The sequence below is a fragment of the Nicotiana tomentosiformis genome, chromosome 1 (genome assembly GCF_000390325.3).
Source record: "Nicotiana tomentosiformis chromosome 1, ASM39032v3, whole genome shotgun sequence".
In the NCBI taxonomy this organism is placed as follows: Eukaryota; Viridiplantae; Streptophyta; class Magnoliopsida; order Solanales; family Solanaceae; genus Nicotiana; species Nicotiana tomentosiformis.
In genome coordinates this window covers 11,422,633-11,483,494 of record NC_090812.1, presented here as the reverse complement: position 1 = coordinate 11,483,494, position 60,862 = coordinate 11,422,633, and the positions used below count along the sequence as shown (strand labels likewise).

At 39.1% G+C, this 60,862-nt stretch overlaps 4 protein-coding genes across 5 annotated transcripts; 2 read left to right on the top strand and 2 right to left on the bottom strand.

The window, feature by feature from the left end:
* Positions 1 to 12,578: 12,578 nt before the first annotated feature.
* Positions 12,579 to 12,896, bottom strand: LOC138900241 (uncharacterized). The gene has a single exon (XM_070186978.1). The coding sequence runs from the start codon at positions 12,894 to 12,896 to the stop codon at positions 12,579 to 12,581; it is 318 nt and encodes a 105-aa protein (XP_070043079.1).
* A 13,589-nt stretch (positions 12,897 to 26,485) lies between these two features.
* Positions 26,486 to 32,890, top strand: LOC104103974 (probable mitochondrial import inner membrane translocase subunit TIM21). Its single transcript, XM_009611943.4, has 8 exons — positions 26,486 to 26,822; positions 28,254 to 28,313; positions 28,406 to 28,424; positions 29,053 to 29,213; positions 31,590 to 31,768; positions 31,861 to 31,909; positions 32,163 to 32,282; positions 32,426 to 32,890. The coding sequence occupies exons 1-8, from the start codon at positions 26,637 to 26,639 to the stop codon at positions 32,582 to 32,584; spliced, it is 933 nt and encodes a 310-aa protein (XP_009610238.1). The 5' UTR covers positions 26,486 to 26,636; the 3' UTR covers positions 32,585 to 32,890.
* Positions 32,891 to 33,478: 588 nt separating this feature from the next.
* LOC104103973 (uncharacterized) lies at positions 33,479 to 36,833 on the bottom strand. Of its 2 annotated transcripts, none has more exons than XM_009611942.4 (2): positions 36,511 to 36,818; positions 33,479 to 34,118 (listed from the first exon to the last, which is right to left on the bottom strand). In XM_009611942.4, the coding sequence occupies exons 1-2, from the start codon at positions 36,733 to 36,735 to the stop codon at positions 34,044 to 34,046; spliced, it is 300 nt and encodes a 99-aa protein (XP_009610237.1). In that variant the 5' UTR covers positions 36,736 to 36,818; the 3' UTR covers positions 33,479 to 34,043. The 2 variants fall into 2 exon arrangements, with proteins under 2 accessions (XP_009610237.1, XP_070033413.1); XM_070177312.1 differs by lacking the exon at positions 33,479 to 34,118 and adding an exon at positions 34,941 to 35,380 and having other exon boundaries at positions 36,511 to 36,833.
* A 6,262-nt stretch (positions 36,834 to 43,095) lies between these two features.
* On the top strand, positions 43,096 to 43,488 carry LOC138900192 (uncharacterized). The gene has a single exon (XM_070186928.1). The coding sequence runs from the start codon at positions 43,096 to 43,098 to the stop codon at positions 43,486 to 43,488; it is 393 nt and encodes a 130-aa protein (XP_070043029.1).
* The last annotated feature ends 17,374 nt before the right edge of the window (positions 43,489 to 60,862 follow it).

Sequence of the window (60,862 nt, the reverse complement as noted above, 5' to 3'; positions counted from 1 at the left end):
CTTATTGTGAAAAGTTGACAATTCGAAGGTTTTAGAATTTCTTAATATTTGGTTTGAAGTGTACTTTGGTGTTATCGATGTCTGTTTGAATGTCTGAGCCTTGTAATAGGTTCGTATCGTGATTTATGACTTGTACGTAAAGTTTGGCGTCATTCCGGATTGTTTAAGTGTAATTCGGACGCGTTCGTCGAAGTTTGAATGTTTGAAAGTTGAAAGGAGGATTTGATCGTTGATTCATGGTTTTGGTGTTATTTAATGTGATTTGAGGCCTCGAGCAGGTTCGTGTTATGTTTTGGGTCTGGTTTGTGTAATTGGACGGGGTCCCGGGGGCCTCGGGTGTGTTTCTGATGTGTTTGGGTTGTGTCGCGCTCTTATTTGATGTTTCGGCATCATTTTCTTGGGTATAAAGGATACTATATTGAGCAAACGACCTTTGATTTGTGATTTGATTGAATCATTAGATCTGTATCGTAATTATGGAGTCATAGCAATAAGAATCATCGAATTCCAATGTTGTATGAGAGAGTTACGCCAATTCTTGTGTCGGGAAAGATTGATGGTGTTGCTGGTGCTCAGGTATCGCAATTGCGAACATATGTTTGCAATTGCGAAGATTTTAGATTTCTGTCTCGGTTCTCAATTGCGAAGCCTGTAGATTTTTGCCTTGGTAAGCAATTGCGAAGTCTGTAGATTTTTGCCTTGGTTCGCAATTGCGAACATTTGTCCGCAATTGCGAGGGTCCACAAATGTGAACCCTGTGTGGCAAATGCGACATCTGCACCTGGTAAAAGGGCTGGGAGACGAGATTTTGGAGACATTCTCTCATTTTTGGAACCCTAGGCTCGGTAGGAGGCAATTTTGAAGAGGGGTTTTCATCTACAATCTTTGGGTAAGTAATTTTGTTCAATTTCCAACTATTTTATATGGATTAAATACATATTTTAACATGGAATTGGTGAAAATTGTTTGATTTTTGAAGAAAAACCTAAAAATCATATTTCTGGATTTTGACCACGAAATTGGACATGAAATTTGGAATAAAGTATATATTTGGGTTCGTGATGTTATGGGTAAAGTTTATCTTCAAACATTTTCGGAATCCGGGCACTTGGGCTTGAGGGTTGACTTTATTGACTTTTCGAGCGAAGTTGGGAATTGTTATAAATTGATTAATTATAAGTATTGGAGTATATTTTGATTGATTTGCACATTGTTTGACTAGTTTCGGATCGTTTGTATTTAAGTTGAGGTGTTAAAGAGGCATTGGAACTGGTTATGGAACTTCTAAGTCGGGGTGTTAAAGAGGCATTGGAACTGGTTATGGAATTTCTAAGTCGCGGTGTTAAAGAGGCATTGGAACTGGTTATGGAACTTCGGAGTGAGGTAAGTTTCCTCTATAACCATGTGAGGGGGAATTTACCCCGTAGGTATTATATTCTTATGTGCTACATGTTGTGGGAGCTATGCACGTATGAGGTGACGAGTGTCTGTGCGTATGCTAGGATTCCTGATTTGTCCGGGTAGACTTAGGTTTACGCCATACTTTAATTGTACTATTTGAGTTATCCTTGCCTATTTAATTCCTTTATTTTGCGTTACGACTTGATACTAGGCTTGCGTAGAGTGATAGACTCACTATTGTAAGAGATTTGACGAGCTGCTTGATTAGCCACGGAATAATTGTGCTTCCCTTACGAATTTCTCTCGCGTTGTGCGTTTTCATTGAAAAGCTTCTTTAAATTTCATAACTCACACGTATATTCGTGAGTGGGGCCAGTTAAAGCTTCGTATTCTTATGGGATTGGGCCGTTCGGCAGAGTTATGTACCACTCTTATGGGATCGGGTCGTTCGCCTCGACAGGATTATATACCACACTCCTATGGGATCGGTTCGTTCACCTCGGCAGGATTATGTACCACACTCTTATGGGATCAGGACGTTCGCCTCGACAGTATCATATTCTTATGGGATCGGGCCGTTCGCCTCGGCAGTATCATATTTTTATGAGATCGGGTCGTTCGCCTCGGCAGCATCATATTCTAATGGGATTGGGTCGTTCACCTCGGCATTTATATAAATACTCTTATGGTATTGGGTCGTTTTCCTCGGCAGCTTCATGAAACACTCTTATGGGATCGAGTCGTTCGCCTCGACAGCTTCATGGAACATTCTTATGCGATCGGGCCGATCGCCTCGGCAGCATCGTGCGTAATATTTGACAAGAAGCCATCGTATCCGTGAGTTTTCTTGATTTGAGTTATGACGACCCATCTGGTGGGAACTATTTTACATATATATTCCGGTTGAGGAGGTGACCGATAATCGAGAGCTTGAGTTTACTGTTTAGAGGAGGATTGTACCACGTACCTATATTTGTTTATACTGTTTATTTACCTTGCCTCATATTTGTTTACTTCCTATTGTATTTAATTTATTGAACCACTAATAAGTGTCGATGTTGACCTCTCGTCACTACTTCTCCGGGGTAAGGCTAGATACTTACTGGGTACGCGTTGATTTACGTACTCATGCTATATTTGCTGCACTTATTGTGCATGTATATATATGTCTGGTGGTCTTTGGGGCGCAAAGACGCGGCTATTGCGGGGACTTCACGGTGAGCTACATTCCATGTTACGGCCCGCAGCATACGGAGTCTCCATCTTAATTAGTTACATTATCCTGTCTATTTTGTACTCCAGACAGATGTTGTATAATTATTGTACCTTCTAATAGATACTCATGCACTTGTGACACCGGGGTTTGGGGGTTCCTAGTGGATGTTCATTATTGTAGTTCATGTTATTATTATTATTTTACCTTGTAATTTATATTTTATACGGGATTTGGTAAAGTAAATCACAGGTTTCTACGAGTACCAGATTTTACTCTATTTATTTAATGGGAGTTATGATTTTAAAAATAATGAAATGAGTAATTAGGTTGATAATTCATGTTGGCTTGCCTGACGGCGACGTTGGACGCCATCACGACCTATAGTGAATTTTGGGTCGTGACAGCTTGGTATCAGAGCGTTAGGTTCACTTAGGTCTCAAGAGTCATGAGCAAGTCTAGTAGAGTCTTGCAGATCGGTATAGAGACGTCTGTACTTATCTTCGAGAGGCTACAGGGCTGTTAGGAGAACTTCCCTTATTGATTCCTCATCATGCGATTTGATTCCAATGAAACTTATGCCTTCATTTCCTTCCTAGTCATTCTTATACGGTGTGGAGTGCTTGTTATCAATTGGGCACCGACGAGTTGTTAAGATGCTACAGATGCGACGCAGTATGCCTTTCCCTGCGAATGCGGGCAGACCATTAGTGTCGCCTTATAGAGGAGTATTCTGTCATTTCAGCCCAGTGTTGATGGTTTGAGGGAGATGATCTCTGAGGTGGTTTCTATGCTTAGGAAATTTTGAATGTGGCAAGAAGGACTTGATAACATATTGTTGGACCTTCGGGTGATGTTAATAAATGAAGGGATTCTTACGGATGGCGGATCAGTATGGACCCAGTAATTGATTTCATGATGGATGTAACTATAGCAATGACGTTGGAGAAGGTCGATACAAGGCTACACAGGTGGGCTATCTCCGGTGAGCAGGTTAGTAGTTGCGTGGTTTTGATGAGGTTCCTACGAAGAATTCTACTTTTTGCCTAACACGGGATACATGTACTACGATGTGAGCTTGGATCGCTTGGAGAAGATGGTATGAGTGTTAGGAGGTCGAGTGTGCAATTATGGCTAATAATTCGGGATGTGTTATGATTAGTCCAACAAGAACTTATGAGAAATTTGGCTGAGCAATGGTGTGGGACCATGGTAACAGGGAAGAAGAATAAGTCTTTGAAGGGTCGAGATTTAAGTGATTGTAGCGTAAAGCTAAGTGGGATAGCCCACGGTCTACGATTGGGCCACGTGGTTGTGTGCCTGTACGATTTCTGGTTATCGGTGCAATGGCAGATTAGTTATGACCAAAAGGTATTTTGGATAAGGAAATTTGACGTATATGAGTTGCATTCGCCTTATTGATTCATGTGTAGGTATTGGGGATGGCTCAAGATTTATGCTTCCTGTGGAGGTAATGGGAAAGGAAAAGAATTCATCTGGTTGTTTCCTTGAAAGTGTATGTGTGCTAGTAGAGCACTAGAGTTTTGTTATATATTCGGGACTAGGTCAGAGTGGGTGACTCTCAATAATAGTTCTAATGGGTGCAAGAATTAAAGTGCGGTGTTTAAAGATTTTGGGTTCGTTATATGGTTGAGGACTGGGGTTTTCAGCAGACTGCGGAGAATACTTGGGGAATTTCTATGTTATCATCGGGTCTATGGTGTAGTGTTAGAGAAATGGGAGAAAGAGCTTCGGTTCGCAGGGGGTCTTTCAGAATGGGTGTATTGGTTGGGAATACTATTGAGTGCATAAGGAGGGTATGAGATGGCTGATGGGTATTGAGATGATGTGATCTTGTGATTTGGGTCACTCGAGATGAGTGTTGTTTGAGGCTTATTATGTGTTTGAATGGAGCTATTATTACTTCGAAGGCAAGTCAAGAGTAAATTGGAAGAAGTTGGGTTAGTTAACAATGGTTTAAATCAGCATGGTTGTGGAAATGATTAGTTCTTTCGGTGTGTTAAGGATATACAGGTGATTCGTGGTTGTACGTGCGGGCTTGACAACCACCGTAATTGGATTGATTTGTAAGTAGTTGATTATGATGGCCTTGTTATATGTAAATGAATCCCGGAAGAATTATGGTGGTTTAGACCATAACTTGAGGTTTGATTTTCTACGGTTATGGGAATTTGATTGCGTGTTGAAATTGTTCTTCAGAAATAAGTGGAGTGAAAGAGGTTCTAGCCGATGAAGTATGTATTATACTGGTGGTTCAGGGGTTATGATGAAATTCTTGGACTCTCGCATAGTGGCAGGATAGGTGCTGTGAGCGGTATAGTAATGGTAAGTTTGGATCAAGGTTACAGTTCGGTTTTGATAAGAATGTCACAATCTCGGAGGAGCACGAGAAGATTTCAGATGTTCGGAATATGCTGGCACTATTTTCAGGCAGCCTGAGGATGGTCTGTTTTGTGGTAGTAGTGTTGGGTATTGAAATGCGGATGCTTGGCTAGTATTATAGAAATAGCATGGTCGATGGCCATTAATGTTCAGATTTTACTACCTGGTGTGGAAGGTTGTGAGAGTATATCCCACGGAAAGATCGTATAAGTGTGACGTGTTAGTCATTCGATTGTTAGAGATTTAAAACATGTATGGAGATTTTGGCAATGTCTCCAATGGGAGAGGTTATGACTGAGAGGCACTCTATTCCTTTAGTTGTGGACTGTGGGAGTTTGTTTTGGATTCGACGGCTGCTCTTATGTACCATGAATAGGGTCATTGTGGATTCTTAGAAGGTTATTGGCCCAGTATGGGATGATCGAAATCGGTTTGAGGTTTGCTAGTAGATCTAATGTGAATGTATGCTCTACATCAGGTCGGATGTGTTCATTCAGCATAGCACTGTTTATGGAGGAGTCTTCGGGTGTTGTGGTTCTGTGTAGCTTGTCGTTATTGCACCTTAGTCGAGCTCGATTTTTGTGGCGCATGGCGCTATCCGTCTCCCCAGAGTCGTATTTATGCACTTGGCATGCTTGTGGTCGATATTCGGGGATTCATAGGTATAATCATTATGGCTTGATGGGTATTTTCTTGTTTATTGTCATGTGTGGATCGGGTGGCACTCCACCACGGGTATGTTGTTTGGATAGGGTTGCACGCCGCAACGGTATCATGTGTGAATCGGGTTGCACGCCGCAACAATGAGATGTTGAGTACGGTTCCCTATACTTATTTCTGTGTATTTTGTTTCTCATTCATTGAGAAGAGTTCATAGCATCTTTTCGGCTGTTTTATTCGTTACGCGGCTGGGTAGTTCTTTTCCAGAGTTCGTTCTTCCTTATGTGTCATATTCAAGTTGTGACTTATTGGTGCTCTAATGGCGTCATATGATATCTTGGTCAGTGTTTGAGGTGGCTTATTGCCTGAGCAGCTTGTACTGGGTAAAATGAGGTTATTGGACCTAAAATCGGTGCGATCAGATTTATGTAAGGTATATTAAAGGGAAAGTGTCACTATTCAGTTTAGAATGAGGTAATGGTTCTTGTCGAGCGGAGGAACTTCGTGAGTTATTGATTTAGCAGGTGGTTATGAGTTCTTACGCATCTTTTTCGTCGTTGCATTATTGTGAGAGTTGAGACCGGGCTAGATGTGTTATAAGGTATACTACGGGCATCGGGTCAGTGAATTTGCAGATGTTGTTCTTGGAGGAAGTTACCATGGGAAAATGAGTTATGCGGTGCATTGTGTGATGTCAGCGTGGGTGCATGATCATGTGGGTTCAGCGTGTGGAGATTAATACATTGTTCGTTTGTTAGAATCAGGTCTTGTAGAGAAATTCGGAGGTTGTAATTGGTCCTAAGGCTTATTGACTAAAAAGGTGGGGGAATCTTCAGTCTGGCTTGAGAAAACATATTCACCTGGGTTGTGGTGGCACAGGTAGGTGCAACAAGTGTTGGGCAGTGATTTTGAGGCAACTCTGGAACGGTTCTTATCATGTTCGAGAACGAATGTATGTTTAAGTGGGGGAGAATGTAACGACCCGATTGGTCGTTTTAATCTCTAGCATATCGTTCGGCGGTTTGAGACCTTGAGTAGCTTCACTTCATGTTTTATGACTTGTACGTGTGGTCGGAATTGAATTTCGGGAGGTTCGGAGTTGATTCGGATGAAAAATTCTAAATTCGGAAGCTTTAAGTTGGAAAAGTTGACCAAAGTTTAACTTTTAAGTAAACGACCTCTGAATCTGAATTTGAAGGTTCCAATAGGTTCGTATAATTATTTCGGAATTGGGCGTATGTTCGGGTTGAGTATCGGGTGTTCCGGGAGCATTTCAGCTCTTATTATAGAAAGTTGGCAATTCGAAGGTTTTAGAATTTCCTAAAGTTTGGTTTGAAGTGGAATTTGGTGTTATCGATGTCTCTTTGGGGTTATGATCCTTGGAATAGGTTCGTATCGTGATTTATGACTTGTACGTAAAGTTTGGCATCATTCCGAAATATTTAAGTGTAATTCGAACGCGTTCGTCGAAGTTTGAATGTTTGAAAGTTAAAATAAGGATTTGATCATCGATTCATGTTGTTTGGTGTGATTTGAGGCCTCGAGCAGGTTCGTGTTAGGTTTTGGGACTGGTTTGTGTAATTGGACGGGGTCCCGGGTGCCTCGGGTGTGTTTCAAATGTGTTTGGGTTGTGTCGCGCTCTTATTTGATATTTCGGCGTCATTTTGTTGGGTATAAAGGATACTATATTGAGCAAACGACCTTTGATTTGTGATTTGATCAAACCATTAGATCCATATCATAATTACGGAGTCATAGCAATAAGAATCATCGAATTCCGATGTCATATGAGAGAGTTATGCCTATTTCCGTATCGGAAAAGATTGATGGTGTTACTGGTGCTCAGGTATCACAATTGCAAAGATTGTAGATTTTTGCCTTGGTTCGCAATTGCGAACATTTCTTTGCAATTACGAAGCCTGTAGATTTTTACCTTGGTTCTCAATTGCAAGCATTTGTTCGCAACTGCGAAGTCTGTAGAATTTTACCTTGGTCCGCAATTGCGAGGGTCCGCAAATGCGAACCTTGTGTCACAAATGCGACATCTACACCTGGTAAAAGGGCTAGAAGACGGAATTTTGGAGACATTCTCTCATTTTTGGAACCTTAGGCTCGGTAGGAGGCAATTTTGAAGAGAGTTTTTCATCTACAATCTTTGGGTAAGTAATTTGGTTCAATTTTCAACTATTTTACATGGTTTATATATATAGTTAACATGGAATTGGTGGAAATTCTTTGATTTTTGAAGAAAAACCTAAAAATCGTATTTTTTTGATTTTGACCACGAAATTGGACATGGAATTTGGAATAAATTATATATTTGAGTTCGTGATGTTATGGGTAAAGTTTATCTTCAAAAACTTTTGGAATCCGGGCACGTGGGCCCGAGGGTTGACTTTATTGACTTTTCGAGCGGAGTTGGAAATTGTTATAAATTGATTAATTATAAGCATTGGAGTATATTTTGATTGATTTGCACATTGTTTGACTAGTTTCGGATCATTTTTCTTTGAGTCGAGGTGTTAGAGAGGCATTGGAACCGGTTATGGAACTTCAGAGCGAGGTAAGTCTCTTGTCTAACCCTGTGAGGGGAAATTTACCACGTAGGTGTTATATTCTTATGTGCTACATGTTGTGGTAGCTACGCACGTATGAGGTGACGAGTGTCCATATGTATGCTAGGATTCCTGATTTGTCCGGGTAGACTTAGGTTTACGCCATGCTTTAATTATACTATTTGAGTTATCCTTGCCTATTTAATTCCTTTATTTTGCATTACGACTTGAGACTAGGCTTGCGTAGAGTGATAGACACGCTATTGTAAGAGATTTGACGAGGTACTTGATTAGCCGCGGAATAATTGTGCTTCCCTTACGAATTTCTCTCGCGTTGTGTGTTTTCATCGAAAAGCTTCTTTAAATTTCATAACTCACATATATATTCTTGAGGGGGCCAAGGACCCGTTAAAGCTTCTTATTCTTATGGGATTGGGTCGTTCGCCTCAGCAGGGTTATGTACCACTCTTATGGGATCGGGTCGTTCGCCTCGGCAGGATTATGTACCACACTCTTATGGGATTGGGTCATTCTCCTCGGTAGTATCATATTTTTATGGGATCGGGTCGTTCGCCTCGGTAGTATCATATTTTATGGGATCGGGCCGTTCGCCTCTACAACATCATATTCTAATGGGATCGGTCTGTTTGCCTCGGAATTTCTATAAATACTCTTATGGAATTGGGTCGTTCGCCTCGGCAGCTTCATGAAACACTCTTATGGGATCGGGACGTTCGCCTCGGCAACGTCGTGCGTAATATTTGACAGGAAGCCATTGTATCCATGAGTTTTCCTGATTTGAGTTGTGACGACCTATCTGGTGGGAACCATTTTACATATATACTCCGGTTGAGGAGGTGACCGATAATTGAGAGTTTGAGTTTACTGTTCAGAGGAGGATTGTATCACGTACCTATATTTGTTTATATTGTTTATTTACCCTGCCTCATATTTGTTTACTTCCTACTGTATTTGATTTATTGGACCACTAGTAGGTGTCAATATCGAGCCCTCATCACTACTTCTCCGGGGTTAGGCTAGATACTTACTGGCTACGCGTTGATTTACGTACTCATGCTATACTTGCTGCACTTATTGTGCGGGTATATATATATGTCTGGTGGTCTTTGGGGAGCAAAGGCACGGCTATTGCGGGGACTTCACAGTGAGCTGCATTCCATATTACGACCCGCAATATATGGAGTCTCCATCTTAATTAGTTATATTATCCTGTCTATTTTGAACTCCAGACAGATGTTGTATTGTTATTGTACCTTATAGTAGATGCTCATGCATTTGTGACACCGGATTTTGGGGGTTCCTAGTGGATGTTCATTATTGTAGTTCATGTTATTATTATCATTTCACCTTGTAATTTATATTTTATACGGGATTTGGTTAAGAAAATCACATGTTTCTATGAGTACTAGAGTTCACTCTATTTATTTAATGGGATTTATGATTTTAAAAATAATGAAATGAGTAATTAAGTTGGTAATTCACCGTTTGCTTGCCTGACGGCGACGTTGGGCGCCATCATGGCCTATAGTGAATTTTGGGTCGTGACATATCCTTCACCACTAATCTAGTCTTAAATCTCTCAATACTTCCATCTACTTTATGCTTGACCTTATAAACCCATTTGCAGCCTATTGCTTGTTTTCCAGCTGGTAAGGGTACTAAGTCCAAAGTGTGGTTGGCATAAAGAGCCTCAAATTCCTGTGTCATGGCTGCTTGCCATGCAGGATTGAGTGTTGCCTCTCCATATGAGGATGGATTACTATCATGACAAACATCTGTCACTAAGTGCTGACTCTCATAACACAAGGCATCAAGGGTGATAAGATTATGATTGGAAAAGAGTGCACTTAAGGGAGGTGAACCTTGAGAAATAGAAGGTTGAGATGTGTTAGGCAAGTAACAAATATAATCCTTGAGGTAAGTAGGAGTTTATGTATTCTGTTGGATTTTCTGAGTATAGGTGTTTCTGATTGGGTAGATGTTGGTGAAGAATGACTGGTAGCTTCATGTGAAGTTGTAGGGATAAGAGCATAAGAGCATAAGGGGATAATGTATTTGATGTATATATTGAAGTGTCATTAATAGGAAAGGACTCAGGGTGTTGCTGCACACCTGGAGATGTGATACTTGTAGAACTTTGAACACTAGGATGTGGACTGTTACTCTCAATATAAGTAGGAAAGGAACCTGATTTGAGGACATTGTAGAGGAAAACATCCTTAGAAGCTAGAGAAAAAGGAAAAACATCTTCATAGAACACCATATTTCTAGAGACATATATCTTCCTAGTGGCTAGGCTCAGCACTTTGTAACCCTTTGTCCCAAAAGGATAGCCCGCAAAGACATGAGGAGTTGTCTTGGGCTCAACTTTGTCTCCGTGCACCTTAGGCATGGTAGGGTAACAAAGACAACCAAAACTCATCAAGTGAGAGTAATTGGGTTTCTTGTGATATAGGAGTTCAAAAGAGCATTTGTTGTTTAGGTACGTAGTAGGTAATTTGTTAATCAAGTAAGTGGCTGTCAAAATATATTCTCCCCAATATCTAGTTGGTAATTTGGATTGAAACATAAGTGCCCTAGCAGTTTCAAGGAGATATTTGTGTTTTCTCTCCACTATCACATTTTGTTGTGGTGTATAAGGGCAGGTTTTCTGATGAATACTGCCTTTGGATTGATAAAATGTGGTGGCTTCATGACTGGTGAACTACAGTCCATTGTCAAATCTGATGGTTTTTACAGAGGTGTTGAATTGATTCTCAATCATGATTACAAAGGCTTTAAGGGCTTATAGAGCACTGGTTTTACTGCTTAACAAATGGGTCCAGGTGGATCTGCTAAAATCATCCACTAATGTGAGGAAGTATTTGTAATTGTCATGGGTAGTGACATGGCATGGGGGATATGTCAATATGCAGTAATTCAAATATCTAAATGGAAGTACTAGTTCTTTGGGGAAATAGAAGTCTGGCTTGTCTAGCCATAGGGCAAATGGAACAGATGAAGGGTTGTTTAGGTGAGAAATTCACAGGTATGGAGGATATTCCTCTTATTTTGACAAAAGGAACATGACCAAGCCTATTATGCCACAAGACATTTACATCATGCTTATCAAACACAGCTGAAGACTCATTCTTATTATTGTGAATGGAAGTATTTACATTTGGTGAATAAGGATGTGAATGAGCAGGACTTCTGAAGTCTCCACTATTTACACTAGTAGAAGAAGAACAATTGCAACAAGAAACTGACACATTAGCATTTGAAACAATACGTTTACCCTTTAGACACCTGGAACATAGGTAGTATAGTCCCTCCTTGCTAATACCAATCACTTGAGGCCTCTTCACTGAATGGGCCTGCAACAGACACAATGCATCAGTAAAGAACACAATGCACCTGAGATGTGCTGCAAGTGAATGGACAAAAATCAGGCTGTACTTGAAAGATGGAACATAGAGGACTTTGTGTAAGGTAATTCCAGGACTGAGTATCACATCTCCAAATTCAAGCACTTTCACCCTATATCCATTTTGTAAGCTTATCAATAGAGGATATGGTAGTGTTGTGATATTACTAAGTGCAGTTTTATTGAAGGTCATATGGTTAGATGCTCCTAAGTCTATATCCAAAAGCCAGTCTTAGATTCGAAATATTTTCATGATGGTTTGTCAAAATAAATAGAAAAAGTACAGACTACAATACCTGCAAAGTTGACAACACCATCGGTGATATTGACATTGCTAGGAGATCCTCTTGTGTTGCCTGTCTGGAAATGTTGCAGCAAATTCATTATCTGCTCATATTGTTCTTTTGTCAAGCTAACATTTTGATTCTCATCATGTAGGGGTAGATCATTTTCATTCTCGTAGAGCAGATCAGTTGGGACTCCATGTACATTTACCACAGCTCATTTTCCTCTGTTGAATTTGTGATGTTGAATCTAACCTGAATTATTACCCTGACTGAATTGTTGAGTATTGGTGCGATTAAAGTTTTGATTGTTGTATGAATTGCTTTGGGGGTACCCATGTAGCTTATAACATTTGTCCTTTGTATGGCCTGGCCTTTTGCAATAATCACAAGATGGCCGACCTCTATTATTGGCAGTGTAATGCGTTTTGAAATTCCTAGCATCAAGTGGATTTTGATGTTGTGAAGGTGTAGTATTCACATGCAGTGAAGTAGACTCGAGGTTTAGCTGATTGTTTGGTCTGCTTCTCCTCTTGTATTAGCAGAGAGAAGGCATGTGCTAAGGATGGCAGAGGTTTCATCATCAAAATGCTTCCTCACACTGTTGTGTAGACTTTATTTAGGCCCATCAGAAATTAGATGAGTCGTCGATCTTGTTCTGCCTTATGCATAGTCTCCTTTGATCCACACGTGCAAACACAACTGCACTGAGATTTAGCACTCAGGGTGCTCAGTTCTTCCCCCAATCTTTTCATTCGTGTGTAATAGGCAATGATGTTTAAGGAGCCCTGAACAAGGTCGTTGATCTCCTTTTGGATCTGATACAGATTTACTCCATTTGTTTTATCATATCGATCTTCCAGTTCCCTCCATAGCTCTACTAAATCATTGACATATTCAACACTGTCAGAAATCTCCTTTGCGAGGGAATTGAGGATCCAGGAGATTACCATATCATCGCATCTCTCCCATTGACGAAACTGAGGTGAATTGGGGTAGGTTTCCTACAATCCCCATTTATGAACCCTAATTTGTTTTTGACTGATAGGGCTCGCAACACACTCTTTCTCCACGACCTATACCCAATTCTGTCAAATAGAACTGGCACTAACATCACTTCGGGACTATCCGAAGGGTGAATGTATAAAGGATTGCTCGCATCGATGACTGGTTGGTCATTTCTGCTTGTACTGGGCGTGAGTTCTTCGATTTGATCGACAGCCATGAGAGGAGATCTAATCGATGAAATTGACAAATGTTTCAACCGATTTGGTAAATAGATAGACCAATTTTGTAGAAGAACTCTTCAATTCGTATAGAAATCGCAGATCAGAATCACGGATGACAGCTGTAGTATGACTACAAAATACAACTAACTACATATAACTATATGTTGACTCAGCACATTACAAATGATAGAAATAGTAATAATTAACTACGTCTCAATATATACTATAAAAAAGAAACTATTTCTCCAATCAATTTCTTGTGAAACGCTAAATGAAAATATCGTTATATTTTGCTCCGAACTCCATGTATGCTGGCATATTGGTTATTAGTTAGAAATTACTCTTAATTTACTCTTCTTTAATTTAATTAAATGAATAAAGAAGATGGCATTACTGATGGTTAAAGTAACTATGACACAGTATAATACGTCTCTTTGTCCCCTTTTATGGTAACGGTGTTTTAGTTGTCCACAGATTTTAAGAAAAAAAAACTTTTAAAATTTATAGTCTCTAATATACTGTAGATATTTGTATGTCTATAAGATTATTGCTTTATAAATTGTCTCATACATTATCTGCATGGTATTGTGCTGCAAATATAAACAACATTTATTATGAAGATGCAACCTGCATCAAATATGCAGTAAAATCTTAACATAGCAGTACTAAGCTACTAACAAATACGTCAATCTTGACACAAGTGAGACTTGATCTATGGTACTGTGATTACTCAATATGCCAATCTTTAAATTTAATATTCATTTCGGTATTCTGAGACTTCGAATAACACCTTTCAGCATTCCTTGACTTGTGTGCGCAGTCCGTAAATTTTTTCGAAAAGTTTTTATGTGAAAAATTGATTAAAATGTGAAATATTACTTTAAAACTCACTTAAGTTGATTTTGATCAATATTTTTAGCAAACAGATCCGGTTCAGTATTTTGACAGTTCCGATAGGTCCGTATCGTGATTTGGGACTTAGGCGTATGCTCGAAATTTAATTTGGAGGTCCCTAACTCGAGTTATAACCAATTATTGGAAATTAGAAGCTTGAAAGCATAAAGAGTTTTCAAGTTTGACTAATGTTTGACCTTGTTGATATTGGGTCCGTATTTTGGTTCTGAAACTCGGTATAGGTCCATTTCTATATTTATGACTTGTCTGTCAAATTTGGTGCCAAACGAAAGTGATTCGGACGTCCCGTTGATAAAAATAGAAATTCTTAAGTTTTATTGAAAATTCAATTTGGTTTGGTGTCTGATTCATAGTTCTAGGTGTTATGTTGGTATTTTGATCACGCGAGCGAGTTCGTATGAGATTTTTGGACTTGTGTGCATGTACAGTTTGGGGCTCCGAGGGATCGGGTGAGTTTTGGATAGCCTACGGACCTTTTAAACTTTGGAAAAATTTGGTTTTTCTGTTGTAATTGTCATATGGTACATTGTGCTTCGCGATCACGAAGAGATAATGGCGAGCTATGATTTTTACTATTTGCGTTATTGAAGAGAGGCACGCGATCGTGGAGAGTTGGCTGACAGTGCATTGCGAACGCATAGGTATGATCGCGTCCGCGGAGAGGAAATGGGGCTGACTTTGGGCACTCAAATTTGTTCTTCGCGATCGCGTAAAGCCTCCCGCGATCGCGTAAGTCTGAAATGTCATGCTTCGCATTCGCATATGGATCATCGCGTTCGCGTAAGATAAATTTGCAACCTGCGTAAATTGTGCTTCGCGATCGCGAAGACATTTCCACGATCGCGAAGAGTAAAATTGAATTGGTCAGAAATTGTTCTGCGCGATCGCGAATGGATTTCCGCGATCGCGATGAATAAATCCCTGTACAGCAGAACTTAAGTTCTGGAAATAGGATTTCGACCCATTTTTCATATCCGCGATTTAGAGCTCGTGAAAGACGATTTCAAAAGGGTTTTTCACGAATTCGAACTGGGTAAGTATTCATTATCCTATATTGATAATATTTTATAAATCCATATTTATATATATCGTTTATTTCGGATTTAGATAGAAGAAATTAGAATTTTGGTAAAACTTTCCAAAAATGAAAATTTAGGATTTGAAAGACAATCCGATGTCAGAATTCGATAATTTTAGTATGGTTGAATTCGTATCGGAACGGGTGTCCGGATTCCGTGATTCCGAAAAATGGGCCCCACGTTGACTTTTGTTGACTTTTCCAAAAATGACTTAAATTAAGTCTCTTTCGAATTGTGAATAATTTCTAAAGCTCAAATTGAATTGTCGGTAAATAATTTGCTAGGTTTGATTGGTTTGGAGGATAATTCGAAAGAAAAAGCTGTGGTCGAGTGATCACTTGAAATTGCAAAATAAGGTAAGTGTCGTGGTTAACCTTGACTCGAGGGAATAAAATCCTTGAATTATTTGTTAAGTGAATTTCATGTGTAATAACGTATAGGCGAGGTGACGAGTGCCTATACGTCGTCAAATTGATTGTTTGCATAATTATCTAAAAATCATAAATTATTTTAAATCATGAATTAATTATTTTAATAATTCTTTCTCTCATATTCCTTGTCCAATATTATGTCTTGAATTCATGATATAATTGCTACATGCTTATTTGACTTATGTGTCTTAATTGCTACTTGACAATTAGCTAAATATTAAATTGTATATTTTCTCCCTAATTTTCAAAATTAATTTCTACTTGTCATTACTTATTTCCTAAATAAATCATAATCATTGTATGCCTAATAATTTCCTATTGAATGTGGTATTTATTGGAATATTTTTACATTTAAGAGTTATTTAATTATATTGATGGAGCGGGTTGCACGCCTGTAACGACCCGACCGGTCGTTTTGACTATTGCAATCTCGTTCCCCCATTTACTGCTCAAATTGTGATTTACGGTTGATATTTGGATTGCCGGGGTAATTGGTTCGGGTCCGGTAAGGTTTTGAAATGATTTGGAACACTTAGTTCCAAGGTTTAGAATTTAAGTTGAAAAGGTTGACCGGACGTTGACTTATGTGTAACGACCCCGGAGAATTTTGCTAAGAAAATTAAGGTTTTCTGGTGCCGAGGTATTTTGAACAATGCACCGATGTGTAAAGAAAAATTTTTACCGGAAAAATGGTCATTTCTGCGACCACTATGCGGTCACAGAATCACTCTGCGGACCGCATAATAGTCGCAGAGTGGATCGGGAGAGGGGCAAGATTTCAGGAAAATCTGCGGTGCATTATGCGACCGCAGACCGGGTCAGTCATGCCCAGCTTTGGAGGCCAACTTATGCGGACCGCATATGTGTTATGCGATCGCATAACTGCGTCAGGGCTTCCATTTTTTCTAATTTTTGACCCGACCCAACTTCGATTTATATCCCTTGAAGCTCATTTTTTAGCCAAAATGTGGCATTTTAGAGTGAGGTGAGAGCATTTTAGAGAGAGAAAGTGAAGACTCAATGGTGTACAAAAATAAAATGACAGACACGGGTTCACATTTTCAAACCTCCCAATAGGGATAAATATATAAGTGGGTCATAATTTTACGAAGCTCACCCTTAGGCGGAGCATAATAGAAGGACTCACCTCAATATTCAGAACCGAATCAAATTAAGGGAAAATATCCTTTTATAACAAAATCAGGATCGTACCTGTAATGCCACCATCTGGTGTATTGGCCTCAACCAAATCATAGCGATTATATCAATGGGTCGGGCCTCCACCTCGTAGGAGCCCACTGCCCGCCTGTCCTCCACCTCTAGCTAACTGTGCACGTAGAGTATCAACTGGAATAAAGCTTGTAGTTGGAGTGTTCTGATGAAATCCACCCCTCCCAAGTCTGGGAAAATCTCTCATAATGTGCCTAGTATCACCACACTCATAACAACTCCTCTGAGGTCGCGGCTGCTCGTACTGAGTATGTTCCAGATAACTGGAATAATCACTATAAGAATCTCGTGTCGATGATGCACTATAAACTGGAGCACCCCGAGTAATCTGATGTGCAGACTGAGCTGACCGACTGCTCGAGCCTTCACTATAATGGGTCCTAGTTGAAGAGTAAAATCCACTGAGCCCTCCAGATGTTCGAGACCTTTTGGGCTCCTTAAACTCTCTTTCCTCACCTATAACACCCTCAATATTCCTTGCAATCTCCACTACTTGTTGAAATGGAGTATCAGTTTGTAACTCTCGAGCCATGCATATTTTAATATCATAATCGAGCTCCTCAATGAATCTGCAGACCCGCTCTCTGATTGTAGGAACCAAGATCGGTGCATGACGGGCTAACTCATTGAACCTGATAGCATACTCTGACACTGTCATAGTGCCCTGACGCAACCGTTCAAACTCTGTGCGCCACATATCTCGGAGAGTCTGGGGAACAAATTCTTTCAAGAACATTTTCGAAAATTGAGCCGAAGTTGGTGGTGTTGCACCGGCTGGTCTACCTTTTTCATAGATTTTCCACCACCGATATGATGCGCCTGACAGTTGAAATGTATTAAAGGCAACTCCGCTCACTTCCACAATACCCATGGTGCGGAGAATACGGTGACAATTTTCTAGAAATCCTTGGGCATCGTCTGTAGCTGTGCCACTGAAAGTAGGTGGACTATACCTTTTAAACCTTTCAAGTCACTTTTGTTCTTCTTCTGATGTCTCTAGCCTGACCTCAGGCCGAACCGAAATAACAGGTTGTACCGGTATTACACCCGAGACCTGACCAACGTGAACCTGCTGCTCTGGAGTTGTGGTAGGAGTCTGAGCTACTCCCCCAATCTGCGAAATATTTGGTGCAACACAGATCAATCCCGCCTGAGTTAATGTACCAAACATACTCAGGAACTGTGCTAAGGTCTCCTAAAATCCGGGGTTAATAATAGGTGTTTCTGGTACCCGTCCCCCAAGTGGAGCTACTGGCGGCTCCTCAATTATTGCCCTGATAGGTACTCCAGTCGCGACACTTGCCCTTCCTCGACCTCTGCCTCGGCCTCTACCTCGGCCCCGGCCTCTTGCAGCCCTAGCAGTATGTGTGGATGCCTGCTCAGCTAACCCGGTAGCACGTGTCCTCATCATCTGTGAGAGAATAGAGATACAAAGGCTCAAATTCTACAATCAACAAATCCGTACGACAGGAATGAAAGAAGTGAAAATTTCCTAACAGTTCTGCAGCCTCTCGAAGATAAGTACAGACGTCTCCGTACCGATCCGCAAGACTCTACTAGACTCATTCGTGAATCGTAGAACCTATGAACCTAGAGCTCTGATACCAACTTGTCACGACCCAAAATCCCACCACATGCGTCGTGATGGCACCTAGTCTCTAAGACTAGGTAGCAGATTTCAATTACATTTTGAAGCCATTTTGTTTTGAATTAAATAAGTAATCAAAACTAACAGCGGAACAAATATGAATATACAACCTCCCAAGACTGGTAGTATTGAGTCACGAACTCTAACCGAATACATGGAATGATCACAAGGACCGAATATACAATACTGTTTGATTACAAATTAACAGTACAATGAAATGAAAAGACTCCAAGGGACTGCGATGATCAGCAACTCTACCTTGAATCCTTACGATCCCGCTTTAACTCTGCTCAAGTCCGATATCTCCAATACCTGGCTCTGCACAAAAATATGCAGAAGTATAGTATGAGTACACCACGGTCGGTACCCAGTAAGTATCAAGACTAACCTCAGTGGAGTAGCGACGAGATACAGTCAAAACACTCACTAGTCTAATAACCCGTGCAATATAATATACAAATAATAGTACACAAATAACAATAATAGTAATATCAAACAACCAGTGATATGCACAGTAACACACAAGAACAACATCAATATCGCTCAAAAATTAATAGTTACAAATTACACCCAATTAAATCAAATCCTTCAAATAAATGTCTTTCACATAAAATTCTTCCAAATAACTATATTTCAAATATAATTTCTTAAAATAAATATTTTTCAAATATACTTCCTTTAAATAAATTTATCTCAAATATAATTTCTTTAAATAAATATCTTTCGAATGTAATCCTTTCCAATAAATCTTTTTGCATAAAAATCCTTCCAATTAAATATTTTGAATATAATTCTCTCCATAAAAAAAATCACTATGTGACACTTCATTTCATAATCATTCAACCGCGGGTCTCAGCCCATTTTTATATTTTTCATAAATACGGGTCTCAACCCATTTTCATATTTTTCATAAACACGGGTCTCAGTCCATTTTCATATTTTTCATAAACACGGGTCTCAATACATTTTTCATATTTTTACGGCACTTCGTGCCCATAAATAAATCATTATATTTCCCTGGCACCTCGTGCCCTCATTTCATATCACAACTGTACGGATAAATTCGCGTACCAATATCCTCATATTTACTCACAGCACCTCGTGCCCACATTTTATTTTATAATTCGCGTGATAATAGCCACAAGCTCTCAATTTCAACATAAATCAGATTGTTATCAATTTACCAACAACAAGAAACTTTGCACAAGATATAAAAATAAATACAAGAAAATCACAAGATCACATGAAAATCACCAATACCACAACTCCACATCATCACATATCGTCCCTAACAATAGCTACCCTTATCGCTCCTATTGCCACCCTTATCGCTCCGCCCAGACAATCTCAATAGCCACTCTTATCGCTCATATTGCCACCCTTATCGATCTTATAGCCACCCTTATCACTCCGCCCAGACAATATTCCAACAAACCCAACAATAGTGAAATGCCACTCTTATACCCACATAATACCAACGGTGAAATGCCCCCCTTATTTCCTCAAAATAATAACTTACACAACACAATAATTTATACGAAAAATTATCACGGCAACATAACAAAATTAATTCACATCACAAATTGTCCAATGGCCACAACCAACATTCCAAAGACACAACCAAATCAATTAATTTCACAACAGATAGCCGAAGGCTCCACAAAATGTGTATAACACCCCAAAAACAATCAGCAGAGATAGAAATTACTCAGCATAAAGCAAAACCTTCATTAATCAGAATTTAGATAATTATATAAACCTTTCTTTTTATACTTGCTTAATTAATTATTTACATAAGAAAAATTCATATTGAAATTAATTTTCAAGAAATATTAAACCAATAATACTCACGAAATTTCATAAATATTTCAAGTAACAATCACATCAAATTATCATATAACAACAGATTCAACAACAAGGATTTAGGCACGACAAATAGATGATTAAATATATGCCAACAATTATCCAATTTACTATACAATATGCCTAAGACTTTAACTCAATACATTTTGCACATATAAGTCCGAGTACGTACTCGTCACCTCGTGTACACGGCTTTTCACATTTCACAAATGGCACATAAGACTCGATGCCTAAGGGGTAATTTCCCCACTCGAGGTTAAGCAAGACACTTACCTTTTTGAAGTTATGCCGATATTCCAAAATCGTCTTCTTGCTTGAAGCGACCTCCGAACCGCTCAAATCTATCCAAATCAATTGTATAACTTCATTAAAATTCATCGAAAATAATTTCGGATAATAATACGTCGACTTAAAAATTTATTCCAAAAAGTCAACAAAAGTCAACGCGGGGCTCGCCCCTCGGAACCCGACATAATTTTCATGAAATTCAAACACCCATTCCGATCCGAGTTTAATCATACCAATTTTATCGAATTCCAAAAAAAACCCGACCTCCAAATCTTAAATTTTTATTTTTGGAAGATTTTACAAAAATCTTGATTTTTTCTCCATTTAAATCCGAATTAAATGATGGATTCAAAGGCATAATCATGAAAATTAATCAAAACTGGATAAGAATCACTTACCCCAAACACCCACGTAAGAATCTCTCAAAAAACCGCCTTCCACTGAGCTGCCAATTTGATTTTGTGTTATGAACTCAAACCCCCGTTTTTGGGACTTTTAATTCTGCCCAGTTAGGCCTTCTTCGCATTCGCGACCAAGGCTTCGCGTTCGCGAAGTACAAACTTGACTGCCCAGATTTTAACCCTTCACGAACGCGACACAAGCCTCGTAAACGCGAAGGTTTGTTGTCCCCTCACTTAGCGAACGCGACACACACCCCGCGAACGCAAAGGCCACACGCCTATGGTCTCCAGCTGCTTCCTTTCTTCTTCGCGAACGCGTAACACTTCTCGTGTTCGCGATGTGCACCCTGTCCACCCTTCACGAACGCGTCCTCATCTTCGCGAAAAGTAAATTTTTTGCCAGCTTCCCAGTTCCTCTTCGCGAATGCGATCGCTCGTATGCGAATGCGATGAAGAAAATGTTACTGCCATCCAAATGCACTACGCGTTAGCAATTCTTTCCTTGCGAACGCGATGAAGAATTGAGGCACCAGATACCAGCAGAATACAACAGTGGAAATGAAGGAAAAATGGTCTGAAAATCAATCTGAAACACGCCCGAGCCCCTCGGGACCACAACCAAACCTACCAACAAGTCTTAATACATCATACGAACTTAATCGAACCCTCAAATCACCTCAAACAATGCTAAAACCATGACTCATACCCCAATTCAAGACTAATGAACTTTGAAATTTTAAGTTTCCACAAACGACGCCGGGACCTATCAAATCAATCCGGAATGACTTCAAATTTTGCACATAAGTCATAAATGACATAATGAAGCCGTTCAAATTTCCAGAATCATATTCTGACCCCGATATAAAAAAAGTCCACTTTCGGTCCAAAACTCCAAAAATTCGACTTTCGCCATTTCATACCTAAATCAGTTACAGACTTCAGATTCACAGCCCGGACATGCTCCTAAGTCCAAAATCACCCAACAGAGCTAACAGAACCGATGGAACTCCATTCCGGAGTCGTCTTCACATAGTTCCGACTACAGTCAAAATCCTAAGACTTAAGCTTCCGTTTTAGGGACTAAGTGTCCCAAATCACTCCGAATCATCCGTAAATCAAACTCGACCACACCCGCAGGTCATAATACATATTGCGAAGATGCTCGAGACCTTAAGTCACTGAACGGGGCGTTAATTCTTAAAATGACAAATCGGGTCGTTACACCCAGTGAGCGCAGGTACCTACTGAGTGCGAGTGCCGAGTGTCGAGTGATGAGTGACTGTGAGGATTGAGTGACTGTGAGGAAAGAGTGACTATAAGGTTGGAGTGAATGGGAGGACTGAGTGACTATTACTCTGAGATGATGTATTGATTTCATTATTTGCTGCATTTCAGCTGTCATATATCAATATTTTTGGAAATTTCGGAAAAATATTATTGTCTGTTTCAGTCAAATTTGTTATGAAATTACTATGAATTTCTAAATGTTGAACTTGAGAGCATGCCTACTATTTTATGTGGAAAAGTACTGTATTTGGACTTAGCTGTGAAGCTCGTTACTACTTTCAGTTCTTTATTTATTATTGTTACTTACTGAGTTGGTTGTACTCATACTACATCTTGCACTTTGTGTGCAGATCCAGATGATCCCGGATATAGTGGGTGTTGATTCTTTCGCACAGTCAATTTTTTGGAGATTCAGAGGTAGCTGTCATGTTCCGCAGACCTTGTCTTTCCTTCCCTATCCTTTTGTCATTGTATTTGGTCTCAGATTATTATTATAGACCAGATTTTCCCAGACTTGTAATGTATAGATACTCATGTACTCAGCGACACCAGGTTTTGGGAGTGTTGTATCGGAATTTGCTAGACTTTTGGTATTGTATTAAATATTATATTTTCAAACTTAAAGGAAATCGTAGGTTATTGATGTTGTCGTCTTGCCTAGTACTGAGACATGCGCCATCACGACAGGTTAGGATTTTAGGTCGTGACAACGCCGCAACGGATTTATTGAAAGATTATATTGTTGGAGCGGGTTACACGCTGCAACGGAATTAAATTGAAAGATTATATTATTGGATCGGGTTGTACGCCGCAACAGAATTAAATTGAAAGATTATATTGTTGGATCGAGTTGCACGCCGCAACGGAATTATTCTAAGTTTATATTGTTGGAGCGGGTTGCACGCCGCAACGAAAATTAATTGAAGATTTATGACTGCTGGATTGACTTCAATTATTGATATTATTTACCGGTCTTACTTCTATTCCTGTTATTATTATTATTATTATTATTATTATTATTATTATTATTATTATTATTATTATTATTATTATTATTATTATTATTATTATTATTATTATTATTATTATTATTGCGTACAGGTTAATGTAAGCAACCTGCCTTAACCTCATCACTACTTCATCGAGGTTAGGCTCGGCACTTACAGAGTACATGGGGTCGGTTGTACTCATACTATACCCTGCACTTCTTGTGCAGATTTCGGAGTTGGTCCCAACGGTGTACTGTAGATTTGCTCGGATTCAGCTATCAGAGGAAACTTGAGGTATAGCTGCACAACGTTCGCAGCTCTGAAGTCCCCTTATACTTTATCTTGGATGTGTGCTTTCTTTCAGACAACTTTATTTTATTCAGACCCTTGTTTGTATTATTCTAGAAATTCATGCACTTGTGACTCCAGTTCTGGGATGGAATTTAGACATCGTATTATTTTTGGTTTGCACATTTAAATTCAGATATTATTCTGGTTGTTAGTTTCTTTACTATTTAGTTAAGATGAATTGTTAAAAATGGTTAAATTTATTCTAACGTTGGCTTGCCTAACAAGTAAAATGTTAGACGCCATCACAGTTCCGAAGATGGGAATTTCAGATCGTGACAGGTACTTCCCAGTAACAGGAGCTAAAGCCTCCATATGAAGTTTAAAAAAGAAAGAAAAAAAGACTTTTAAAATTTGTTATCTAAATTATACCACAAATATTTGTGTGCTATAAAAAGTGCCATTATAATTGGATAAACTGAAAATAAAATAAAAATGTATGTCACATAAAATGAGACAGATGAAATATTAATTGTAATATACTTGATTTCTTATTTTACCTCATAAGGTTTATAGTACTCTTCTAATCATTATCTAACTATAACTTAAAACATAGTTATCTTCTCTTTTTTGAAAGTATTTTCAGAAATTATCCTTATCAGGGGTGGACATGGGCGGATCTAAGTAGTGGAGAGGGGGTGCCACGCCACCCGGATGTTCGGGTAAAATTTAATATATATACTGGTATTTCACACAATAAAATGGATATAAGTAAAGGGTGCCACCCATAGTAACAAAGTGACGGTAGGTGCCAATGATCAAAGCTCCAGTTTTCAAGCCTTAAGCTCGGGATCGAAACTCATTTTGTACGTAGTGTCTCTTTTTTGTTCCTTTTGTCCTTTTCTCTTATTTTTTTCTTTTCTTAGTTTTTATTTTCTTCATAGTTGTATTTTCTCTCTTTGTTACAACAAAAGTTTATTATTTATTCAGATTATGTATTTGCTTCCTTTTTCATTTTCTAGATCTCCAAAGTTTTGTTTGAGTATAATTTTAATTATTTTCCTTTGTTATTCATCTAGTGTTATTTTTTTTTCTTGATATCAAACTGGACCAAATATTTTTAGTTTGGTGATTGCGTATTTTTTTATGTACCAAAATTTTGTAAGCCGTATCAAATTAATTCAAGATAGATCGAAGCGAACCGAAATATTCAAAATATATAGTGAATCGACCAAACATCACTCCTTTTCAATATCCTTGACTCGTGGTAGCTTGGCATTAAAATTTAAATTGAGCGGCACCTACAACCATGAAATCTTGGATTCGCCTCTGGGGTGGATGTAGCTTACATGCCAGTAACGGTTTCATTTGAATCCATAACTTTTGATACATAGTATAAAATATATGTAAAACCTGTTAAAATCTAAAAAAATATTAGATCTGAACCCGCAATCTTAACAATATAATGAATTCTAAGTTAAAAATCTTAAAAGTTGAATCCATTAAATTTAAATTCTGGATCTGCCTATAAGGGGAGAAATTCAAAAATAGCCAGATTTATAAGTGGTAATTGAAAAATAGCCACAGTTTCAAAAGTAATCGAAAATTTAGCCACTTTTCATGTAAAGATAAATCTGAACGAAAATACTGTTCAAAATCCGAAAAATATTCCAGCATAATATACTGGAGTTCCAGTATAATATACCGGTCCAGCATAACATGCTGGAAGTTCATACACAGGTGCTCCAATCTCCATTATAATATGCTAGACCGATTTGTGTTGCAGCAAAATAGTGCCTATTTTTCAGTGACTTTGCAAACGCTGACTATTTTTGAATTACTAGTTCGAAAACTGACTAGCCGGTTCTATTTTTACGCCTCTAAGTCCTTTAGATACTTGGGTCCGTGCTGTACACAGGCGTTACTCCACTAGTATTTATATGAAACCACATTATTAACTTATCATTAAAGTGATTCAATAAAATAAAAGTATATATTACGCATGTTAATTGTGGTTACGCGGAGAAGATCCTACTATATAGTAAAAGCCCTCCTATTGAAAGAGATGTTTGTGTTAATTCTTTTCAATTTAAACAAAAGCAAACATGTTTGTTACTTGTATTGATTCGACATATTCTCGCTAACTTAGAGATTCTTTTAGGTAAATAAAATTTTAAATTGTTTTCCATATTTAGCCGGTATAAAAATATATCACATAGATGATATGATATAATTTGGTTATATTTTTAATGTCTAAAACTATAAATTGAAATGGTATAAAATAAGAGTAGAAATATTGTAAACCAAGATGTTTTTATTTCATAAGGATCGAGAATAATATTTTTCATACAAAAGAAATTGTCACGATTAAGGACAATTAAACACTACAATAATCTCCCAAAGATAATATGTTACAGGAAAATATTTTTTATCATATAAAAAAGGTAATTTATGCTAATAATTCGAGCTTGATAACTATATTTCTTTATCGTATTAGTCAACTATTAATCATGTGTTAAGCCTTGTATATTATTGTATATTAACTTCCATGTGAGATGATAATACTTGTAATAGCAATACCTACAAAATTCCATATAAAATGGAGTAGTAAAAACGCCATTGAACTATTATTTATTTAATTAGCATCGCACACATGATTTGAGGTAAATACAAATTTCCATTAACTATAAACTAATATTTTATTTCAAATAATGAAAAATTGATATTACTACTAATAGTTTTGATTTTATAATATGGTACCTTTTTGTTATACAATTATATTTTATAAGAAAAATAAATAGTCTTGACTATTTGCAGGTAGCACGTGACCTGCAACCCAAACCCAAACCCAAACCCAAAGAGACCAAAACCCCCGTTCGGGTTCTCTTAGAGGGTTTTAGGGTCACTACCAAATCTATATTGGATTTCTTCGCTTCACTTGCTTCGCTGTGTTCAATATTTTGATCCACCCTTTATCCTATATATGTGCGTTTAGTTCATCAATTTAGTTGTAGTAGAAGCCATTAAAAACCTTAGATTTCAAAGATGCAGCATGTGAGGAGAAGCGGGGTTTCTTTGAAAACTAGGTGGTGGTCTAATGTTGTAAAATCAAGCAACAAGTTTGATTCTTTGTTGGAACATATGCCTTCAAGAAGCTTATCTAATTTGGGTATAAGTCGTTTCTCGTCTGTGGCTGCTGAAAGTGCTGCTTTCAATGTTTCTGCCAAAAGGGTATGTCAAGTTCTGCTTTTTCTTTAAATTTTTGCATTATTGTAATTAAAAATTCCTGTTTTTAGATATATTTGAAGTTTATCTTTTGAACCTATCTTGTGCTTGATGATTTTGATTGGTGTTAAGGGTTTATCTGTCTCAACTTATATATTGACTGTGAATACAATGATTTGGCAAAAAAAGTGACTTTTTTCCATATGCTGAGTAGTAATGTCGCATTTTATGTTAGACTGGTGGAGGTGAATTTTCATAGTTATCGAAGATAATCTGGAGTGTATGCGAAAGTAAATTCGAGAAGGTTATCTGCTACTGCAGCGTAGTTTATTTTTCTTTTTTGATGAGAAAGGTAGAAATTTATTGATGAGAACCAAGAAGCTATTGCACCACAGTTTCAGTTTGACTCGCTTAATGAATATAAGTATTTGAAATCTCTCTCTACGCATTTGCTTTTCTGACATTTAGTCCGGCCCTTTCCCGGACCCCATGCATAGCGGGAGCTTAGTGCACCGGGCTGCCCTTTATTATCAGCTTAACCTTATGATTGCTGTGCAAAGTGGTTGAGTTCTATATGGTCATTGAAGCAGTTAGTGCTCCTCAAATTATACTTAAGTCGGAAAATCAGAGCAAGCATCAAAGTTTGACTAATTCAAGAATTCAGCAAGAAGATCCACAGATATACCAAACTAGTATTCTAGTCCCTATTTACTTATAATCGCAAATTCCCTATGAGTTAGGTGGCGAAACTCCATTTACACGCAGATCTGGAACTTGGTGGAGAATGGGGCCCATCCCTCTATGCTGCTCCCACTTAAATCTGGAAATGGTGTTTGGTCAAGGGTTGTTCTTATGAGCTTGCTTTGACCCTTGGACATAATTTTCAAGCAAAGGAGCTTTACAATAGTCAATCTTAGTTCAAACTCAGGCAACATTATTGTTAGGGAAAAAATAGTTTGATTAAAAATAATTACTAATAGAAAAGAGATCCGACTGGCTTTTTTGTACTCATGTAGGTAAGGAGAAAGGGATATCAATTTGAATGGCAGGCTCGGTTTTATATATGGCAAAAAGAAAATAATTAATGAATTTTACAATCATTTGAAAGTACACACTATCCTCCCCAGACCCCAACAATTAGTGGAAACAACCTCTCTACTCCATCGGGGTAGGGGTAAGGTCTGCGTACACACTACCCTCCCCAGACCTCACTTGTGGGATTTTACTGGGTCGTTGTTGTTGTTGTGCAATCATTTGAAAGTAACAAAAATAAGAAGTGCGGATGTGAATTGAAACTCTTATCTTGTTTAAATCTTTGGCATGCTTCAAGTTTATGATCTGAAACTGCTGATCAAATCTTTTTCCAGTTTCTCATGTTTCAAAATGCTGTTGGATATATTCTTCTTCTATTCGTTCTCTGATTATGATGACTTGTAGGAACTGGTAAGATCAGGTTGTGCAAGGAGACCTGTACATGCTTCATGTCCTGCTTCCAAGGTGAGTTGAAATGTCTTGCTACTTTGGTGATCCTAAAGCTTTGTTAGCTGCCTATTGATAGCTTTTGTCCCCCAAATTCTGATGTTTTGCAGGTTATCAATGAACCTGCTGGTTAGTAGATGCTACATTCATGACTGAAGATTTGCAAACTGAAAAAGAACAATTTGGATCTCAACAAGTTTTCATCTCCTAAGAATCTAAATCTAGGATTAGTTCATTTCTCTTCATTGAGTGGAGCTCGAGTCTGCTTTAACATCCATCCGTGTAGTGGTTTAGTTCCTTCATTTGTGCTCACCTCAAACGGATTCTTCTAGCAATTTGAATGATCAGAAAATATATGCTTTTGCATGTTTCGTTCCTCAATAACTTTATGATGATGATTTTGAACATGCAGCTATAGAGAAAGGTTTTTGTTTTCCATAAATAAAAAAGGAGATGCCTTGCTTGACTCTAAATGTTGTCGACTTGCTATCTACTTATTATCTTTTACATATTTAAAACTTTGAATTACATATTTATGCTTTCTTAGAATCATTTCCTGTTGAGATATTGAGAAAACTACATATGGACATTCATGCATTTGCTTCCTATTGTAAAGCTCTTGTGTCTCACCATGTAATTGCTGAAAATTGCTGTGTCCAGTCTGTGTCACAATCTTGTGTCCATGCAACAGAGATTTTAATATTTCTGTTGGAGCATATTCTATGTTAAGAAAAGTACTCAGACGTAGATCTTGCAGGACTTCCTGTTCTATACAGAAATCGAAGGAGCACACAATGCTTAATGACCTTTAGATCGCCGTTTCAGCTTGTCAATACCGCTAGCGTAAATCCTCAATCATCTTGCTTTGCTAGGTCATTTGCATCAAAGGCTTCTGGGTCAACACAAAAGCAATCTGAGGTTATTTCTGTCTCTAAATCATGCATATATGTCTTTCCTTTTTCTTTTAGATTGAAAAAGGAGAGTTTAGTAGATGGGCAAACGATAGTAAAATGTGCTAAGGACCACAATTAACTAATTCCCTAGCGAATCATGAATTAAGTTTTGCCATTACATTAACAATACAGTACAGATTTGAACAACCAAATTTAGGGCCAAATTACTTATAAAAATGGCAATCTTGAGTTAGTAACCTTTTGTTTTACCTTCCAATAGCAATAATTTTCACTAAATGCATCTCAACTTAAGAAACATGGTATTCCAATTATCAAGACGTTTTACTACTTTAAGCTTGCCAATTCTCTCTAATTTGTGAAACAATTATTTCTTTACTTAAGTAAATTGACATATGAGCTAACGACGCCTACCCTTACTGAATTGTTTATAAGCTAGTGGTGAACTCGAACTCATCCCCGTTCCACAAAGCAGAGTCATCTACGACAAGATGTCTTTAAAAGACCAAAATGGACTAACAAGAGGGTGTGCTGTTCTACTACAGCCTCTAACTTGTTGCAGGTCTCCCAGTTCTACCCTCCGTAAAAACCATTACTACAAAAAAAACAAGAAGGAATTTTTTTTTTCCAGGCCAAGTCAAGTAATGTGTATTGGTCCTGAAATGTTCTCATAGTTCTTTACCATTTTAGAGCCGAAGCAGCTGCATTCTGTAACAGTTCACCTTCCCTTATCCTCCTAAAATCCTGTACCTGGTTGTTAGAACTTAGAAGCTCATTTAATGAGAAAGAGTCACTATAGCTTCCCCCAAAATATCAAACATTCCGTGAGAAGCTCATTTAATGAGGAGAAAATCACAATAGCTTCCCCTAAATACTGATCTTCTCCACAATTTAATGCAAATCGCAGAAGGAGATGCTTATGAGCTCCACCATATGCTCCAAACACACACCAAGCATTAGCCTTTGTTGGTGTGTACCTGCAACAAGTCATTCCCGTTATTGTTTTTATAATCCAAAGATCATGTAAAAGGTTTTAGTTTCTAGGGCAACTTAACTTTTCAAAAAAGTGAAGTTAAAGGGAGAAGAGGGAAATTTTCAGCGTGGACCAAGAAGGAGAAGAACCTTCTCGAGCAGACACCTTCTAGTTTTGGACCACTTACTGTTTCTAGAGCTAATGAACTAGATGATAATCATAACACTGCTTTATGCTGCAACTGCTATTCTCTCTGTTAGGTTCATTACCAAGTAAATTAAGTTGCTATCGGGTCATCTGAATGTCATGATCCCTAAACTCTATGATGTTTCCAAAAAGTACCACTGACAAATCATTGATTTTATTGCTTAACAAAACTACTTTTTTTACACAGCATCGTTGTTGGTCTTTTTGTATTTCTCATAGTAGAAGATTTACGACTTGTTGAATAAATTTTCCTGTCTGAAACCTATTTAATGTGGATAGCCCAGGATCTGCCTAATTATTGATTTATGGTTGTTGATCTTTGTCTCTCTCTCTCTCTCCTTTTAAAGTTGATCCCATACGTGGTCGTTTGGTTGGACTGTTGGAAGGATTGGAGAAATAATCCCATCATACTATGTTTGGTTAGAGGGATTAAAAAAATATTTCCTGCATAACTTATGCATCTTTTGGTTGGTCGTATGAAAATAAAGTCTGTATAAGTTTGTGCAGCGTTTTGTTGATTTGTTAAATAATACATACATCAAGTTATGCGGGAATCTATATATTATTTTATGCAGGATAGAATTTGAAATAAGAATACGTGTATTTGCAATACGGACGTTAAAGTATTTAAAGACAACAATGCCCTTAAAGTAAGTAATCCCTGCATAACAATCCCTTCATTATTAACAATTCCTGCATTATTAATCAAACAATCCCGTCACTAATATCCCCTACATAAACAATTCTTACATTATAATCCATGGATAACTAGCATGTGAACCAAACAACCCTACAAAAGCATGCTGTACCTGTAAATTAGGTTATTACCTGAGCCCTTACAATGCCATAATGTGTTGTTGGATTGTCTTAATATAACACTGAAAGGTCCTTTTCCAAAACATTATTTCAATGGAAATTTTTCAAAGCTTTTACAACATTGTAAAGGTCCGTAATGTATTGACGTGTTGTCTTAATACAAGTATACACCATAGGAAATGTGTTACCCCAAAACACGAGTTTAAAGAGGAGAAGAAGCATGAGACTGAACCACACCTCTATTCTATGCAGTTACACCATTTTGGTATATATTGAGGAAAATTATCCCAGAATTGTGTAAAACTGGGAGATTACCATTCACACCCTTAAAATGTATAGCTCCCGATATGACTACAAATGCATTTATTTCTTTTCTTACTTGTACAGGCTCGAAAGGATGTATCTACTGTTGAGGATCCCTTTGATGCTCCTACCTACAATATCCCAGAGAAGCCTGTGACGTTTACTGAGGGAGCTTCTTATAGTCTTGTCATTCTTGCGGGACTTGCAGTTGCTGCTGGTGCAGCATATGGAGTTTTTAAGGAACTCATTTTTCAGCCGAAAGAGTAAGGGTTGCAAATACGCTCTCTAAGTAGGTTGACATAAACCTTGAATTCTTCTTGTTTTCGATCTTGCTTAAATTAATTTTCTTTTGTAGGTACAAAATTTTTGATAAAGCTCTCAAGAGGATTCAAAATGATGGTCAAGTATGTGTCTTGCCCCTATAATCCTTGCCGTGAATTTACTACCTATAATTTTGGGATTGAGTTGTAGACTGGATGACAGCTGCGAGGCAAATATCTTATTTCCTAAGTACCAACTGGGGCAGTCTTTACTGGCTTGCTGGGTTATATAGAGTTCATACTTCATAGCACTGAGTCTGACCAATCAGTTTGTGTATTTTGATTCTGGTTGTACTTGAACTGATTAGTTGCATGTGTTTGCTATTATTTGCACCAGGTTAGTGTAAGAATTGGATCCCCTGTAACAGGCTATGGATCAGAAAGTAGAAACCGTGCTGCACGCCAACGCATCCCCAATAGGATATGGACTGACGAAGACGGAGTTGAGCATGTTGAGGTGGCTATTTTCTTTCTGATAATCCCTATCCTATTGATACTTTCACTTCCCGAGCTCAAGCTTGCAGATATTGAATGTTTATTTAGTGTTACTTCTACTTTCTCCAATATATATTTAGGTTGGTGTGATTAAACTGAGTGTAGGTCAATTTTTATATCCGCGGACCACATGGAGCTGGCAAGGTTTATACTGAGATGTTTCAGGACAAGGTGGATAAGCAGTGGAAGTTCACATACTTGATTGTTGAGATCAAATCACCCTCCCCAGCGCAATTGATGCTCGAGTCGTATGTACCTGCCTGAATATCCACAATGAATAAATGCTGTGCCAGTCTTGTCATGAACGCCTAGATGCAGTTGATAATGCTCCAAATTCTTTTCAACTTGCGTGAGAGCTCCCAAGATGACAGTTCTGATTTCAAGTTCTTTTTGGTTGAGACGTGGATTCTGATAATAGTTAGCACTGCTAAGAAAATGTTAGAAAGTCTACTTTTTGTGCTTCATAAGAAAGTTGCAAGAAAAGCTATTATATCCTTTCCCATGGAAGACTTTCTTGCAGTTCAAATCCGAAGAAATTTTGAAATGATAGTGATTTTGTTTTTTTTGTCATTTTTACCGTCTCCCTCAACTGTAAGTTTCCATTTTCTTTTTACTTTATATTTCTACAGTTTTCTCAAGAAAATCATTTTCTAGCAGTTTTTTCTTATCCAAATGTGAGGCTAATAGAACAGATTAGAACTAGAAGCTTCACTTTGGATTTCGTAGCCAAATACTATCCCTCCCCTCCTCTTTCCAGAAAGAAAGAGAGGTTTTGGCACCAAATTCTTGTAAATTATTTTAGAAATATAAGAAGACTGTTCAAATCATTCTGGCTTAGATCAAGTTACAAAGCGCAAACCCCTAAAAATAGAATTAGTGAATACTACGTTGTTAACCAATAATAAATAGAAATGTCATATGCGTGTATGTATGTATATTGAGAGACAGAGATTTGAATATTTTTATTTTTTAAGAGATAAAGCAGATCAGGCTTAATGACTAAGTAATATGTAGGGTTGTCTAAAGAAAGTCGACTGCCGAGCCACTCAAATAGTGCATTTGTAGTAGAGAAAAAAAAATGCAACTGAAACCTAATGAATCTTGAGTGGCTTAATTGGTTTATACCCACTTTGCCTCCTCAATCCTCCACATAACATCTGCTTAAAATTCGATTCTTTTAAGTTAAAAAGGAAAGAAAAGGTACCAATGAGTAGCCAGCTCCCACTTCCTTTTAAATGTAACAGAAACTAATATGATATTATGATCCAACATGGACAGTGTATAGTTGGAAAAACTTATCTGGACTTAATGCCTTAATTGTCACATTTAACTGATAAATTGAAGTAAGAATACATATAAGAAAACACATGTCATGCACTTATTATTTCGGTACATGCACTGTGATAGTGGTTGGTACGTAGTTTCCACTTCCCACGATAGCGCTATTTCTTAGTCCCATCCAACATGAAAACGCTTTAGCTGAATGGAAAGAGGAAAATGCTGCAGTTAGAACTTTAAAGCTGTCATTCCAGCAAATGTGTTAAGTCACTCGGGTTAAGATTGAACAGCTGCCAGCCTCAAATGCTACAATCGTTAACCGGGGTACCCCTTGTCAGCTAAGTGCTCCCTTGGGAATGATTTTAGCAAGAAACTACGCAAAGATGGATAATCTTCCTTCGTCAACATTCTATAGGCTACTGATTCACGAAAATGCTCAAAATACTTAGTCATCCCGTGCCCTTCGTGTTAAGCCAAGTCCTGTTCTTATACTTGCCCCAACAGCCTTCATGTCTTCCACCTACATATTTTGCAACCAATTAGGGCGCACAATTTCAAAACTGAAAACAACAACAATAAACCTAGTGTAATCCCACAAGTGGATCTGGAGAGGGTAGAGTGTATGCAGACCTTACCCCTATCCTATGAGGGTAGAGGCTGCTTCAAAACTGAAAACGAAGGGGATATATTAATAACTACTGACTTTAACAAAATAAATCAGACACATCATATTTTGCTTTTGATAAGCAAATAGATACATCGTGTTCTAACTACAGATCATGCTTTTAGTACTGGAACCTACAGGACGAAATTAATCATTGGGCTATTACACGAATACCTTGCCACTAGTTTGAAAGATTACATTCAACAGCTTTGTACTACGGATGAAATTAAAAGGTTTAATTTTACAGCTGAACTAGACTTAATCTTCTTCGTGTAGGACTCCATCCATGTGTAAGCATTTTCTCTCCGTCTTCCTACGCTAAAAGTCATGTTACAAGGTCTGCCAACGAGCTTCATGTGGACAAACACATCCGCCAAGTTACTAACACTTAATACTAATAAAAAAACAAAAGGGTTCTGATTTTATGATTTTGCTGATCTAATGGAAACTAGAAGAAAGGATCATTTTCTCTGATTATATGACCTATCAAAAAGCATAGAGAACTAAAACAAAACAAAATTTGTGATGCAAAATTCCACACAATTTCGCTGTGCATGCAACAGCACAGTTAAAAAAATATAAATAAAACAATGTTTCGTGACACACGATTCCAAATATCATATGACCCCACATGAATGAAGCGAGATAATAGTGTAAGCAAAACAAGGTCAAAAGATATAATCTACATGTAACTTGTCAACAGCGAAGTACTTCCCATGGTGAACATGTCCAATTTGTAACATGCTAAAAGCATCAACTTCTTTTTTGATAAGTAATTAAGGATTTTATAAATTTATGCACTAAGCCAGTACATCATGCATAATTACAGGTTGTGCAAACCCTCTATTGGGGCTAAAAGCATCAACTTATTTCTACTTTCTAAGACCACCACCAATAGCAGCAGCAACAACAAACCCCAATCTAAAGCAAATCATTATATCCAATAATGTTACTCAACCATCCTTCTAACTGGTGCTTCAATTCATAGGCAGACAATAGACCTCTCGCTATTTCCATCTCGTGGCAGACCAGTTACCGTATCATTTAATCCATATTGGCACTTAGTAATGCTCAGGTAGAATGAAAAAGACGTAAGAAATGAAATTGAGGCAAGTTTCCTAACAAAAGTAGACCTGCTTAGTTCACACCAATAGGCTGAATCAATCTACCATAAGAGCAAGCAAAACATATGCAGCAAACAGTTAAACTATCACCAACTTGAGCATGATATATCTACATGAAATTGGATGTTACGCAGAGCTTTTCTCCCTATTACTTCTATAAGCAGAAAGAATTCCCGCACTGGAACAGAGTCGTGCGATGTCAACCAAGCACAAGAAAAGGCAGCTATCACGATCTATTCCCTGTGTGCAATACATTTCATACTTGTAATTGGAGATGTTCTTAATGCCTTATTGATAAACCTTAGGGCACAAAAACCTTATCAAGCATTTCAAATAATTGAAAGTCAGACCCTAATTTCGCAAAAAAGTTTGATTTCTTACTACTGGATGTTCTATATTCTATAGTTTTCAACTTCAAAATGAAAAACTCCAGAAGTATTGATTCTTCACCTAGACATATGTATAAAGGAAAATCATCTAACATCAAACATAAAGGAAACCCAGATAGCTGCTCATAGCTCAGAAGTTAACTGATATACAGGAAAATGCACAATAATATCATAGTAAATCTCAAATTTCTTCTTCACTCTTCTTTTTCCGTCACAAAAACGATTATATTTACACTCAGCATCTACATCCCTGCTTAAATCAAGTAAGTCTGAATACCATATGATCAATATAAGATCCCATTAGAATGAACTGGTTATTTCAAATTCAGAAGCTTAATCTGCATGTCTTAGGATGCACATGAGAACATAATTACACTCATGTAACACTTCATTTCAACCCATATGAGTACTCTCTTCATCCCAATTTATCCCATGCTCTTTCCTTTTCAAAAATGTCCTGCAGTTTTTTACACTATTCCATTTCAATACAACTTTCCAGAATTAAAATTCATTAAACTATTCGGATTCTATAATGTCAGGTCTTTAACTCCATGCTGTCACATAACGTAGAACAAAAGGGAGATCTTTTTCAAATGGCACTCAAAAATTTATCAATTAAATCCAAAGTGACTCCACACAAAATAGTCTGTCTAATTTAGTCAACGAAAAGTCCTACGATATGCTAATAAGTGACAAAATATCTTTAGTGTAACAAAGAGGTAAGAGAGAATTTACGGAGTGGATGCCGGAGGCTTGAAGAGAGGCGACGGAGGCGGAGGCGATGGCGCCGACGAAAAGCGAGGCGACGCCGAAGGCTTTAAGCGGCATCAATCGACATTCACCGGCGTAACCTTTTCTAAAAGCGTGAATTCCCCATACTAACTGCCCTGTGCTCGCGGCGGCCCACCACCGGTGATGGGCCGTGCCGCCACCAGAGTTGCTGACTTCGTTTTGGTTCATTTCCGCTTCAGCGTGTCGGATCGCCGGCGTCTTTGTAAGGAGCTAACAGTTGATTTTGGGCTTGTTTTGTGGGCTTTTCATATTAGGCTCTTTTGTTGCAGAAAGTGGCAGAAATAGGACACTGTTGTCTTTAAATTTTGACCTTTAGGACCAGCAAACGTTTAAAGTCAAAAGTAAAAGTCAAAAAGTTTTGTTCATATGGCAAAATTGTTAAAAACTTAAAGTATTGCCCATTGATCACAGGTAACCTGTCCCAAAGTTAAAAGTTCAACATCAGCTCATCATTGACCTCAGAACATAATTATCGCCAATGGGTTTAAAAAAGGAAAAAGTTAAAAAAGTTGTAGCCGGTGGAAATAAAATCAATAATCTTATAAAGATTTTGAAAAAACTTGACCATTAAGCTATGCTTTTAAACTGTATCAAAAGAATTCAAAATATAATATATACAGATAAACAACAGATTTCGGCAAAGGAATTTGGGTGAACATCCTTCCACCCCTAAATCCGTCCCCTGATTGACCCCTTTTGTTGGTGACTGATTTACAAGACCTTTTGATCCCGTTTCAAATTTAAAAAGTTTTGCGCATTTTGCAAAGCAAGCAGGGTCAAAAGCTTAAGACCATTAATTCACAATCCCATTGTTTCCTGTTTGTTGGTCTATCATAGAAACAACATTTGTGCCAATTTAAACTTGCATATCATTTTCTTTTTCTCACTAAAAATATTTTGTAAAAATTGCACGGCGCGTCCTATTTGGTCGCCCCTTTTAAACTTATACCCGTTTTATTTTTTCGTTTGCATCCATACCCATTTTTTTGTTAAAAATATTTTAAAAAGATGATTTTACCCTTCTTTAATAAAAGACTATTGACAAACTACATGACAAAAATTTAAGCATGTTTAGGCTGAAGTTTTAGCAAATAAACTAAAAAATTCAGCTTGTTTAGACGGAAGTTTCAGATAAAACTCAGAACAAAACTGTAGACTGCGTTACAAAACTTTAGCATGTTTTGCTATGAAATTTTAGCAAATGAACTAAATAACTTCAGCATGCATTAGCAAAAACTCTTTAGAAAATTACATACTGCAAGACAAAAACTTAAGCATATTTAGTCTGAAATTTTAGCAAATGAACTAAAAACTTTCAACATGTTTAGTCTGAAATTTTAGCAAATGAACTAAATAACTTCAGCATGTTTTGTCTGAAGTTTTAGCAAATGAACTAAATAACTTTAGCATGCATTAGCAAAAACTCATTAGAAAATTACATACTACAAGACAAAAACTTAAGCATGCTTAGTCCGAAATTTTAGCAAATGAACTAAAAAACTTAAGCGTTTAGTCTGAAGTTTTAGCAAATGAACTAAATAACTTAAGCATGTTTAGTCTGAAATTTTAGCAAATGAACTAAATAACTTAAGCATGTTTAGTCTGAAATTTTAGCAAATTAACTAAATAACTTTAGCATGTTTAGACTGAAGTTTCGGATAAAATTCATGATAAAACTGTCGACTGCAGGATAAATAACTTCAGCATGCATTAGTGTGATCACCCAAAAGGTCATCTTTAAATTTGATTATTAATTCTGTATTCTAAGACCTCGAAAAGCAATATTCATCATTCCTCGACTTGTGTGCGCAGTCCGTATAATTTTTCGGAAAGTTTTTATATGAAAAAATGATTAAAATATGAAATAGAGTCTTAAAACTCAACTGAGTTGACTTTGGTCAACATTTTGAGCAAACGGACTCGGATCAGTATTTTGACAATTCCGGTAGGTACGTATCGTGATTTGGGACTTGAGCGTATGCCCGGAATTTAATTTGGAGGTCTCTAGCTCAAGTTATGACCATTTAATGAAAACTAGAAATTTAAAGGCTAAAGATTTCTAAGTTTGACCACGGAGTTGACTTTTTGATATCGGAGTTGGAATCCGATTTTGAAAATTTTCATAGGTCCGTTATGTCATTTATGACTTGTGTGCAAAATTTGAGGTCAATCGTATTTGATTTGATAGGTTCCGGCGTCGTTTGTAGAAATTGGAAGTTTCAAAGTTTATTAGGCTTGGATCTATGTGTGATTCGTGTTTTTAGTGTTGTTGGATGTGATTTGAGGTTTCGACTAAGTCCGTATGATATTTTAGGACTTGTTGGTATATTTGGTTGAGGTCCCGAGGGCCTCGGGCGAGTTCCGGATGGTTAACGGATTGAATTTCGGACTTGGAATGATGTTGGAAATTTTCTGATGCTTGTTCTGGTTTCCTTCTTCGCGTTTGCGAAGGGAGTCTCGCGTTCGCGAAGAGAAAATTTGGACTGGCACATTTTGTGCTTCGCGTTCGCGATCGAAGCCTAGCGTTCGCGAAGGGGATATGACCAGAGAGGATTTTTACCTTCGCGAAGGGCAGATCGCGTCGCGAAGGCCAAGCAAGGCAAGGCATCGCGTTCGCGAGGTTGAAATGTTTGGCAGCACAAAAATGTGCTTCGCGAACGCGAGGGTACTATCGCGTCCGTGAAGAAGAAAAATGTGAAAAACAGAACTTAAGTTCTAGAAATGGGATTTCGATCCATTTTCCACCATTTTCGATTTTAAGCTTGGGTAAGACGATTTTGGGCGAGTTTTATGGAAAAATATTGGAGTAAGTATTCCTTATCCTATATTGATTATATTTTATGATTCCATACTCATTTATATCATGAATCCGTGAATTTGTGGAAGAAAAATCAGATTTTTATAAAATCTTCCAAAAATGTAAAATGAAGATTTGAAAGCCAATCCGATATCGGAATTCGGTAATTTTTATATGGTTGAACTCGTATCGGAACGGGTGTTCGGATTTCGCAAATTTTTCGGGATTCGAGACGTGGGTCCCACTGTTAATTTTAAAATAAATTTGGGATTTTTATCCGAAAAATTTGTAAATTCATATGGAATTAATTCCTACGATTTATATTGAGAATATTGAATTGTTTATGACTAGTTTTGAGGATTTCGAATACGAATTCGCGAGGCAAAGGTTTATTGGATTCTTGAAATTTGGTTGCAAAGCGAGGTAAGTGTCATGGTTAACCTTGACTTTAGGGAATAGAACCCTTGAATTATTTGTTATGTGAGATGCATGTGAATCACGTATAGGCAAGGTGATGAGTGTCTATACGTAGTCAAATTAATTATTTGCATAATTACTTGAAAAATCATAAATCGTTTTAAATCATGAATGAATTATTATATTAATTATTTCACTCATATCCCTTGTCAAATATTAATTCTTGAATTTTCTGCAATAATTGTTACATGCTCATTTGACTTATGTGTCTTAATTGATATTTGACATTTAGCATACTCAATATTAAACTGCCTATTTTCTCCATGATTTTCACAATTAATTGCTAATTGTCATTGTTTATTCATAAAAAATTATAATTATTGTGTGCCTTGATGCTTAATAGTTTCTCATTGGACGTGGTATTTATTGGAGTAATTTTTATTATATTTATGAGTTGTCAAAAATATATTGGGGGATCGGGTTGCACGCCGCAACGAAAATAAAAGTAAATATATATTGAGGGATCGGATTGCACGCCGCAACAGACTTATTTAAAAGTCTATATTGGGGGATTGGATTGCACGCCGCAACAGACATATTTAAAAGTCTATATTTGGGGATTGGATTGCACGCCGCAACAGACTTATTTAAAAGTCTATATTTGGGGGATCAGATTGCACGCCGCAATGAAATTGTTTAAAATTTATATTGAGGAAACGAGTTGTACGCTACAATAGAAACAAGTTGAAGGATTGTGACTACTGAGTTGATTTCAATTATTAATATTATTTACTGGTCTTACTAATATTCCCATTATTATTATTATTATTATTATTATTATTATTATTATTATTATTATTATTATTATTATTATTATTATTATTATTATTATTATTATTATTATTATTATTATTATTATTATTATTATTATTATTATTATTATTATTATTATTGTTATTACTATTATTGCGTACAATTTAAATGTAATTGACCCGCCTTAGCCTCGTCACTACTTAGTCGAGGTTAGGCTCGACACTTACCAGTACATGGGGTCGGTTGTACTGATACTACACTCTGCACTTCTTGTGCAGATTTTGGAGTTGTTCCCAGCGGCGTGCCATAGACTTGCTCGGATTTCAGCTACCCAGAGGAGACTTAAGGTATAACTGCACAACGTCCGCAGTTCTGAAGTCCCCGTCTATTTTATTTTAGCTGTGTGTTTGCTTTCAGGCAACTTTATTTTATTCAGCCCCTTATTTGTATCATTCTAGAAGCTCGTGCACTTGTGACTCTAGTTCTGGGATGGTATTTAGACATCGCTATTATTATGGATTATTCACTACATTTCAGACTTTACTTCCGCATTTGTTTCTTTGTTATTAATTAATTTAAAATTATTTTAAAATGGCTAATATTATTCTAACGTTGGCTTGCCTAGCAAGTAAAATGTTAGGCGCCATCACAGTCCCGAATGTGGGAATTTCGGGTCGTGATAGTTGGTATCAGAGCACTAGGTTACATAGGTCTCACGAGTCACAAACAAACTTAGTAGAGTTTGAAGGATCGGTACTGAGACGTCTATACTTATCTTTCACAGGTTATAAAGTTTAGGAATAATATCACTTCTTTCTTATTCTGTCGTGCGATTTTATTCTATCATCGATAATTGAACCATTCTATTCTTATTCTCTCGCAGATGGCGAGAACACGTAATACATCTACCGACGGACAGGGACCATAGTCCCCGGTGGCAACTATGGCCAGGGGTAGAGGTCGAGGCCGAAGTCGTGCTAGAGGTAGAGGTAGAGGTAGAGCTCAGTCTAAAGCTCGAGCAGTAGCACATGTTGTAGAACCTCAGGTGGACCTTCAGGAGGAGGTTCCAGTTCAGACTGTACCTTTTGGACTAGTTCAGGCTCCGGAAGGGTTCATAGCTACTCCAATGCTTCAGGACGCTCTAGTCCGTTTGATAAGTCTTTGTAACGACCCGACCGGTAGTTTTGAGTATTACAGCCATGTTCCCCCATTTACTGCTCTGTTTGTTCTTTATATCTGTTGTATGACTTATCGGGTTAGTTAGTTCGGGTCCGGAGAGAATTTAGAGTGAAATAAGACACTTAGTCTCTTAAATGGAAAGTTTAAGTTGGAAAAGTCGACCGGATATTGATTTATATGTAAACAACCTCGGATTCAAATTATGATGATTCCAGTAGCTCCGTATGGTGATTTTGGACTTAGGAGCGTGTCCGGAAAATTATTTGGAGGTTCGTAGTGGAATTAGACTTGAAATGACGAAAGTTAAATTTTTGGGAAGCTTGACCGGGGGGGGGGGGGGGTGACTTTTTTATATCGGGGTCTATATCCGATTCTGGAAATTTGAATAGATTCGTTACGCCAAATTTGACTTGTGTGCAAAATATGAGATCAATTGGACATGATTTGATAGGTTTCGACGTCGTTTGTAGAATTTGGAAATTTCGAAGTTCATTAAGCTTGAATCCGTGTGTAGTTCGTATTTTTGAAGTTGTTTGAGGTGATTTGAGAGTTCAACTAAGTTCGTATTGGGATATAAGACTTGTTGGTATGTTTGGTTGAGGTCCTGGGGACCTCGAGTTGATTTCGGGTGATTAACGGACCAAGATTCGAAGTTGAAAAATTGCTGAAGATTTGCTGGTTCTGGTGTGATCGCACCTGCGGAAAAGGGCTGGCAGGTGCGATGGTCGCAAAAGTGACAATACACATGCAGAAGCGAGGGTCTTCGCAGGTGCGGTGCCTGTTGCACAAAAGCACGACCGCAGGTACGGTCCTAGGCATTGCAGAAGTGACTTGGACTGTCCAAGCTATTCTCACAGAAGCGAGTTGTTTTTCGCTGAAGCAAGGGTCGCAGGTGCGACCTCTTGTCCGCATCTGCGAAAGTACTCGGCAGAACCCTTTAAGTTCGAGGGTTCGTGATATTTCACCATTTTTTGGATTTTGGAGCTCGATTTGGACGATTTTGGAGAGGAATTTTTTCACACAACTTGGGGTAAGTGTTCTTAACTCCCTTGTGATTATATTTTATGAATCTATCTTCATTTTAGAATGTGGTGGCGAAGACCCAGATTGACTATCTCCTCCTCAGGAGGTGTGACAGAGGGTTGTGCAAGGATTCCAAGGTGATTTCGGGTGAGATACTCGCGACGCAACATAGGCTCTTGGTGATGGACATTGGTATTATGTTAAAGAGGAGTAAAAGGTCTACTCGAGGAAGGCCGAGAATCAGGTGGGGAGCCTTAACTAAGGATAAAGCCCAAGCGTTGGAGGGGCGATTGTCGGCTATGGGAGCTTGGAGGAGCAGTGGTGATGCGAGCACTATGTGGTCAGCGACAACAGACTGTATTAGAGAGGCTGCGAGAGAGGTGTTAGGGGTCTCGACGGGCGTCTCTGGTGGGCACAAAGGAGACTGGTGGTGGAATGAAGTGGTCCAAAGTAAAGTGGAAGCAAAGAAGGCGGCGTACCTGAAGTTAGTGGGGAGCATAGGTGAGGAGGATAGGCAAGTGCGCATGGAGAGGTATAAGGCAGCTAGGAAGGAGGCTAAGCTGGCGGTCACAGAGGCTAAGACTACGGCTTATGGTCATATGTACGAGGAATTGAGGGAAAAAGGTGGGGAGAAGAAGTTATTCCGACTGGCCAAGTTGAGAGAGAGAAGGCTCGAGATTTGGACCAAGTGAGATGCATCAAGGACAGAGATGGTAGAGTATTGATGGAAGATGCCCAAATTAAGAGGATATGACAGACTTACTTTCATAAACTTCTAAATAAAGAAGGGGATCGAGATATTGTGCTAGGAGAATTTGAGAATTCCGAGAGTCACCGTGACTTTGGGTACTATAGGCGTATCGAGGTTGAGGAGGTTGTGGGAGCTATGCGTAAGATGAGTAGAGGCAGAGCGACCGGGCCAGATGAGATTCTGGTGGAATTTTGGAAGTGTTTGGGGAGAGCAGGTTTGGAGTGGTTGACTAGGTTGTTTAATATTATTTTTAAGGGGAAAAGGATGCCGGATGAGTGGAGGTGGAGTATGGTGGTTCCACTGTATAAGAACAAAGGTGATAGCTAGAGTTGTAACAATTATAGGGGTATCAAATTACTGAGTCATACCATGAAAGTGTGGGAGAGGGTGGTTGAAGCGAGGGTGAGGATGACAATGTCTGTATCCGACAACCAGTTCGGGTTCATACCGGTTCGTTCGACTACAGAAGCTATACACCTTGTTAGAAGGTTGGTGGAACTATACAGAGAGAGGAAGAAGGATTTGCACATGGTGTTTATTGACCTAGATAAAACGTATGACAAGGTTCCTAGAGAAATTCTCTGGAGATGCTTGGAGGCAAAAGGTGTGTCGGTTCCCTACATTATGGCGATTAAGGACATGTATGATGGGGCTAAGACTCGGGTTAGGACAGTAGGAGGCGACTCTGAGCATTTTCTGGTTGTAATGGGGTTATATCAAGGTTCTGCGCTCAATCCGTTCTTATTCGACATGGTGATGGATGCGTCAACACACCATATTCAAGGGGATGTGCCATGGTGCATGCTATTCGCCGATGACATAGTTCTGATTGATGAGTCGCGAGCCGGTGTTAGCGAGAGACTGGAGGTTTGGAGATAGGCTCTTGAGTCTAAGGGTTTCAAGCTGAGCAGGACGAAGACGGAATACTTGGAGTGTAAGTTCAGCGCTGAGCCAGGGGAAGTAGGCGTGGATGTGAGGCTTGATTCGCAGGTCATCTCGAGTAGAGGCAGCTTCAAGTACCTTGGTTCGGTTATCCAGGGGGGAGGGGAGATCGATGAGGATGTCACACACCATATTGGGGTAGGATGGATGAAGTGAAGGTTAACATCTGGAGTCCTGTGTGACAAGAGAGTGCCACCGATACTCAAAGGTAAGTTTTATAAAGCGGTGGTTAGATCGGCCGTTAAGAACTCATATATCCAAAAGATGAAAGTAGCAGAAATGAGGATGTTGCGGTGGATGTGCGGGCATACTAGGATAGATAAGATTAGGAATGATGATATTAGGAAGAAGGTGCATGTGTCTCTCATTGATGACAAGATGCGGGAAGCGAGGCTTAGATGGTTCGGACATATTCAGAGGAGAAGCCCAGATGCTCCGGTATAGAGGTGTGAGCAGCTAGTTGCGGAGGGCACGAGAAGAGGTAGAGGGCGGCCTAAGAAGTATTGGGGAGAGGTGATCAGGCAGGATATGGCGAGGCTCCAGATTTTCAAGGACATGACACTTGATAGGAAGATGTGGAGGTCGAGTATTAGGGTTATAGGTTAGGAGGTAGTTGAGTCATGCCTTACTTCGTACCATGGTGGGACTAGCCATGTAGGGTTTTTGTCTAAGATAGCTAGTGGGAATGTTGTGGCTTACTATTTTGCTTTTCAGTGCATGTCCTATTTACTAGCTATCGCTTTTGCTTTGCATCTTTCTTCTAGATTTCATGGTGTTCCTATTTTTCTTATGACTGTTGTGGTGATACTAATATTTACTAATATTGTCTCCCTTTGCTTTGCATCTTTCTTCTGGATTTCATGGTGTTCCTCTTTATCCTATGATTGTTGTTGTGATACTAATATTGTCTCCCTTTTTGTCCTTTTGTCTTTATGTTTTTTGAGCCGAGGGTCTTTCGGAAACAGCCTCCCTACCCCTTCGGGGTAGGGGTAAGGTCTACGTACACACTACCCTCCCCAGACCCCATTAGTGGGATTTTACTGGGTTGTTATTGTTTGTTGTTTGTTATCTTCATTTTAGAAATTGGTTGTTGAATTTAAAGAGGAAATTGGGGGTGTTAGCCTAAAGTTCATAATATGAATTTTTGAGTTTTGAACATCAATTTGGAGTTGGAAATGAGTGAAATTAGTATGGTTGAACTTGTAATTGGATGGCTTGTCGGATTTTGCGAGTTTTGTTGGATTCCGAGACGTGGGCCCCATGGGCTATTTTTGGAGTGTAATTTCAAATTTTGTAGGAAACTATTAGTATTTTGTTATAGATTTAATTCCTATAATTGTGTGGACTGAATCTAATTTATTGTGGCTAGATTCGAGCTGCTCAGAAGTTCATACGCGTATAATGAGATTTCTGGAGCATTGTTTAGCTTGCTCGGCCTTGGATTCGTCTCGTTCGAGGTAAGTAACTCTTCTAATCTTAGAGCTGAGGGTATGAACCCTGAATGTACGTATTATGTGAATTGTTTGGAGGTGACACACATGCTAGGTGACGGGCGTGTGGGCATGCACCATAAAAATTTTGACGTAATTGTTTCCGTGGAATTTTGTAGTCAAATAATCTTGGCATTTTCCATGCGGTTTTATGTGTTAAAGAAATTGAGTTGAGAATAATATTAAAAATCATGCTGAGGCTATGTGCCAGTATTATTGAGACCCATAGAGGTCATATTGCTGTAAATTATTTGTATGAATTGAAATTTCATATTCAAGCACACGCATTTCATTGCATATCATATCTCAGTCTCTGTTGTTATTTATTGATACATCATATCATTATTTCCGGGCTAGTTTCATGACATTGTGAGCCCGTGAGAGAGAGAGACTGGAGAGATTGATGACTGAGTGAGGCCGAGGGCTTGATTGATTATGATATTGTACTATAGCACGTGAGTTGTCCGTGCGGTTTATAGCGCTTGGGCTGAAGGAGACCCTCCGGAGTCTGTAACACCCCCCAGTGAGTGCGGATGATACTATTGAGGGATGTATTTCCATGGACATGGATTTGTCCGAAGTACTTACTACCTGGAGATGGATTTCTCCACAAGGTTGGATTGCCCTTTTGCCTTGGTACTGGGTGACATATAGTCAGTGTTGTATATGTTCCGGGATGGATTTCTCTGGGCCGTATGGGCCATATACAGTACTGAGTGGTTGAGCATGATGAGTGGAAAGTGCAAAGCAGTGAGATTGAGTACTCTGAGAGTGTGAGTACATGATTCATCTTTGAGATACATGGCATTGGCATGCACACATGACATACATGCATAGAGACACATTTTCCTCATGTTGTACGGTATCATGTCATTCATGACTTTTACACACATTGATATGTGAGCATATAGAGGTATTTCACACTTGCTATCTTGAAAGGAAATGAAACATCTTACTTATTTGGAAAGGATTTTTGGAAAAATTTATAGTTTTCAAATTATCTCATACTTTTCGACGATTTCGGTTTTCACTGTTATTCTTGAAAAGTGGAAATATTTTTGGGAAATTGTGATAAAGCTGAGCATTTTATTTCTGAATTGCTTTCTATTTTATATGTTCTACATTGTTATAATTAGTTGTTGGATATTGGTGTTGGACCCGATCTTGGTACAAGCTCGTCACTACTTTTAACATAAGGTTAGGTTTGTTACTTATTAAGTACATGTGGTCGGTTGTACTCATACTACACTTCTGCACCTTGCGTGCAGATGTTGGCTGTTGATATTGCTGTGTTCGTGGGAGCTGGATATGAGGATGTACCTGCGTTCCGGTTGTAGCTGCCTCTTGTTCATGGTAGCCTTAGATTCATAAAACTCTATTTATGTACTTTTCAAACAGATGATGTATTTACTTCATACGAGTGTTGTATACTCTATTCTTATAAGCTCATGATTTGTTCTACCAGTTCTTGGGGAATATATAAGATTAAGATCTTTATTTACTTAAATTGCTTTAATAATTATTATTGGAATTGGATAAGTGATCGTTGGCTTACCTAGCAGGTTGGGTTGGGTGCCATCACGACTAGTTGGATTTTGGGTCATGACAACGTGGTATCGGAGCTCTAGGTTCATAGGTTCTACAAATCATGAGAAAGTGTCTAGTAGAGTCTTGTGGATCGGTATGATGACGTCCATACTTATCTTTGAAAGGCTACAAGGCATTTAGGATATATACTTCCCATATTTCTTTCCTTATTGTGAAGAATTGATTCAGCTTGAGACATAACTATTTGAATTCCTTCCACGCATTCGTATGCGCACATGAGCACTCGGTATCAGCTGTGCATCTCCGGCTCATGATTCTATGAACGAGATTTGAGATGTGTATTATGTGTTTCGGTGATGGGCCAGTCTGGAGGATTTGAGGCCATGGTTAGACCGTAACTTTAACTCGGTAGCTTAGGTTGTAACTTGTACATTTGGACTCATATGTCTGGTAATGTCTCTACGAGTGGAATTCGTGACTCGATGAGCGGAGGAATGACTTTGTGATGAGTATGATGTAACTACGGGATGTGTTAAGACGATTTGAATGTGGCGAGAAGTGTTTTCCTTGAAATGTAAAAAGGGACATTGGGTGCTTGATTTTCATTTTGATGTGACGTACAATCTCGAGTGTGAATGTTTTGAAAGATCTTTCTCGTTGCTAAATTTTGGGGCAAATTAAATTCCCCTGTCTGGTTAATGCGTTGGGACTTAGAAATATTAAGTGATTTCATAGTAATTGTGGCTGGGAAAAGGTATAACAAGATGCCAATTTGAGACTAAGCAGATGGATTATCTCCTACAGAGTAATCTACGTATGTGTGTTCCTTATGATATGAATAGAGAATTTCTTTTCTGCCAGCGAGGCATATGTGTTGAGACTTGAATTTGAATCTGGTTGAGAAAGTTTACTTGAGTGTTAAGGGAATGTATACGAGCTTAGCGGATGATTGTGGATACGAGCTTAGCGGACGTCTGCTATTGATAATTCAATTCATGGTTATGTGTCAAATTTTTGTTTTGGCCTGAGGCATACTTGGGAATTAGTGATGACCGGCAGAGGTGGTGTTCGAGAATAACTCGAGTAAGGAAATTTTTGGATACGGGTTATGGCACTTTATGAGTATAGGAAAATCATGGGATGAGTGAATTGTTATTTCTAAAGGATGTAGCGCGCACAGAGTATGAATTTGATCGGTGGTATTAAGGTAGGGTTACTTCTTTGAGTGGTGATGTGCTAATGGGGCACGTATCTTTCAGCCCATTTGGGCGGTGCAATTTTTAGATTTGAGCAAAGTGGGTGACTCTCGAGAAGGTGCTAATGGATTCAAAAATGTATAAGTGGCAATTGAAATTGTTTTCGGATTCGTATATCGCTAGAATACTCATATTTACATTGAATGGTGTCGAGACTTGCGGTAATTCTGTATGATTATGGATTTTACATTTCAGTATAAGAAAGGGAAGGGGAACAATTTTAAATTTACATAATGTCTTTCAAAGTGGATGTCACGATTTTGGTGCTTTTGGGGGTACTTAATAGGGAATTCAGCGGCTTATGGGCCTTAAGACGTTGTGGTTCCATTCTAGGGTTCGTGGGGTGAGTTATGGTTAAAGATCGTGGTGTTTTAGCAAGGAGAAGTATCAATCTGAAGACAAATTCGAAAGGGACTCAGAGAAATAGGACAACTGGGTAGTGGGCTGGACTAGTACGGTAATGGTAGAATTGGTTCTTTGGGTAATCACGATGTGGTAAGACTTTACAGATGTTTTGGTGGCAATATTCTTGGGTTTGGTGACCTGCATGGCTAGGTCGAGTTAGAGGAATTCAGTTCTAATAACTTGGGTATGTGCAAATGGATTTTAAAGTGTTCTTGATGGTTTCCACCATAGTTTGAGATGGATATTTTCTACCGGTGTGATGTAGCATGTTGAGTATTGTGATTTTCTACCGGATATGATCAAATGGAAGGCTTCTGGATGATCGGATATGTATTCTACTTGTGACTCGGAAAGATTATGAGGTTATCATATTTTTCATATGATGGCATGATAGATGCGGTGTGTTGTGTGGGATTAAGGTTTGCGTGTGCAAGGTCATCGTTTAGTTTTGAAAGGGAGGTCATAAATTCTTAGAGGGAATGGACGATTTTCGATGTTTAGATAAATGCTATAACTATCTAGTATTGCATAAGTGGAGTGTACATTTCAGAAGGGGACCTATGCTTTGAATTATGGGTATGGCATATGTATTGCGACACTCTCCTAGTTGATCGACTGCTGATTTTAAGTGGTTGCTATGTGGCACGAAGGAATGGGAGAAGTATTCCTCGTGGGATGGTCGTGTATGAGATATGTGTTAGACATTCGGGTTGTGGAGATGGAATCAGAAATGATTATTCGTGTGTTTTATGAGTTTGGAGACTGGGAGTTTTCAAGAATGGATTGTTTCATGGTTGCAGACTGTGAAGTTGTGGCCGACGCGAGCCAAATGATAGTATGTATTATGATTCAGTCATCGTGGATTTTCGGAGGGTTATTTATCTATTTGTGGGTGACCCGAGTTGATTTGAGGGGTCCATTGGTAGGCCCAATTAGGATGTGTATTCTACACCGAGTCGGATTGGTTGGCCCCACACTGCTATTGTTGAGGGATGTGCCATTCAGTTGGCGTTGGACTTATTCGTGTTCTGATTGATGTGTGAGTTACTCTTCTATGCAACAAGGAGTTGTGATACGTTGGTTATATGCACACATGGTGCGGTTCTATTGGGGTCCTTATGGTGGAATTCGATTGAGATAAGTATTTGGGAATTGCATGATCGATTGCGCATTGGTTATGTTCTTTCAGGTTTTGTGTGGCATTGTGTCATTTGCCTCTCCGTGGTTATTGATTTTGAGCAGGGTGACTTGAGGTATATAATATGGACCAACGTTTGGATGGGGTCATGCATTGCAACGAAGTTATGTTAAGGTATAAACCTTATGTTAGAATCGTGTGATGGTTTTACAGTGTGTGATAGATTTTTTAGCATTTCGTTGTGGCGGTACTTGTTAATCTTGCGGGACAGTTCTCTCATTTGAGTACATTTGATTACGGTATATTCGGGAGGATAATATTAAAAGTCGTCTTAGAAAGTGATTATGGTTCTGGTTGGGGCGAGAGAGCTCCATGACTTGTTGATCTAATAAGGGGTCATGAGATTTCTACGTGTTTCTTTTATTATCAATAATGTACGAAGGTTTTGGAATGAAGTTTGGCTTGATATGGGGTTTAATACTAGTACATGGTTAGTTGGAGTAGTTACTGTGATCAGGAATGGTGTTGCGAGCATGCGTGATGTGTAGTATGGTATGTGAATATGTCTAGGGTCATGGTTATGGCTTGATACAACTTGTTCGGACTCATTCAGTGTGTAGATATGAGATTCATGTCTTTAAAGGAAATTCTAAATGTTAGGAATTGAATTCCAAGGTTTTTGGGCCAAGATTAAATTAATGATTTTTGTTGTGTTGTGATGTCAGGCCCATATGGAATAGGGTGATGTGGGTTCACCTCTGAGTACGTGCGTGGTAATAAGGAATAGTGATTTGATGGCTTGGAAACAACTCTTGGCACGTTCGAGGACGAACGTATGTTTAAGTGGGGGAGAATGTAACGACCCGGCCGGTCGTTTTGAGTATTACAGTCCTGTTCCCTCATTTACTACTCCGTTTGTGCTTTATACGAATATTGATCTATGTGTAAACAACCTCAGATTTGAATTCTGATGATTTCAGTAGCTCCATATAGTAATTTTGGACTTAGGAGCATGTCCGAAAAATTATTTGGAGGTCCGTAGTGGAATTAGGCTTGAAATGGCGAAAGTTGAATTTTTGAGAAGCTTGACCAGAGGGTTGACTTTTTGATATCGGGGTCGAAATCCGATTCTGGAAATTTGAATAGTTTCGTTACGTCAAATATGACTTGTGTGCAAAATATGAGATCAATCAGACATGATTTGATAGGTTTCGACGCCGTTTGTAGAATTTGGAAATTTCAAAATTCATTAGGCTTGAATCCGTGTGTAGTTCGTATTTTTGAAGTTGTTTGAGATGATTTGAGAGTTCAACTAAGTTCGTATTAGAATATAAGACTTGTTGGTATATTTGGTTGAAGCCCCAGGGACCTCGGGTTGATTTCGGGTGATTAACGGACCAAGGTTCGAAGTTGAAGAATTGCTGGTTCTGGTGTGATCGCACCTGCGGAAAAGGGCTCGCAGGGCGATGGTCGCAGAAGCGACAATACACATGCAAAAGCGAGGGTCTTTGCAGGTGCGGTGCCAGTTGCGCAAAAGTGCGACCGCATATGCGGTCCTAGGCATCGCAGAAGCGACCTGGGCTGGCTAGGCTATTCTCGCAGAAGCGAGGGTCGCATGTGCGACCTCTTGTCCGCATCTACGAAAGTGCTCGACAGAACCCTTTAAGTTCGAGGGTTCGTGATTTTTCACCATTTTTGGGATTTTGGAGCTCTGTTTGGACGATTTTTGAGAGAAATTTTTCCACACAACTCGGGGCAAGTGTTCTTAACTCCCTTGTGATTATATTCCATGAATCTATCTTCATTTTAGCAATTGGTTGATGAATTTAAAGAGGAAATTGGGGGTGTTGGCCTAAAGTTCATAATATGAATTTTTTACATTTGAACATCGATTTGGATCGGAATTGAGTGAAATTAGTATGGTTGAACTTATAATTAGATGGTTGTCGGATTTTGTAAGTTTCGACGGATTCCGAAATATGGGCCCCACGGGCTATTTTTGGAGTGTAATTTCGGATTTTGTAGGAAAATATTAGTATTTTATTATGGAATTAATTCCTATAATTGTGTGGACCGAATCAAATTTATTGTGGCTAGATTCGAGCCGTTCAGAAGTTGATACGCGCATAATGGGATTTCTGGAGCATTGTTTAGCTTGCTCGGCCTTGGATTCGTCTCGTTCGAGGTAAGTAACTCTTCTAATCTTAAAGCTGAGGGTATGAACCCTGAATGTACGTATTATGTGAATTGTTTGGAGGTGACGCACATGCTCGGTGATAGGCGTATGGGCGTGCACCATAAATAATTTGAAGTAATTGTTTCCGTGGAATTTTGTAGTCAAATAATCTTGGCATTTTCTATGCGGTTTTATGTGTTAAAGAAATTGAGTTGAGAATCATATTAAAAATCATGCTGAGGCTATGTGCCAGTATTATTGAGACCCATAGAGGTCATATTGCTGTGAATTATTTGTTTGAATTGAAATTTCATACTCAGGCATACTCATTTCATTGCATATCATATCTCAGTCTCTGTTGTTATTTATTGATACATCATATCATCATTTCCGGGCTAGTTTCATGACATTGTGAGCCCGTGAGAGAGAGACTGGAGAGATTGATGACTGAGTGAGGTCGAGGGCCTGATTGATTGTGATATTGTACTATAGCACGTGAGTTGTCCGTGCGATTTATAACGCTTGGGCTAAAGGACACCCTCCGGAGTCTGTAACACACCCCCAGTGAGCGCGGATGATACTATTGAGGCATGTATTTCCATGGACATAGATTTGTACGAAGTACCTAGTACCTGGAGATGGATTTCTCCACAAGGTTGGATTGCCCTTTTTCCTCGGTACTGGGTGACATATAGTTAGTGTTGTATATGTTCCTGGATGGATTTCTCTGGGCCGTATGGGCCATATACAGTACCGAGTGGTTGAGCATGATGAGTGGAAAGTGCAAAGCAGTGACATTGAGTACTCTGAAAGTGTGAGTACATGATTCATCTCTGAGATACAGGGCATTGGCATGCACACATGACATACATGCATAGAGACGCATTCCTCATGTTGTACGGTATCACGTCATTCATGACTTTTACACACATTGATATGTGAGCATAGAGAGGTATTTCACACTTGCTATCTGGAAAGGAAATGAAACATCTTTCTTATTTGGAAAGGATTTTTGGAAAAATTTACAGTTTTCAAATTATCTCATACTTTTCGACAATTTCGGTAAAGGATTTGGGTTTTCACTGTTATCCTTGAAAAGTGGAAATATTTTAGGGAAATTGTGATAAAGCTGAGCATTTTATTTCTGAATTGCTTCCTTATTTATATGCTCTACATTGTTATAAATATTTGTTGGATATTGGTGTTGGACCCGACCTTGGTACAAGCTCGTCACTACTTTTAACCTAAGGTTAGGTTTGTTACTTATTGAGTACATGGGGTCGGTTGTACTCATACTACACTTCTGCACCTTGCGTGCAGATTTTAGCTGCTGATGTTACTATGTTTGTGGGAGCTGGATCTGAGGATGTACCTGCGTTCCAGTTGTAGCTGCCTCTTGTTCATTGGTAGCCTTAGATTCATAAAACTCGGTTTATGTACTTTTCAAACAGATGATGTATTTACTTCATACCAGCGTTATATACTCTATTCTTAGAAGCTCATGATTTGTTCTACCAGTTCTTGGGGAATGTATAAGATTAAGATATTTATTTACTTAAATTGCTTTAATAATTATTATTGGAATTGGATAAGTGAAAGTTGGCTTACCTAGCGGGTTGGGTTAGGTGCCATCACGACTAGTTGGATTTTGGGTCGTGACAGTCTTATGGAGGGCGTGGCCCAAAATGGTACATTTCCAGTGGTACCAGCCGTCTCACCGGCTAGGGGAGGAGTACAAACTCCCACTACTCCTACTCCGGAGCAGATGGCTCCCCAGAATCAGGCTCCCGCAGCCCCGCCAGTTGGGGTAGTTCAGCCAGTTGTTGCGACACAGACCGGTAATAGGCCCGCCATGTCTTTTAAGTCCTTATTTAGACTGGATAAGTTTACTAAGCTCTTTCCAGTTCACTTCAGTGGTACACCTTATGAGGACCCACAGGATTATCTTTACTGCTGCTTTGAGGTGCTGAGGAACATGGGTATAGTTGAGACCAACGGGGTTGATTTTGCTGTATTTCCGATGACGGGTTCCACCAAGAGGTGGTGGAGAGATTATACATTGACCAGACCAGTTGGATCACCTACACTTACGTGGGAGCAGTTCTCGCAGCTATTTCTGGAGAAGTTCCTTCCTATCACACTGAGAGCGGATTACCGCAAGCAATTTGAGCGTCTACAATAGGGTAGCATGACTGTTACTCAGTGTGAGTCCCGTTTTGTGGATTTAGCCCATCATGCTTTTCTTTTACTACCTACTGAGGGAGAGAGAGTGAGGGGGTTTATTGAGAGACTCACTAACCCTATTAGGCTTCAGATGGCCAAGGAGACCGGATGTGAGATTTCCTTTAAGGCGGCTTCTAATATGGCGAGGAGGATCGAGATGGTTCTTGCAAAGGAGAGAAGACAGAGGTCTGATAAGAGGCCTCATCAGTTCAGTGGTTTCAGTGGTGCCTTGTCTGGAGGCAGAGGTAAATTTGGTAGGGGTCATCCTCCCAGACCGTTTCATTCAGCACTCCATGTATCTCCCGGTGCTTCAGGGAGTCACGGTCATATTATGCCTTACTCTGGGCAGCCAGAATTTAGTGCACATTCAGCTCCTATCAGTGCACCACCACTCCAGAGTCACTACGTCGGTTATCCGGCCCGTTCGGGTCAGCTTCAGCTTCAGCAACCACGACATCGAGATGGGTGTTATGAGTGTGGGAAAATTGGTCACATCAGGTAATATTTCCCTAGGTTGTTGAGTAACAGATCTCGGCAGGATTCACCTGCTATCATATCGGCACCGGTTGCTTCACCGCCTGCTCAGCCAGCTAGAGGTAGGGGTCAGGCTATTCGAGGTGGAGGTCAGGCCATTAGAGGTAGAGGTCAGGCCGTTAGAGGTGGAGGCCATCCAGCTAGAGGCCATCCCAAAGACACAGTTCAGAGTGGTGGGGCCCAACCCTGATTTTATGCTTTTCTAGCTAGGCCTCAGGCCGAGTCATCTGATACTGTGATCACATGTATTATTCCAGTTTGCCATAGAGAAGCTTCAGTTCTATTTGATCCAGGATCTACTTATTCCTATGTGTCCTCCTATTTTGCTTCATAATTGATTGTGCCTTGTGATTCTCTGATGCTTCGGTGTGTGTATCTACACCGGTGGGAGACTCTGTTGTAGCAGATCATATCTATCATTCGTGTGTGGTTACTATTGGTAGTCTTGAGACTAGTGTGGATCTTCTACTTCTTGATATGGTAGATTTTGATGTCATCTTGGGTATGGATTGACTATCACCTTATCATGCTATATTGGATTGCCATGCCAAGACGGTGATCCTAGCCATGCCGGGGTTACCTCAGTTAGAGTGGAAAGGAACTCCTGTTCATTCTACCAGCATGGTTATTTCTTATACGAAGGCTTAGCGTATGGTCGAGAAAGGGTGTCTAGACTTTTGGCTTATATTCGCGATTCCAGTGCGCATGTTCCTTCTATGGACTCAGTATCAGTTGTTTGTGAATTTCCAGAAGTATTTCTTGCAGATTTGCCGGGGATGCCACTCGACAGAGATATTGATTTTTGTATTGATTTAGCTCCGGGCACTCAGCCCATTTCTATCCCACCATACCGTATGGCCCCGCTAGATTTGAAAGAGTTAAAGGAGTAGTTACAAGACTTGCTTGATCAGGGATTCATTAGACTCAATGTCTCGCCCTGGGGTGCACCAGTACTATTTGTAAAGAAGAAAGATGGCTCTATGCGGATGTGTATAGATTATCGGTAGTTGAACAAGGCCACTATCAAAAACAAATAACTGTTGCCAAGAATTGATGACTTATTTGATCAGTTTCAGGGTGACAAGGTATTTTCGAAGATCGATTTGAGGTCTGGTTACCATCAGTTGAAGATTAGGGCATCTGATGTCCCTAAGACAACTTTTCGAACTCGTTATGGGCATTATGAATTCCTAGTGATGTCATTTGGGATGACAAATGCCCCAACAACATTTATGGATTTGATGAATCGGGTGTTCAAGCCCTATTTGGATCTTTTGTGGTTGTATTCATCGATGATATCTTGATTTACTTCAGCAATCGAGAGGAGCATGAACAACATCTTCGGAGTGTGCTTCAGACTTTGAAGAATAATCAATTATATGCCAAATTTTCAAAATGTGAATTTTGGTTAGACTCAGTTGCCTTTTTGGGGCATATTGTATCGGCAGAAGGCATAAAAGTGGATCCTAAGAAGATTGAGGCTGTTCAGAACCGAGTTAACAGAATTCCTTACCTGGTCTTCTGTGTTCGGAGATCATAAATAAGAGTCAATTTCCTCGATTTGGGATTTTAAAATAAATCGGTGACTTGGGACACCATAACAAATATTCCAAGTGGAGACTCTAATCAAATAAATAATCTCATTTCGAATAATGTTACTTAAATTGGAAAAACTCCCTATCCCTCGGGAAAAAGGAGGTGTGACAGTTCTAGCGACTATGCTGGGGATAAGAACCCAAAACCTTTGGTTAAGTGTTCAGAATTCGAGCTTGTAATGTGATCTATACTTGGCTTTCTTGATTGTTGATATTACTGTGTTTATAGGCCTAATGTGCTAATTGTCGCTCATTTACCTCTTTAATATTATTTGAACTATATAAACTGCCTTCTTACGCCTCCCTTCTGAGTCTTCTGAATTTATGGTGCACACGTGCGCGTGTACCACTTTTTTATTAGAGGTCATACCAAATAGAATAAGGCTGGATTAGTAACTAGGCCGGATCAGTAACTAGGCCGGGTAGACTTTCGTGCTCCCAGTACGTTGCCCCCACCTCGGCTCGAGCTGTCCGCTTGGGTAAGCCAGGTCTAAACCCCCCCCCCCCAGGATTTTAAACCTAGAATAACATAGCCTCATGACAGAACCCTAGTAGGAACGTTTGTTTGTATCACGTGCATTTGACTTTGGGGACTCAACACAGGGGTTGGGTCCGTCTAGAACAGGTGTACCCGATAATTACAAGACCATCCTGATGCATCTTATGTGCTACATGTACATGATGTTAGATTCGGTTTGTGCATGCTGGCCGGCTTCTAAAACATAAAAATAAGAATTGAGAGAAAATCAGAAGGAAGAAAATAGGAGAGAGAAAATTTACTCGGAGACCTACTTCAGTTACAGAGATCCGGAGTTTCCTGAGTTTGGCAGGTTATTATTATCGGTTCGTAGAGGGGTTTTCATCTATAGCAAACCCAGTGACCAGACTGACCCAGAAAGGTGTCCCATTTAGATGGTCAGACAAGTGTGAGTTGATCTTTCAGAAGCTCAAGACTGCTTTGACTACGGCGCCAGTGTTGGTATTACCCATAAGTTCAGGATCTTATACAGTGTATTGTGATGTATCTCGCGTTGGGCTTGGTGCAGTATTGATGCAAGATGGCGAGGTGATTGCATATGCGCCGCGACAGTTGAAAGTTCACGAGAAAAATTATCCTGTTCATGACTTAGAATTGGTAGCCATTGTTCACGTGCTGAAGATTACCTCTACGGTGTCTCGTGTGAGGTATTTACTAATCATCATAGCCTTTAGTATCTGTTCAAACAAAAGGATCTCAATTTGAGACAGAGAAGATGGTTGGAGTTGTTGAAAGACTATGATATCACCATTTTGTATCACCCCAGAAAGGCTAATGTGGTGGCCGATGCTTTGAGTAGAAAGGCTGTGAGTATGGGCATCCTTGCTTATATTCTGGTTGGTGAGAGACCATTAGCTGTAGATGTCCAGACTTTGGCTAATCAGTTCGTGAGGTTAGATGTTTCATAGCCCAGTCGGGTTTTAGCTTGCACAGTCGCTCGGTCTTCTTTATATGAGTGCCTCAGAGGACGGCAATATGATGATCCTCATTTACTTGTCCTCAAGGACACGGTGTGGCATGGTGATGCCAAACAGGTTGTTGTGGGGGAAGATGGAGTTCTGCGAATGCAGGGTCGTATTTTTATGTCTAATGTGGATGGGCTTCGCGAATTAATTCTTGAAGAGGCCCACAGTTCCAGGTATTCTATTCATCCAGGTGCCGCCAAAATGTATCAAGATTTACGGCAACATTACTGGTAGAGGAGAATGAAGAAGGATATAGTTGCATATGTAGCTCGGTGTCTAAATTATCAGCAAGTCAAGTACGAGCATCATAGACCTGGTGGTTTGCTTCAGAAGATAGAGATTCTTGAGTGAAAGTGGGAGCATATCACTATGGATTTTGTTGTTGGACTTCCACAGACTCAGAGGAAGTTCGACGTAGTTTGGGTCATTGTGGACAGGTTGACCAAGTCAGCACATTTCATTCTAGTGGCAGTTACCTATTCTTCAGAGAGGTTAGCTGAAATTTACATTCGTGAGATTGTCCGCCTTCACGGTGTGCCCGTGTCTATTATTTCAGATCGAGGTACACACTTTACCTCACATTTCTGGAGGGTTGTACAGCGTGAGTTAGGCACGCGGGTTGAGTTGAGTATAACATTTCATGCACAGACAGACGGGCAATCAAAGTGCACTATTGAGATATTGGAAGATATGCTTCGCGCTTGTGTTATAGACTTTAGAGGTTCTTGGGATCAGTTCTTGCCACTTACGGAGTTTACTTATAATAACAGCTCCCAGTCGAGCATTAAGATGGCTCCATATAAGGCATTGTACGGAAGGCGATGATGTTCGCCAGTTGGCTGGTTCGAACCGGGAGATGCTCGATTGTTGGGTACCGATTTGGTACATGATGCCTTGGATAAGACCAAGGTTATTCAAGATCGATTTCGCACAGCTCTATCTAGGAAAAAGAGTTATGCCGGCCGTAAATTTTGTGATATTGCATTCATGGTTGGAGGAAGAATATTGCTCCGGGTTTCATGCTTTGACTTAGATTTTAGCTCAGTCCAATTGGCAAAGATTTGACTTATGAGGGGGAGCTGGTATCTATTCTAGCCCCGCAGGTCCAGCAGTTGATGTCTAAGATTAATCCTTCAGTTCGGGTGCAATGGAGAGGTTAGCCGGTAGAGGCATCTACCTGGGAGTCCGAGTCGGACATGCGGAGTAAATATCCACACCTTTTCACCAGCTCAGGTACTTTTTCTAATTCCGTTTGAGGACGAACGTTTGTTTTAGAGGTGGAGAATGTGATGACCCAAAAGATCATCTTTGAATTTGATTATTAATTCTGTGTTTTAAGATCTTGAAAAGCACTATTCATTATTCCTCGACTTGCGTGCGCAGTCCGTATAATTTTTCGGAAAGTTTTTATATGAAACATTGATTAAAATATGAAATAGAGCCTTAAAACTCAATCGAGTTGACTTTGGTAAATATTTTGAGCAAACGGACTCGGATCAGTATTTTGACAGTTCCAGTAGGTCTCTATCGTGATTTGGGACTTGGGCGTATGCCCGGAATTTAATTTGGAGATCCCTAGCTCAAGTTATGATCATTTAACGGAAACTAGAAATTTAAAGGCTACAAATTTTCAAGTTTGATCACGGAGTTGACTTTTTAATATCGGGGTCGGAATCCGATTCTGAAAATTTTCATAGGTCCGTTATATCATTTATGACTTGTGTGTAAAATTTAAGGTCAATCAGACTTGATTTGATAGGTTCCGGCATCATTTGTAGAAATTAGAAGTTTCAAAGTTCATTAGGCTTGAATCTATGTGTGATTCGTGTTTTTAGTGTTGTTGGATTTGATTTGAGGTTTCGACTAAGTCTGTAAATATTTTAGGACTTTTTGGTATATTTGGTTGAGGTCCCGAGGGCCTTGGGCGAGTTCCGGACGGTTAATAGATTGAGTTTTGGACTTGGAATGCTGCTGGAAAGTTTCTGATGCTTGTTTTGGTTTCCTTCTTCGCGTTCGTGAGGGGAGTTTCGCGTTCGCGAAGAGAAAATTTGGACTAGTATATTTTGTGCTTCCCGTTCGCGACCAAGGGCACGCGTTCACGAAGGGTCGAGGTGCAAAGCTTCGCGTTTGCGATTGAAGCCTCGTGTTCGCGAAGGCCAAGCCAGGCAAGGCATTGCGTTCGTGAGGGTGCCTTCGCGTTCGCGAAGGGCAATGTTTGGCAGCACAAAAATGTGCTTCGCGAACGCGAGGGTACTATCGCGTTCGCGAAAAAGAAAAATCTGAAAAACAGAACTTAAGTTCTGGAAATGGTATTTCGACCCATTTTCCACCATTTTCAATTTTAAGTTCGGGTAAGACGAGTTTTGGGTGATCTTCACGGGAAAACATTGGGGTAAGTGTTCCTTATCCTATATTGATTATATTTCATGATTTTATACTCATTTATATCATGAATCCGTGAATTTATGGAAGAAAAATCAGATATTTATAAAATCTTTCAAAAAT

Bases quoted from the DNA above. Each gene is read 5' to 3' on its own strand.
- LOC138900241 (XM_070186978.1), bottom strand. From the start codon at position 12,896: ATGGTAATCTCCTGGATCCTCAATTCCCTCGCAAAGGAGATTTCTGAC.
- LOC104103974 (XM_009611943.4), top strand. From the start codon at position 26,637: ATGCAGCATGTGAGGAGAAGCGGGGTTTCTTTGAAAACTAGGTGGTGG. The intron at 26,823-28,253 runs GTATGTCAAGTT...GATGACTTGTAG, and splicing joins TCAATGTTTCTGCCAAAAGG to GAACTGGTAAGATCAGGTTG. The intron at 29,214-31,589 runs GTTATTTCTGTC...TTACTTGTACAG, and splicing joins CAACACAAAAGCAATCTGAG to GCTCGAAAGGATGTATCTAC.
- LOC104103973 (XM_009611942.4), bottom strand. From the start codon at position 36,735: ATGAACCAAAACGAAGTCAGCAACTCTGGTGGCGGCACGGCCCATCAC. The intron at 34,119-36,510 runs GTAAATTCTCTC...CAAAATATGTAG, and splicing joins AAGCCTCCGGCATCCACTCC to GTGGAAGACATGAAGGCTGT.
- LOC138900192 (XM_070186928.1), top strand. From the start codon at position 43,096: ATGGGAGCTTGGAGGAGCAGTGGTGATGCGAGCACTATGTGGTCAGCG.